Source organism: Musa acuminata, chromosome BXJ3-9 (genome assembly GCF_036884655.1).
Source record: "Musa acuminata AAA Group cultivar baxijiao chromosome BXJ3-9, Cavendish_Baxijiao_AAA, whole genome shotgun sequence".
Taxonomy (NCBI): Eukaryota; Viridiplantae; Streptophyta; class Magnoliopsida; order Zingiberales; family Musaceae; genus Musa; species Musa acuminata.
The window spans coordinates 34245068-34317156 of record NC_088357.1 but is presented as its reverse complement, the minus strand read 5'-3'; the positions used below and the strand labels follow the sequence as shown (position 1 = coordinate 34317156).

The 72089-nt window shown below is 40.4% G+C and overlaps 2 protein-coding genes across 3 annotated transcripts; both read left to right on the top strand.

Moving 5' to 3' along the window:
- The first annotated feature begins 23943 nt into the window (after positions 1-23943).
- Positions 23944-33351, top strand: LOC135650071 (serine/threonine protein phosphatase 2A 59 kDa regulatory subunit B' gamma isoform-like). Of its 2 annotated transcripts, none has more exons than XM_065169177.1 (2): positions 23944-25529; positions 27538-27814. In XM_065169177.1, exons 1-2 carry the CDS (start codon positions 24369-24371, stop codon positions 27586-27588), a joined length of 1212 nt encoding a protein of 403 aa, XP_065025249.1. In that variant the 5' UTR covers positions 23944-24368; the 3' UTR covers positions 27589-27814. The 2 variants fall into 2 exon arrangements, with proteins under 2 accessions (XP_065025249.1, XP_065025247.1); XM_065169175.1 differs by lacking the exon at positions 27538-27814 and adding an exon at positions 32786-33351 and having other exon boundaries at positions 23947-25529.
- Positions 33352-34139: 788 nt separating this feature from the next.
- Positions 34140-41649, top strand: LOC135650070 (mitogen-activated protein kinase kinase kinase NPK1-like). The gene is made up of 17 exons (XM_065169174.1): positions 34140-34679; positions 34772-34813; positions 34935-35000; positions 35114-35224; positions 35307-35388; positions 35469-35545; positions 36158-36240; positions 38175-38256; positions 38359-38459; positions 38993-39032; positions 39103-39162; positions 39256-39305; positions 39378-39573; positions 39681-39899; positions 40075-40409; positions 40560-40627; positions 40706-41649. Exons 1-17 carry the CDS (start codon positions 34362-34364, stop codon positions 40783-40785), a joined length of 2010 nt encoding a protein of 669 aa, XP_065025246.1. The 5' UTR covers positions 34140-34361; the 3' UTR covers positions 40786-41649.
- The last annotated feature ends 30440 nt before the right edge of the window (positions 41650-72089 follow it).

The window sequence follows — 72089 nt, the reverse complement described above, 5'->3', positions numbered from 1 at the left end:
GTATACATACTGTTTTCATTTTACAATATTTATAATATATTAATAATATTTTATTTGTACAATAAGACTTCACAAACTCTGCAAAACAACATATGTATACAAACTATTTTCAAGAAAACAATTAAACAATGTGTACAAACTAACAATCATATTTTTCACAAAAATGTTGGTCTTCCAAAATTGCTCCTGCAATATCTAATCGATACTGCTTCATGTGTAATTGAGAGAACATCAAAAAATATCTGAAAAGCAAATGCTCGGTATACTTTATAATGAATATAGCATAATCATTCATGGAACACAAAAAGGTCATTAATTATATAATTAATTGACAATGAAATATGTATGGTATTTCAGAGTGTTAGGCCAAGGTAACTTTGATGCAATTTGCTTTCGAGCAGGCTTCACGTTTGAATGTCCATCCCTTAGATTTGATGATTTACCCAATCCTGCGATGCAAGATATCCAGTAACTCAGACGTTTCAGTTTCAGTTTAACGATTGACGTTACTTGTATCATCGTAATTATTTTAATTTTAACTATCATAGTTAGAACTTTAATTTGAGTTAGTTTTCGAAGAAATCCTACTAACTCAATTAGAAGTCGACGAGACAGAAAACATAGCTGAATTGTGCCGGTTCGATGGTCCATTCAACCATTTGGAGCCACGTCAGGTGTTGACACCACCTAGACTAGGCGATGGTACTGTCTGAAGCTCGGCCTCCCAAGTGGTTTGGGCGGTGGTATCACCCAAACTAGGCGATGGTACTGTCGGTAGTTAATGCTATCAAGTGGTGGTACCGCCCTGTCAAGCAGTGGTATCGCTAGAGCTCGGTCTTCGAGGCTCTATCATGTGATGGTATCATCCAGACTGGGCAGTGGTACCGCCCAATGTCAGTCTGCAGGTGATGGTACCACTAATACCCTGAAAAATCGAGATGAGACACTTTTTTGCTCTATTTTTGAAGTCATTGGGCCTATAAATACCCTACTTTTTCCTACATGAAAGAGCATGAAAATATGAAGTCTTGAGATTTTGGGGTGTGAAAGTGTTAAAAAAGTACTAATTGTCCTTATCCTCCTTCTTTAGCTTTATGATCATTCAAGAGAGGAGTGAAGCATGTAAGGGTTGTCTCCTAAACCTATGAAAAGGAGAAAGTGTTGTAAGAGGGTGGTTGGTGTTTGCCCATTGAAGAAAGATCGTTAGTGGACGTCGGTGGCCTCAACGGAAGAGGAATCGGGAGTGGATGTAGGTCACGACGACCGAACCACTGTAAATTTAGTGTGCACCCTCCTTTTGCTCTTCACTATTGTTGTTCTTTATTTTAATTACTTATTATATTTGCTTCAAGTGAAACATACTTTTGATATCATTTCCGATACAAGTTTCATCGAATCAAGCTTTTCAAAATCATTGAAGTTTTTCAAATCAACGAATTTTTTATCATAAGCCTAATTCACCCTCCCCCCCCCCTCTTAGTGCCAACTTGATCCTAATAGTTGGTATCATAGCAAGGTTTCTCTCTATTTGGTTTGAAATCCAAGATAGATGATTTATGCTGGCAATCAAGAGGGTCTTTCTATCACTCATCCACATATGTTCAATGGGACGGACTATACATATTGAAAAACTAGAATTAGAATTTTCTTGCTTTCTATGGATTTCGAATTATAAGACATTGTTGAAAATAGTTTTGAGAAGTCTTTTAAACCAATGAACGAATGAACTGATTTGGAAAAGAAGACTTTCACCTTAAATGCTAAAGCAATGAATGCTTTGTTTTATGCTTTTGATAAAAACAAATTTAAACAGGTTTTTATATACGAAACTATACATGACATTTGGTACACACTTGAAGTCACACACAAAGACATATATATGGTTAAGAGTCAAAAATTAATCTTTTGGTTCATAGTTATGAGTTATTTCGTATGAAACTAAGCGAGACCATTAGAGATATATACACTCATTTTACAGATATCGTCAATGGTTTAAAAGCATTTGATAAAAGTTTTTTTGATTTTGAACTTGTTATTAAGATATTACAATCCCTTCCAAAAAGTTGGGATCCTAAAGTAATGGTAATACAAGAAGCAAAGGACATAAATAACTTTCCACTTAAAGAACTTATCAGGTCCTTACTGACCTATGAGATGACGTGCATAGCACATGATGAACTTAAGGATATGACACTTAGAATCAAAGAAGGTCACTTGGGTGAAAACTCAAGTGATGATGATAATGATGACTTAGAACTCCTTACAAGAAAGTTTAAAAAATTCTTAAGAATAAACAAAACAAAACAATACATTAATAATAAAAGTAAACTAAAAAAGGACTAAATAATATGCTACGAATACAAGAAGCTATGGCACTTAAAAAATGAATGTCCCCAAATGAAAAAGAAGCTACTAAAGAAAAAGAAAGCGCTCAAAACAACTTGGGACAATTCGAGTGCATCCAAAGACGAGGAGCCAACCATAAGTGACTCAATTAAAGTTCATTTATCTTTTGATGAATTATTGAGTGCTTTTCATGATTTGTTTGATGAATGTAAATTAGTTAGTAAAAAATATAAATTATTAAAAAAATATTATGCTTCTCTTATTAGTGAATTTGATAAATTAAAAAAAGAGCATGATGAGAGCCTCTTGCACTAAGTGTCAAGAGATAGATTCACTTAAGAAAGAAAATATTTTACTACAAGAAATATTAAAAGTCATTAAATAGGTAATAAATCTCTAACACATTTGGCTTTGTGAGTAACACTCAACAAAAGCTAACTATCTTCGTTAAAGGATATACATTACATATCTCACTAGAGAAAAATATAATTTTTATGAAAAATATGATCATTTTGTTTACAAATGTCAATTTAAAAGATTGAGTCCATACAAATTAGTTTGGGTTCCTAAAGGTGTTAGGATCAAGAGCACTAAGAGGGGGGGGTGAATTAGTGCAGCGGAAAACTTTCGAAGATTAAAATTGCGTTCATACGATAAGAGCGATTTCAGTAAAAAAGCCGATTCGTAAATCACTTTAACTTGTGATCAAGCAAGATGTAGTTAAAGCAAGTCTATGAAGGTAGTTTGCAGTTATGATGGAAATTAGAATGCAAGCGTAAACTGAAATATGATGTTTGTATGATAAAACTGATTTACGTCTAAACGCCGATTCAGAAAATACTGAACTTTGAAACACGATCGTAAATGCACAGAAGGCAGTAAGCTATTGAGGAGGTTTGTAGTAAAGATAATATGCACAAAGTAAATACAAACTGAGATTTAGAGTGGTTCGGTCAATCTTGACCTACATCCACTTTTGCCTTCCTTCAATAGGCGAAGGCCAACCACCTCTTTACAGTTTCACTCCTTTTGACGGGCTTAGGAGACAACCCTTACATAATTTTCTTTCCTCGCTTGATAGATCAAAACTTGTAAGAAAAGAGGAAGGAGAACTTTTAACTTATATAACACTTTTGAGCTCTAAAAGTCACAAAGTAAGATCAGGATTTAAGTGGTTTTTGGTTGCCCTTTCATTGCTGAAAGGGTCAGGTATTTATAGGCCCCAACCCAGTTTGAATTCCGAGCTCAAAACTGTTAATTCCTGGAATTTCGGGGTCTGGCGGTTGCACCGCTTGACTGGGGCGGTTGCACCGCCTGGCAGAGCTCGGAGACTGAGCCTCTAGGCGGTGCCACCGCTTGTCAGGGGCGGTTGCACCTCCTGCCAGAGCTCGGAGACCGAGCTTAGGCGATGCCATCGCCTGACTGGGGCGGTTGCACCGCCCAGCCAGAGCTCGGAGACTAAGCCCTAGGCGATGCCACCGCCGACCCAAGCGGTGCCACCTCTTGGCCAAGTAATCTGGGTCCGAATGGGCTAATCCATTCGGCCCAATTTGGGTTTGTCAAGGGCCCAATTGCCCCAAGATTAAGTTAATGGGATCACCTCCCATTTCTAACTTAATCATCGTGCTAACTATGAATTTCTTAAGACATTTACTGCAACTTGCTCCGGTGCATCAATCGCTTCTTTCGGTGAGCTTCCGTCGATCATCCGATGAACCCTCGGTGATGCTCCTGCGGACTTCCAGCAAACTCCTGGAATTGTGACGATCCACTTGGCAAGTTCCGACGGGCTTCTTTGGCAAGCTCCTGGACTTTTCGGATTTGTTCCCGCAGAACCTCTGACGACCGTCCAGACTTCCGTCGAGCTCTCGAACTCCCAACGTGATTATAGTCTTGACTCCGGCGTAACTCCTGCTGCATGTCTTACTTTCATCGTAGTTAATCCTGCACACTTATCTCAACATATGGATTAGATAACAAATGATAATTGACGTCATCATCAAAATCCGAGATTCAACAATCTCCCCCTTTTTTATGATGACAATCAATTGATAACGGAGTTAACCTTAACTCCCCCTATCTATGTGCCATAATTGAGATAAGTCATTCTTGAATTCAAAGCCTTTGAATTCAAGAGACATATTGATAAGTTAAAATCATTTAACCTTATCAATACTCCCATCATGATTCCCATCATGATATATCTCTCTAAAAATGATGTATGATGTCAAGGCTTGACATCCATTTTCAAATTTCAAATGTGAATGATGGTAATGATAGCAATTCATCATATGGTAAGATATCAACATGTAAAATTTCGAAGTAAGATTTTGATATCTTAACATGATGCACACATTTCAAGTATTTTAGCAATCATAGCATTTCATCACATGGTAAGATATCAACACGTAGGACCACGATGCAAGTTCTTGATATCTTAATCATGATGCAAACATGGCATATTGCTAATATGACAATCATAGTTATTATTAATTCATATATTTTCGATGATGCAAGTATGGCATAATCATAGCATCAATTCATATATCTGCTTTTTTCAACATAATATGACATTTATAGCATCAATTCATATATTTCTCCCCCTTTGTCATCAACGAAAAGGAGAATGATATAAACAACTTTTAAATATACGTATGATGCCATAAGTAGGTTTATGTCATTTATCTATATAGAGTGATAGGATATAAATTATACAAACATCTCAAGAAAAATATGACATGAAGATTATAGAGTGAAAACTTCTTCCTTTTTATTTGTTATTATCTTTTTGCATGAAAGAGGAAAGCCATTTGTGTAGTTCAAATCGATAGGATATTAAGGCATGCTTTACAAGGATCAGGATATTTATGTGAATCAAATCCTTGCACATAAAAATATCTTCCTTTTATAAGAAGGAATCATCAAATCTATTTATCAAAGAGAATATTTTTCACATGATAAGTCTAAAAGATATGCATTTGCTAGATGATTCTATTTGTCAAAAATCAATGATGTGAATCAAACTATATATGACATATGTTTATTAAGTTTGAAAGAGAATAATGTATTCATGAAATCCGATTGGAACTGAAAATTTAATTTAACACTTTCATGCAATCAGACAAGACTATACAATCATGAAGACATGCTCATTGTTATGAAAATTTTGTATTAATTTTCAACATGTTATTTTAGGCATGTAATGACAATTAAGTGATTTGATCATTCAATCAACAAAGTCCGAATAATAATTTTAACAAGTTTATGCATTCGGACACATCAACATTCCTAATTCTCTTCTTATGAAATCAAATTGTTCTTTACTTAGAGGTTTTGTAAAAATATCAGCTAGTTGATGCTTAGTATCTATGAACTCTATGATTACATCATGATTAGTAACATGATCTCATATAAAGTGATGTTTAATATCAATATGTTTTGTTCTTGAGTGTTGAATGTAATTCTTTGTTAAACATATTGCACTCGTGTAATCACATTTAATGGGAATGTTTTTAAGATAAACTTTATAATCTTCTAAGGTGTTTTTCATCCACACAACTTGTGCACAGCATGCACTAGCTGCAATATATTCCAGCTTCGGTTGTTGATAGTGCAACCGAGTTTTGTTTTTTAGATGACCAGAAAACAAGGGAATGTCCCAAAAATTGACATGTTTCTAATGTGTTTTTTCTATCTAGTCTACACCCAGCAAAATCCGTATCCGCATAAGCAATTAACTCAAAATTTTCAGATTTTGGATACCATAATCCTATATTTGTGGTACCTTTAAGATATCTAAGTATTCTTTTAACCGCTTTGAGATGAGATATCTTAGGGTTCGATTGAAACCTAGCACAAAGTCCTACACTGAACATGATATCTGGTCTAGTTGCAGTGAGGTACAGTAAACTTCCTATCATACCCCTATAAGTTTTTTGATCGAAGCTTTCTCCACTCTCATCAACTTCTAACTTAGTGGAGGTGCTCATAGGGGTGTTAATAGCTTTTGAGCTATCCATATTAAATCTTTTCAGTAGATCTAAAGCATATTTAGTTTGAGTAATAAAGATGTCATTGCTTAGTTGCTTAATTTGTAAGCCTAAGAAAAAGGTTAATTCTCCCATCAAACTCATTTCAAATTCGAGACTCATGGTTTTAGCAAAAGATTCACAAAGAGATTCATTCGTAGAACCGAAGATAATATCATCAACATAAATCTGAACAATGAGAAAATTATTTTCAAAATTCTTGATAAACAATATAGTATCAACCTTGCCTTTTGTGAAATTATTTTCAATAAGAAAAGAACTAAGTCTTTAATACCAAGCTCTAGGGGCTTGTTTTAAACCATTGAGAGCTTTAGTTAATTTAAACACATGATTAGGGAGGCTATTATTTTCAAATCTAGGAGGTTGTTCAACATAAACTTCTTCAGAAATAAAGCCGTTAAGAAAAGCGCTTTTAACACCCATTTGAAATAACTTAAAATTATTACTACTAGCATAGGCAAGGAGCATCCTTATGGCTTCTAATCGAGCCATAGGAGCAAAGGTTTCTTCGTAATCGATACATTCTTCTTGGTTGAAACCTTTGGCCACTAATCTAGCCTTGTTTCTAACCCCGATACCATATTCATCTTGCTTGTTTCTAAATACCCATTTAGTGCCAATAACTAAATGATCATTTGGCCTAGGAACAAGCTTCCATACCTCATTTCTCTCAAATTTATTTAATTCATCTTGCATTACGATAATCCATGAATCATCTTTCATGGCTTCGTCAATACATTTAGGTTCAATTTGTGAGAGAAAAGCGACGTTGGGACAAAAAATTTTAAGAGAAGAACGTGTCTGAACCCCCTTTGATGTGTCTCCTAAGATTAGCTCCTTAGAATAAGCATCTACATACTTCCAATCCTTGGATAAGGATATTTCGGAAGTGGATGCATCCAAGTTGCTAGTTGGAGAAGGGGTTTCATTTAAATTTAAAGAATCGAAGTTAACATCATCATCAAAATCATTTTTCTTGATTTTAGAAATCTCATTGAAAACAACATGAATGGATTCTTCAATAATTAAAGTTCTTTTATTGAAGATACGAAAAGCTTTAGAAATTAAAGAATAACCAAGAAAAATTCTTTCATCGGATTTAGCATCAAATTTTCCTAAGGCATCTTTTTCATTAAAGATGAAACACTTACACCCAAAAACTTTAAAATATGAAACATTAGGTTTTTTTGTTGTTCCACAGCTTATAGGGAGTTTTGGTGAGTAGGGGTCTTACTAGAACTCTATTCAAAATATAGCATGTAGTGTTTACGGCTTCGGCCCAAAAATATTTGGGTAGCCTATGTTCATTCAACATGGTTCTTGCCATTTCTAGTAAGTTTCTATTTTTTCTTTCTACAACTCCATTTTGTTGAGGATTTCTTGGAGTAGAGAAGTTGTGATTGTATCCATTAAGTTCACAAAATTTGAAAATCACGGTTTTGAAATTCACCACCGTAATCACTTCTAATTGATGAAATCATAAAACCATTTTCATTTTGAACAAGTTTACAAAAATTGTTAAAATATCTAAAGCATTCATTTTTATTTTTTAAGAAGTAAGTCCATGTGTATCTTCTATAGTCATCTATAATGACGAAGACGTATTTGCTACCTCCTAGGCTTGATGTAGAGATTGGTCCGAACAAGTCCATATGGATCAATTGCAAGGGTCTAGAGATGCTTATTTGATTCTAAGATTTGAAACTACCCTTAATTTGTTTACCTAATTGATAAGCATCACATACATTATCTTTAATGAACTTGATATGAGGAATTCCTCTTACAAGTTCTTTAGATGATATTTGAGTGATTAGTTTCATGCTAGCGTGACCTAATCTTCTATGCCATAGCCAAGCATCATCATTTAAAACCGAGAAACACATTTCATTACACAGATCATTGATGTCAATGGTGTATACGTTATTTTGTTTTAATGCAATCATAGATGTGTTATTGTGTGGTTTTTCAATGATGCAAGCATTAGATTTGAATTTGACAATATATCCTTTATCACATAATTGACTAATGCTCAAGAGGTTATGTTTTAAACCATCAACTAACAAAACATCTTCAATAAAGAAGTTGGATTTGTTACCTATGGTTCCTTTGCCAATGATTTTACCCTTGTTGTTGTCTCCGAAGGTGACATAGCCTTTGTCTATGCTAGTGAGCTTAGAGAATTGAGATGGATCTCCGGTCATATGCCTTGAGCATCCACTATCAAGGTACCATCTCTTGCTCCTAGCTTATGATGGTATATGTCTTTACAAGAAAGGATAATTTTTAGGTACCCATTTACTTTTGGGTGCCTCAAAAACTGATCTACATTGTTTATCATGTTGCATAGAGTTTATCATGGTTCCTTTAGGAACCCAAATTAATTTGTTCAGACTAATTTTCTTGAATGGACAATAATGTGTTTTGTGTCTATGTTTGCAACAAAAGTTGCATTTGCTTTGGTGTCGAACATGTAGGATGAGGCCTTTTATGAAGGTGGTTGGATTTTAGTGAGGATTTCTCACAAATCCGATTCTACTTCTTTTGGGAACGTGACCCTTGTTTGTAAGGATCATGTTCAAAGACTTGCTACCAACCTCGAATTTCTTCAAGGTGTCCTTAAGTAGCAAGTTTTCCTTTTGGATAGTTTCTAGATCATGGCATTTTATACAAGAACCTAAACTATCATGATATTCAGTTTTTAACTTATCGAAATTACAAGTAAGACTATCATACTCCTTTTTTAGCAATTTGTATTTTCTACTAATAATCTTACATTCATCAAATAAGTCATGGAAGACATTTAATAACTCATCAAATGATAAATCTGCATCAATTAAATTTGTTACCTCCTCTCCGATGGCTATTAAGGCGTAATGAGTAACTTGCTCGGTGTTGGACTCCTCTTCTTCGGACGCGATCGAGTCATCCCACGTTGCTTTGAGCGCCTTCTTCTTTGATGTTATCTTCTTGGCTTGAGGACAATCACTTTTGTAGTGTCTAGGCTTTTTGCACTCGTAGCAAATAACTTGGTCCTTTTTGGGTTCAAGTTTATTTTTTGTGTCATTTTTAAACTTGTTTCTCTTAATGAATTTTTTGAATTTCCTTGTTAGAAGTGTCAAGTCATCATCACGGTCCTCATCACTTGAGTTTTCTCTCAAGTGGTCATCTAAAGTTCTAAGTGTCATATCCTTCCTGTTCTTTGGAAGGATGTCTTCTTGCTCTTCATGAGCCTTGCATGTCATTTCATAAGTTATTAATGACCAGATTAGTTCTTCAAAAGGGAAGTTGTTTAAATCTTTAGCCTCTTGAATAGTAGTGACTTTAGGGTCCCAACTCTTAGGAAGGGATCTTAGAATCTTATTTACGAGCTCAAAATCTGAAAAACTTTTGCCGAGTCCTTTTAGACCATTGACGACATCCGTGAAACGGGTGTACATATCGCCAATAGTCTCACTCGGTTTCATTCGGAAAAGTTCGAAAGAGTGTATCAAAAGATTGATTTTTGACTCTTTCACTCTACTTGTGCCTTCGTGAGTCACTTCGAATGTATGCCAAATATCAAACGCCGTTTCACAAACCGAAACATGATTAAACTCATTTTTATCAAGTGCACAAAATAAGGCATTCATAGCCTTTGCATTAAGAGTGAAAGTCTTCTTCTCCAATTCATTCCAATCGATCATTGGAAGAGAAGACTTTGAAAATCTATTTTCGACAAGATTCCAAAGTTCAAAATCCATTGAAATAAGGAAGATCCTCATTCGGGTCTTCCAATAGGTGTAGTCCGTCCTATTGGACATGGGTAGACGTGTAATAGAATAGCCCTCTTGGTTTCCGACGTATGCCATCTCTCTTGGGTTTTAATTCGTTTGAGAGTTAACCCCGCTCTGATACCAATTGTTAGGATCAAGAGCACTAAGAGGGGCAGAGGGGGTGAATTAGTGTAGCGGAAAACTTTCGACGATTAAAACTGCGTTCGTACGATAAGAGTGATTTCGGTAGAAAAGCTAATTTGTAAATCACTTTAACTTGTGATCAAGCAAGATGCAATTAAAGCAAGTCTATGAAGGCAGTTTGTAGTTATGATGGAAATTAGAATGTAAGCGTAAACTGAAATATGATGTTCGTACGTTAAAATTGATTTACGTCTAAACGCTGATTCGGAAAATGCTGAACTTTGAAATATGATCGTAAATGCACGGAAGGCAGTAAGCTATTGAGGAGGTTTGCAGTAAAGATAATATGCTCAAAGTAAATGCAAACCGAGATTTAGAGTGGTTCGGTCAATCTTGACCTACATCCACTTTTGGCTTCCTCCACCGACGAGGTCACCGACGTCCACTAGAGGCCTTCCTTCAATAGGCGAAGGCCAACCACCTTTTTACAGTTTCACTTCTTTTGATGGGCTTAGGAGACAACCCTTACAGAATTTTCTTTCCTCTCTTAACAGATCAAAACTTAGAAGAAAAGAGGAAGGAGAACTTTTAACTCATACAACACTTTTGAGCTCTAAAAATCACAGAGTAAGATCAGGATTTCAGTGGTTTTTTGTTGCTCTTTCATTGCTGAAAGGGTGGGGTATTTATAGGCCCCAACCCAGTTTGAATTCCGAGCTCAAAACTGTCAATTCCCGGAATTCTGGGGTCTGGTGGTTGCACCGCCTGACTAGGGCGGTTGCACCGCCTAGCAGAGCTCGGAGACTGAGCCTCTAGGCGATGCCACCTCTTGTCAGGGGTGGTTGCACCTCCTGCCAGAGCTCGGAGACTAAACTCAGGCGGTTGCACCTCTGTCAGAGGCGGTTGCATCGCCCAGCCAAAGCTCGGAGACTAAGCCCTGGGCGGTGCCACCGCCGACCCAGGTGGTGCCACCTCTTGGCCAAGTAATCTGGGTCCAAATTGGTTGATCCATTTGGCCCAATTTGGGTCTGTCAAGAGCCCAATTGCCCCAAGATTAAGTTAATGGGATCACCTCCCATTTCTAACTTAATCATCGTGCTAACTACGAATTTCTTAAGACATTTATTGCAACTTGCTCCGGTGCGTCAATCGCTTCTTCCGGCGAGCTTCCGTCGATCATCCGATGAACCCTCGGTGATGGTCCTGCGGACTTCCGGCAAACTCCTGGACTTGCGACGATCCACTTGGCAAGTTCCGACGAGCTTCTTTGGCAAGCTCCTGGACTTCTCGGATTTGTTCCCGCAGAACCTCCAATGACTGTCCGAACTTCCGTCGAGCTCTCGAACTCCCAACGTGATCATAGTCTTGACTCCAGCGCAACTCCTGCTGCATGTCTTACTTTCATCGTAGTTAATCCTGCACACTTATCTCAACATATGAATTAGATAACAAATGATAATTGACGTCATCATCAAAATCCGAGATTCAACAAAAGGAACCATAAATCACTCAATGATAGGTAGATCTATTTATAAGGGACCCAAAGTTATTTATGAGGGACCTAAAGTTAAATGGTAATAAAAGAAAACCTCCTTTCTTGTAGATGTGTTTATAATTACTAACTAGGAGCAAAAATAAAATTTTGATTGTGGTGCTCAAGGTTTATGAGTGGAGATCTAACGTACTTCACAAAACTCATTAGTCGAAACAAAATGATTTTAATTGAAGATGCTTTATGAAATCATACTTGAAAATTTTATATTATGCATGAGGATTTCAAGTAATGATGATTTAAAATCTTATGTTTTGGAACTTTGTGTTATACTTTTGATCTTGATGATTTTTATGATAAATATTGTCTTTCAGTTTTAAATCATGATGTATGGTTTGTGTATGGGATGCTAGAGCATACTAAGTATAAAAACAAATTAAGCTAAAGAACCTTAGCTATTTTTAATTTTATAGGAAACTATCTATATTGCTTTCATTGGATTTCTTGAAAAGTTATTTTGATAATGACTTTGGATTTGTTTTCATACGAGATGATACGTAGGTGTTTACAACTTGAGATGTATCATACATGAAATAATTTTCTTGATTCTCGAGAACATTTATCCAAACCAACATTGATTCTTGCACCTAATATTTTTTGAATTTATTTCTAAGTTTTTCATTAATCATTTTCCTTATGATTATGTCCCTTATTAACTAAGGAAAGGATTTATCCAAATAAACCATAATATATCACTAGACTTCTTGATATCTATGACTTAAATTGTATTATAATTTTTGTATATTTATATATCTCATAATATGATTGAATCATTGATGTACAAGGATAAAAAATTGTTGACCTGCACATCCCAAAAGTATTGTGAAGCTTGCACTTTCAATAAACAAAAAGTGATGACTTGAATGCTAAATATAGACTGATATCATCCGCTTAATCTTTAGCTTGAATATTATTGGATATTGACTTAAATGTTCAATGTTAGCACTACTGGAATGTTAAATATGGTTGTTAGGTTGTTAAAGGTCAAATGTTGAAGCTTGAATAGTTGAAAGATAAAATTGTAGCATGAAAATGAGTTGAAAGGTAGTGCATCAGTGGTAGCACCGCTGGACTAGCGGTAGCATCACCAGAGCACACTGCCCATAGGCGGTAGCACCACCCAACTGATAGTACCACTGCCTAAAACCATGCCCTATAAAAGAACTTTTAGGGCCGGTGGTAGAATCGCTCCCAAACCTTCCTCCACCTCTCCTCCACACCACTTAACCTTCTCTACTTCTCATTCTCCTTGCCTATGCTAGTTGTAATAATTTTAAGTTATTTCAAATGGATGTTAAAAGCGATTTTCTTAATGGTTTTATTTTTAAAAAAGTTTATATTGAACAACCACTTGGATTTGAAAATATCTTTTTTTTGAATCATGTTTTTAAGTTGTTTACGGCTCTCTATGGTTGAAATAAGCCCCAAGGGCTTGGTATGAGAAACTTAGTTCCTTTCTAATTAAGAATAATTTTATGAAAGGCAAGGTCGATACTATATTATTTATTAAATATTTTAAAAATAATTTTTTTATTATTCAAATTTAGATTAATAATATCATTTTTGGATCTTCAAATGAGGCTTTATGTGAATTTTTTTCCAATAGTATGAGCCATAAATTTGAAATGAGTTTAATGGGGGAATTAACTTTTTTCTTAGGATTACAAATTAAGCAACTTAGTGAAAAAATCTTTGTGAGTCAAACTAAGTATGCTTTAGATATATTAAAATAATTTAATATATATAGTACTAAGGCTATTAATACACCAATGAGCACTTCCACAAAGTTAGATATGGACCACGGTGAAGAAAATTTTAATCAAAAGACTTATAAGGATATGATAGGTAGTTTACTATACCTCACAGTAACTAGACCTAATATTATGTTTAATGCTGGACTATGTGCTAGATTTCAATTTAATACCAAGCAATCTCACTTGAAAGCTATTAAGAGGATTTTCAGATATTTAAAAGGAACTCCTAATCTAGGATTATAGTATCCAAAATTTAAATTGATTGCTTATGCTAATGTTGATTTTACTAGTTGTCAAATAGATAGAAAAAACACATTCATTACATAACTCTTAAGGTCATGCACTTGTCTCTTGGTCTTCCAAGAAACAAAATTCAGTTGCATTATCTACAATCGAAGCTATGTATATAGTAGCAGTTATATGTTGTGCACAAGTTATATATATGAAAAACATATTAGAAGATTATGAAATTCACTTGAAAAACATATATATATAATGTGATAACACTATTGTAATATGTTTAATAGAAAATCTCATTCAACACTCTAAAACTAAATATATTGACATTAGACATCATTTTATTAGAAATCATATTAATAATCATAACATATCTTTAGAATTTATTGATATAAAATATTAATTAACTGATATTTTTACAAAACCTTTAAATGAGGAACAATTTAATTTTATTAGAATAGAATTGGACATGTTAAATCTTCCAAATGCATAAATTCCTCTATACATTTTTCAGATTTCTCAATTTTTTATAACTTGAGTTTTCTTTTTAAATCGAGATCATTTCCTTCGTTCCTTCTTCTTGCAATTCACCAAAGAAGAGATTTGATTCATGAATTTTTAGTATGCACATTTTGATCTTTTATAATGAATCCTCTCTCTTTACGATAGTAGAAGTTTAATTCAATTAAACTTCTTTTTCATGGATTTAATTTGGTTCAAATCCTTTTATGGATTTGGTTTTATAACTTAATTTTTCTTGTGATAAACAAATTCCTCCCTTATTCTTCTTCCTCTTCTTATTTTTATGACAAAAGGAAGAAAGAAACTTGCACATCTCAAAAAGAACCAAAAAATGCTTACGCATCTAAAACAAAAATGCTAGCTTACCCATTTCAAGAAGCAAAAGTAGTTATCTTGCAAAGTTTTTGCTTAACTTCTCATTTCACAAATTTACTAGCTTGCATAAATTAGTGTAAAACTTACATAGTTTAAAATACTTGCATAAATTATTGAATGATTCTTCTTTTTGTTGATGACAAAGGGAGAGAAACGATAAATGTTTGGAATCATAATGTTGTATTTGGTATCATGCATGAAGTGATAAATAGTTAAAAATGCTTTAGAACCATGTATGTTATGCCCAAAATGATTGAAAATATGAATGCTTTGATATCATGTATGTTATGCCTAAAATGATTAAAAATATGAATATCTTGATATCATGAATGTTATGCCCAAAATGATATTAATTTTGATATCATGCATGAAGTGATGAATGCTTTAGTATCATGAAGGTTATGTCCAAAGTAATGTTGATTTGTTATGAAGTGATGAAATTGTGTGTATTATACTTTGATGACTTGGAACTATGATGATGCACAATGTATGAAATTTTGATATATTGCATTTGATCACTATGATCGTAATTGTTTCACTTGAATTCAAATGTTATAATTCCTTTTGAATTCAAGTTTGCTTTATCTCAATATTACATATAGATAGGGGGAGTTAAGGTAAATTCCGTCATCAATTGGTATCATTATCAAATAGGGGAAGATTGTTGATTCTCTGATTTTGATGATGAAGTCAATTGGTGAATTAATGATCTAATCCATGTGTTGAGATAAGTAATACAGGACTAACTATGATCATGAGAAAGAAAAAATGATTAAAGAAGAATCAAAGTTGGGTCGGAGTCAATGATCGGGCATCAGGCCGAATGAATCGGGGGATACACCGAGAGATCGGATGATGTAGTGAAAGCATATCGGAAGTTCATCGGGAGTTCATTGAAAGCTCGCCAGAAGTTCACCGAGAGTTCGGTTGAACAATTGACATACTAGACAACTTAAATTACTTGTATCGTAATTATTTTAGTCTTAACTATCATAGTTAGGACTTTAATTTGAGTTAATTTTTGAAAAAATCCTACTAACTCAATTAACGATCAATTGGGCCTTAAACATAGCTGAATCGGGCCAATTGGATGGCCCATTTAGCTACTTGGAGCCACATCAAGTTGTGACACCGCTTAAACTGGGCGATGGTACCGCTTGAGACTAGGCCTCCCAAGTGGTCTGGGCAATGGTATCGCCAACAGTTAATGTTGCCAAGTGGTGGTATCGCCTTCTCAAGCAGTGGTACCGCCCTATCAGGCAGTGGTACCGCCCTATTAGGCAGTGGTATCGCTAGAGCCTAGTCTTCGAGGTTCTATCAAATGGTTATACCATCCAGTGTCAGTCTACAAACGGTGGTACCGCCAATATCCCGGAAACCTAAGATAGACTCTTTTTTATTCTATTTTTTAAGCCATTTGAGGCTTATAAATACCCACTCTTTCCTGCATGAAAGAGCACAAAAAGTATGAACAAAAATCTTGAGATTTTAGGGTGTAAAAGTATTAAAAAAAAGTGCTAAGTGTCCTCATCCTCTTTCTTTAGCTTTATGATCATTCAAGAGATGAGTGATGCTTGTAAGGATTATCTCCTAAACTTATAAAAAGGAGAAAGTATTGTAAGAGGGTGATTAGTCTTTGCCCATTGAAGGAAGACCACTAATGGACGTCGGTGGCATCAACAGAAGAGGAATCGAGAGTGGATGTAGGTCACGACGACCGAATAACTATAAATTTGGTGTGTACTCTCCTTTTGCTCTTTATTGCTGTTATTCTCTATTTTAATTATTTATTACATTTGCTTCAAGTAAAGCATACTTTTGATATCACTTCCGGTACGGATTTCATCCAATCAAGGTTTTCAAAATCATTGAAGTTTTTCGAATTAACGAAATTTTTATTGTAAACACTAATTCACCTGTCCCCTTCTCTTAGTGCCGACTTGATCCTAACAGAAGAACCATTCTATGCTGAGGTATCATCAATCGTCTCTTCAAACTACTTTGGTTTTATTGGCTATAACGTGAAAAAACTAAAATAGTGTAAGTGAGCTTGCTTATAATTAACATATATATGTTTAACTTATTATATGCAATCAAGCTGTACATAAAATTTATTATCTAACTCATGATAACGTCTTCAGCTTGCATATGATTAATATCGCTTCTTCTGAAAACTTCATTTGTCTCGATCATATATAAAATCAAATAAATTCATTTCAAATAGTCTCTTTCCAACTCTGTTTGTTATCTTATAAAATTTGTTAATGCCCGACCTTCAAAATGTCTCCCATTCGCTTCTTGGATGTCAATCTTCATCTTGGTCGTTTTGCTAATGCCTTTGCCTCTATCATTGAGAATGAAAATGATATCTAGCTTTGCTTCCTTATCCTTCTCTAATTTCTTCTTTTCCAAGGGTTTACAGTAGCTCCCTTTAATTGTCTTCATCATCATCTTTTTTTCACCTTCCCTTCTTTCTCTTTTTCTCATCAGTCATGATAAGGATCATATATATATATATATATATATATATATATATATATATATATATATATATATATATATATATATATATATATATATATATATATATATATATATAAGGTTTTGATACCACAAATTTGTATCGCTGGCTTGTTCGCACCATCCTCACCAATGATTGCACTTACTTTATCACCCCATGTTCCTACACAAAAATCACCAACTTCTCTCGAAATCTCTCATAGGTTTTGCATTTTAAATGTTAGGGCTTACATTGACTGAGTTGCTTTTTTCGGGAATCATCTTATCAAAGGTTTCATGAGTTTCTTCTTATAGAATGGAAAAATAATTAATTACTTAATTGTCTCAATGAAAACTATAATTTATGTGGCTAATTAGAGAAACACAGTGATCTCTCAGTATGTGGTATCTCAATAATTGATACCTCAATAGTTGGCAAAGGATATAACTTTTTAATAATTGATACCTCAATAGTTGGCAAAGGATAAAACTTTTTAATGATCTACAAATAACAAAAAGCCATCATTAGGATAATTTTGTAAAACAAACTACAATTATAAATCTGAATTTAAAAAAACATACTTGTTCAAATGATATTTTTGATAATATTTTATCGATTACTTTCTAATGTAATATAAGAATTTATCATTTTCATAATCTTAGAGATTCTACTTCCATTGGCGATCAATTTTTATTATAAAAAAATTACTAATATAATATTTCATTAAGTAAATATGTCTACATAACTAACCTATAATACAGGTAGGTGGCCTCTTAAATAGCTGACATAATAAATCTTATTTTGCTTGAATATTTGAATTCTCTCTTCGATTATTGAATTTTTTTCAAAAATAATAAAATAAACTGATGTCACTCAATTAAACTTATTCAAAATTTTCAAATTATCAATTACTGATACATGACGGTGACATCCCATAATTACTTTAACAAAATAATATACATATAAATGCATATGTACATCCAGCAAAAGTCAGTTGATATATCTTCACATGAATGCAATGAAATCATCAGCTTTGTCAATTCCCCATGGGTTGGCCCTTCAAATGGAAGATACTTCTGAGCAACATACCAGATTGTAACTGCATTTATCTTAATTACTTTTCTAATATTTGATAAATTATATAGAAGAAAAATATCAGACATCAAAAATGATAATTGAACTTATCGTTTTCATCTCATCGTTCTAGAATTACCAATAATAATCCATGAGATACGACTATATCAAGGGTATGGAGGACATAGCCAAATGTTATATGTCTTATAATATATGTGATATGGAGATCAATTTTTTTTTCCAATACACTTAGAGTGCCCTAAAGAAGTGACAGATATGCTCAATAAAGCTATAACTAGTCACCATCCAACTAGATGGACTTTGGTTCTTCTCTTCTTCAAATGTGCAACTATAGGTTTACAAATAAATAGAATTGCAAAGATAAAATTAATAAATTATTAATGATAAATTAAAGCAAACTAATTATGAAAGAAGTTTGCAAGAACCCATCTATGCTCAAATCAACATTCTTGAGACTAACTTTGGCATTTCTATGAGTATAGGGATTAGACTTGAGAATTCACTAAAGATGAATATAAATGTAGATCTTATAAACATCAACGACAATCATTAATTGATTAAAATTAAAATAAAATAGAACTGTTAATTTCAATAATAGGTCACTAGAAAGCCCAACAATAGAAAAAGGAGGTCAATAAGTGCACAAATTCATTATTACGTTATTTTTCAACGGGACCCAAAAAATAATGGAACCCTTTAAGATTGCAATATTCCTAAAAAATGATTTTCAAAAATCTGATGATTACTCCAATATTCATGCCATGCAACAAATCGTTTATGAATTGAGAAATTCAATAATAATACTATGTCCAAATTCATCTTTAGCTTCCAGGATAGATAAAAGACTTGGATTGAAGAGTAAAGTGAAATATCAAGCAAACTAAGTTTTTCGTGAAAATCATGCTATGGAAATTCTACAACTAAGAAACAAATGTTGAAAGATGTTAGTTGAGGCAGAAATATATAATTTGGACAAGATATATTAAGCTAGAGGAGGAATGACATACAACCAAACTGGTAAGAATTTAGTAGATGACATTTATTTCTCTACATTTTTCTTCCCTCCAGGTTCACAACCAAACTTTATTGGTGTCATAAAGTCTTTGATAGCTAACTGAAACTAGAATAGTAAAGATCAAGCAAATCCATCCAAGATCAGCTTCTCAGTTCCAACTAGGAATTTAGGTTTTTTCTTTTAATCCATATATGTAATCAAACCATAAATCTAATAGAATTTACTAAACTATAAATTGGTCCATAAATATGAAATTCAAATAGTTATCACAATACTAAACTATCAAAGATGAATACTTGAGGGGAAAACTCTATGGCAGAACCGGAGAGATGTCATAACCCTAGAAAACTCCTTTGTTCGAACTGAGATGTTATCATAACATTGGAACCCTCGACGACATTGAAACACTCGGTAGTACTGAAACACTGATTTCGGAGGTTGTGGCAGTCTTCCGTGTCGTGGCTGTAATCCCAGTGGAACCTACAATATTTAGATCGATCCTTGTGAGTAGCCTTCAAGGGGTTGGGTTGTCGTAAGAGCCCTTTCTCCTTGATATGGAGAAAAATCTCGATATGAGAAGTGTTTAAAGGTAGAGGCGGGGGGCCTCGGGAGTTGTTGCTCGGGTCGGTCAGGTCTCCTGCGGGGTTGCACTACTAGTGGTCCTAAAGTTATTCCTTGGGCCTATTCCATCCTCGGCCTCTTGTTATCCTTACACCTCCCTGCCATTAGGGCTTCAGCAACAATGTACTGGTTGGCGCGTTAGAGCATCTCGGGGATGGTTGCGGGCGGCTTCTCGATCAATGACCAATAAAACCTCGAGGGTCTCAGGCCCATCAAAAATGCTTGCATGATCAAAGAGGGATGAGCATCCGGGAACCCCCATATTTCAGCAGTAAATCGCGCTGTGAATTAGGAAAGTGATTTGTCTTCGCGTTGAGATAATATGAGCGACATGGCCATGGCGAGCCTGGGTCGCACTCTAGCAGGAAATTTTGTTCAAACTCTCTCCTTGCGAGCTGATCAAAAGAAGAGACTGAAGACGACTGTAATCGTTGGAGCATCGAGGTCGTAAAGGGCCATTTGAGGGACTCTCGGGCTTCTCCTGTCCCGACTTGTTCCTTGTTTGGCCTTTGCGGTGTCGAGTCGGTCGGGGGAACTACTAACTGCACTATCTACGGGATGAGCGAGATGATTGTTTGCATCATTCCCGCCAAGGTTTATACTTGCTTGGCCAGGCCGAGGAATACCTCGGGCGAATCGGTCGGGGGAGCTACTAATTGCACTATCTGTGGGATGTCAGCTGGTAGTTCTCCCTCGGGGTGAGCTCCTGCGACATCGACCCTCCTTCTAGCGTTAATCTGATAAGGGATAATTTGGTCGACCGGCCATTGGTGTGGCCCGTAGGCTTGCGAGGAATTATATGCTTTAGGCGATGGGTGTACCCGTACAGTTTTGTCCTTTTCGGAGCATGTGAGCTCCAAAAAGCACCTCTAAGGGTAAGGGAGACCTGGTGGACTTATGAGCCCTTGGTTCCTATACTCCTCAACCAATGTGGGACTAAATGGCCTTATCAGTACTCCCTCCCGTAAGAGAGCCAAGGGCTCATAGCCAAGGTGCACGGCTCGGGAGCGAGTTTGCTCGATCGAGGTGCAAGCCTCGGGGCCTCCTTCTAGCACCAAAATGTTGGTGAATTGATGCACCATGACCGATGAGTTAGCACGGCTTGGTCCACGGGACGATGACGGGAGCTCACGATCGGTTGGAAAAAGTGCTAAAGCCGACTTGTATTGGGAAGGTCGGGATGCTGGCGCCGTTTGAGGGAAGGCATCTCTAGGTCGCGCCTCCAGGGGTGGCTGAGCTCCTGCACAGAAGACCCTCGTCGGGGGGGTTCCCGACTTTGGGTAAATGGAATCGGTTCAACTAAAATCGATTTCTTATCCACTTTAATCCTAAAGTGAACCCAACTAATTCTACAAGCATAAAATGATCTTTCTCAAAAGTTGGAATGATGTATCAAAATTTTTGAAAATAGGAGTGTGAGGTGAGAATTTTAAAAAAATAAAGACTTTTTCTAGGAATTTATCTTAGATTAACTACGTTCCACGTGAGAATAAGATTTGCACAAGGGAGTGTCCCCTATTTGTGCCACCTTTATTAATGTAGCTCAAAAGCATTCACGTACTGCATCCGAATAATTTGGCACCGTGGAAGATTAGGAATTGAATCGTGTTTTGCTGGAATGTTGGAGATTGGGGTGTGCAAAATTTCATTATGCGTGGATTTCCTCGAGGGTCTCGCCGGAAAGGTGAAAGGGTAAAGATGAGGGATTTAGGGATGGTAGATAGCATCACTACATCTTGTCAATTTCCCATCAACGACTACATGGTGAGGGAAGGATTGATTGTTCGAACACTGAGAAGCAATGTCTTAATATATCTTTCCAAGGCAGAATTAAGCTATTATATCGTTTGTCCGCTGTGTAGTTGCCTTAATTTGGATGCTACATTTCAGACTTTTCATTCTTGTTGAGACTAATTAGGTACCATGTAGCTATTTGGGAACTATTTTTAAAGAGTCCTTCAGGACAATGAAATCTATTTTTTTTTTTTCTGATGGAGGGTTTTTGCTGACTGTGAAGAAAAAGGGTGCGCTCTAAGTTATCTTTAATCATCAATAAAGTAACTCGGCAGAAATTGTGGAAGGCTCTGTTAGTTTTCTTGTCTCTTTGAAAATCTAGTGAGGAGGATGTCTTTGTTTCAGCCTCAATGAGTAACAAGAGAAAATTACAGAAAATGTCGTCTGAGATAGAAACAAGGGAATCAGTCTCTCACCTACTTCAAAGTGATTATGAAGTATCAGGTTCTTACTGACCTCTGCATCGGTATCTCCTTTTGTCAACCTAAACTAGTACGGAAATCAGAAAACAATATTGTCACCTGAGAGAGAGCAAGCGAGTGAATCATTGGCCTCTACCAACATCATCATCATCATCATCAAGTTTACAAGTCCCAAATATAGGTGTTTCAATGGCATGCTAAGAAATAGAGACTTTGTCATTCTTTTGTGATTTATCTTGAACAAATTATTCTCTTGCTAAGTAACTTGCACAAGTAGCAAGAGAATTATGGTGATTCTATGCATTTTCGTGCTGATTTGATTGGTCTCTGTACAAGGCCTCTTCTGGTCAGACTGTTTGCACTTGAATAAGCCTAAACATGGATCACTAAATCTGAAGATGCTATACTGTATGTAGTAGGAATCTTTTCATCTTTCTTTCGCTTTTGCTCAGAGCATTAAGGAGATGTTCTGAATTCATATCAATCACATGAGAAGGAAGAAAGTTGTCCCGTCTTTCCTTAAACCCTAAAGCCTACCCTCTAATTCCATTTACACACATTTTTCATTGCTGTTGTTTTCATCTTCTCTTTGGCAGGAGGCTGTGAGACACCATAGTCTAGTTTTAAGACTCGGGAAGAGCACAAAGTGGATGATCTTGCCACGGCCCTGGCAATGAGACTGCTGCTACTCCCCTTCTCAATTCAGCTGGCTGCCAGATGGGATTTGGATTGTTACACACTTCATTCTTGCCACAGATTAAGCAATTAATTTGAGTAAATATATTGATGCATCAAGTCCTGTTGCGGCAAGAACTTAATAATATAATATTTTCACTAATTCAGTTCTGGTTCAGAAAATTTTCTTCTGAGCACACAGTAATTTTCACTGCCAGGAGTATCACTGATGATACGCCAGCTATACTGCAACAACAATAGTAATAAGTTCTAATTCCTACCCAATTATTTGGGATCAACTATATATATATATATATATATTATCGTTGAGTCTTGTACAAGTAATATCTTTGATTACGTTAAGTGAACTCAATCTTTTATTTACATTTTTAAGTGAAGTCTTCTTAGATTTCTCTTTTTATGTCTCTTTAGTATATGTTCTTATTATTTTGAATAATTCTTACTTATTATATCCTCAATTGGAGTTAAACTTAATTGTTTATCAATGAAAATATGTTTTTTAATAACTTTATGCATTCACCTTAATATTTTTTTATTTTGGTGATGTAAATTTTTTATTTATAATATTTCTTAATCGTCCAATAATTGAATTCATAAAATACCGACGGTCTAATAATTATTTTATAATTTTTAAAAATAAATAGGTTTACTTTTAATCACTTAATTTTTATTTTATAAATAAAATCTTCATTAATATTTTCATCGTTTAAGATTTTTAAAACGTTTAAATATTAAAATATATTAAATTTACATTTTATATATTCAATCTTAATCTTAACTAATTCAAAATTTTTAGTTTTATAATTATGTGAAGGTGTCATCTAGTTTAATCGATAGATTTATATTCAAATTAAGTGTGACGGAATCGTTTCTTACGAACAAACCCAATGGAAATATATGATATTAAACAGAATTATCACAATTTAACTGTACTAATAACTGATCCACAACACTAAACGTCCTTTTCACCTCAAGTCCGGCCCATAAGTTTCCTCCTCAGCTACTTCGCACGTGCAACCGAACCGGAGAACGGGGTGGTTGTCTTCTTCTCCCTCGCATGCTTTGGTTTGCATCCCTCGCCCCCGTCCGCACGTGTCAACCCCCCTTCCCGTACTCCGCCTCAGCCGCCCCTTGTCCCTGCTCCCCAGACCCTCGCTCTCTCTCTCTCTCTGTCTCGCTCGCTCGCTCCATTTACTTGACAAAAGCACTGGTCTGCCCGCCTGCTTCCGTTTCTCTGCCACCAACTGCTATTATTAGTTGCCTAAACAACCCTGTCTGCACGACTAGAAAAGAAGACGGACTACCAGCCAAGTGTGTTTTGAATTGGGAAGTAGCAACTGCAATACTTCTCCTCCGCCCCAACTCCTCCTATATCACCTCCATTTCCTCTCCCCTCCACCCACCGATTTCATTTTCTTTATTAGGGTTTTGTCTTCCTCCTTTCTTGCTTTCTTTCGGTTTCTTGGGGCCGGAATTTTTACAAGAAAGGATAATATGATCAAGCAGATCCTCAACAAGCTGCCCCGCAAACCCTCCTCCAAATCCTCCGCCGCCGCCGCCGACCCCTCCCTCACCTCGTCGTCCGCGAGAGCATCCTCGAATCCTGCCAAGAAATTTCCCGGATCGCAACCCGCCGACGCGGTCGGCAACGGCCACGCCGCCGACGCCGACTCCTTCGCCCTCTCCCTCCTCGCCTACGAGCCGCTCCCCAGCTTCCGCGACGTCCCGAGCTCCGAGAAGCCCGGCCTCTTCCTCAAGAAGCTGGCCATGTGCTGCGTCGTCCTCGACTTCGGCGACCCCGGCCGGAACCTCAGGGAGAAGGAAGTGAAGCGGCAGACGCTGCTGGAGCTCGTGGACTACGTCGTCTCCGGCGGCGCCAAGTTCAGCGAGGCCGCCATGCAGGAGGCCACGCGGATGTTGGCCACCAACCTGTTTCGCGCCTTACCGTCGTCTAACGTGCAGCGCCACCGCAGCCCCGACGGGTTCGACGGCGAGGAGGAGGAGCCCGCGATGGAGCCCGCCTGGCCCCACCTTCAGGTCGTCTACGAGTTCCTGCTGCGCTTCGTGACGTCGCCGGACACCCACGCGAAGCTCGCCAAGCGCTACATCGATCACTCCTTCGTGCTGCAGCTGCTCGACCTGTTCGACTCCGAGGACCAGAGGGAGAGGGAGTATCTCAAGACCATACTCCACAGGGTGTATGGCAAATTCATGGTACACCGACCCTTTATCAGGAAGGTCATCAACAACATCTTCTACCAGTTCATCTTTGAGTCCGAGAAGCACAATGGGATTGCCGAGCTGCTGGAGATCTTAGGGAGCATCATAAACGGGTTTGCTTTGCCGCTGAAGGAAGAGCACAAGCTGTTCCTGGTTCGTGTTCTGATACCGCTTCATAAGCCCAAGTGCGTCGTTCTATACCACCAGCAGCTGTCATACTGTATCACACAGTTTGTGGAGAAGGACTATAAGCTGGCAGATACGGTGATCAGAGGATTGTTGAAGTACTGGCCAATAACAAATAGCTCGAAAGAGGTCATGTTTCTTGGTGAACTCGAGGAGGTGTTGGAGTTGACGCAGGTGGCAGAGTTTCAGAGGTGCATGGTGCCCTTGTTCCGACAGATTGGACGCTGTTTAAACAGCTCACATTTCCAGGTACTCCATTTTTGTTGTGATAATTGGTTCCGCTGACTATCTCTGAAACCATAGATACTTATGCTCCAAATAACGGTTGCGTTTTTGGTGTGCTCATTCTTAGAGCCAAGAAGTCTGATGAGTTAACATCATGCAAATTAATATTTCTCTGAATTTGCATTGGTGTACATCATGCTTTTGGACAGAGCAATGCTCAAGACTTAATTGTAAAATGTGATTAACCTCGATTAAAATTGATGTGCTTTCAACCATTAAATATTGCAAAGTGAAAATAGAACCCTGGAGCAAGATCTATGGTGAGAGATTCATTCTTCCTGGAAAGCCAAGGATTTCAAAGCCATTTATCTCAAATAGATTGGAAAATAGGGACTTTTTTAGAACACCATACACCAAGAGTAATTAATGTGTTGAGGGGAAAAAAGGCCATGAAAAGCCAACTGCATCATGAAGAGTGCAGAGAGGAAAAAAAAAAAGGAAATTTTATAAAACAAAAAGGGGTTCATGATTTGTAGTTCATTTGCACTAAGAGGGATCTAAGCTTTGCATAAGTATCTGTTAAGAGCATGTGCTAGGATGTTGCAATCTTATTTCATAACATGAATATACCTGTTCATGCTATAATGGTAGATACACTGTTTTAGTAAGGTTAGTGCTATTCCTATAACAAATTTTACTCCGTGATACCCTCTAAACATGATATTTGGTTTAAACTATTGCAGTGATGCTGATAAATTATCTGCTACTGCCGACATTGGAATATAGTGTCAAAGTTGTTGCCTACTTGAATACCTTTAACTGGTTTACTGGTGCTATATGTGGAGGTTCTGTATAATGAAATGATATATGAAAAAAATGATGGTTGAATTAGGATAATGGATTGATAATTTGCATTTGCTTTAATTAGTCAAATCAAGTGTCTTTTGTGGGGGTAATGCTGCATATGTTGACCCTCTGCAGGCCTTACATTGGCAAGAGTGTCATGCGCTAGGCATACTCTTCTACTGAAAGAGATGGAATTGACTCAAACATAGATAACACTGACAAACCTATTAAGTTAAGGAATTGGATTATCATATGTGAAAACCCTTGGAGGTGAGAAATCCTTGGGATGTTTAGATTGCTAAAAGATCTGTCAGATTTAAGAGATTATGGTTTCTGAAATATGCCACAATGCAGAGAATGAGTGGTCAAAGAGAGTCTGAGATCATTTGCCTGATGGCAATCTTTATTTTCTGTCAAGGAGAGTCTGAGATCAGTTACCTGAGATCTTTATTTTCTGTCGAGGATGACAATCACACTTGTGGACCCAGAATAAAACATATTACGAATTTCTAAATTCTAAAAGCTATTCAATTAGCTTTAGTTATGAATATTTTGATCCTTGATTCCATCATTGACTGTAGTTAGAAGTTTGGAAAGTTACAGTTTACAGAAGTGTTATTCTTGAGTTTCTTTATTATCTTGCTCCACAGTTAACCTACATTTCTCCCTGGATTCAAGGAATTAAATTACGAGAACATGATTTTGCAACAAATTACTTTCTGTTACTTACTTCCCTTCCTACCAGTTGGTACTATCAGCAGCCTTCAATTCTCTGTTTCATAGTAAATCCTTCCTGTTTAAAGTTTGAACTACGGGCAGTAGATCGACCGGATTATACTAAAAGTGTATTGGATATGATGTTGAATAGGAAATATGTTGAAAATTGGAAACGACTGCCACTCTTCTGGCAATCTTGAAGTTGGGAAATTCTTTTTCATTGTTTATATTTTGGGTGTTATGCTAGTGCCATACAATAATAAAAACAACAATAAAGTTCTAAGCCCCTACTCTTTAGGCCGGCTACATGGATATTTTTATCAATATTGAAATCTACGAAAGGTCATATGTCTAGTTAAGTTGAATATTTAAATATTTATTTATAGTTTTTATTAAAGTCTTTTTAGGAATTCCGTTACCTCTCCTTGCATCACTAACACTAATCAGTTTACCTCTTCTAACTATGTAGGTCTTCAGAGCAAGGTTCGCAATACCATACCGTACCGGTATTTCGACCTAGGCTCGGTACCGGTACGGTACGGTATTCCGAGCTGACACGGACTTAGCTGGTTTTGCCTAAGTCGTGCGGCACCCTTGCGTGTCCGTCCGCAAAGGTCAGCCTCCCCGCAGACTCCCATTGTTCCTTAGGACCAACAAAAGAGAGAACGGGCTAGAGAGAACGCCTCAATCGGGATCCACAAGCAAACATCTCCGAAAAACACTTCATAGACAATGCAAATTACAAACAGACTTTACAAGCTCTGAACAGTGGCACAACAAAGGGTAAAATGGTCCATTACAGACCGAAAGGCTCTCGCACGTGTCTACATGACACAACCTTTATTTACAAGCCTAAAGAGGCCACCAACCCAACTAAAATGGGACTATTAAGCCTTCGGCCGCCCCTTTACATTCTGTACAAGGCATGAACATGCCAAAAGACACGGACATACATAAGCATTACATCAAACACCCTGTTTCGAAGTTTGTCCGTGACATTCTCCCTCACTTATCCCTTCGACGTCCTCGTCGAAGCCTTTGTGAACACTGCAACTCTTCGCCTTTGCTGAGTCTTCAATCTTCTGCTCCAGCTGCAATGCGCCTCCTGGCTCCCAGCTGCTCTCCGCTGCTGTTTTTGAGTAGTCGAACCTTTGATCCGCCATGCTGCTTCAACTCGCCAATGACTCTGACTCTGGTGTGGGGTTGGCTGAGTTGTGTTGATCCTCGTTGATTCCTGCGGATCCACCAAATGAAGGAAAAGACCATCCTTACTGCGCCAGTCTCTCAAAATTTCCACATGCTGCTTGAACTGGGTGGATGCTTGTTGGAGCTTTAACGAGCATCGCCTCGCAAACTTCTGAAGTTTTGGGTCCTTCCTCCACAAAATCTGCTCATTGACTCTTCTTTCAGTTAGTTGTCACATCCAAGTAGGTTCGCATCACTTCCGCTTTCAATTGGCATTTCGTTGGGAAATGAAGCGGACAATCTACTCTCAGTAGCACTGATCACCGTTGGTGAGGATTTGACAACTGTTGTCTTCCATTCTCTTCGAAGGGTCATTGAACTTGTGCAGAGCTCCTCTGCTGGATAGATAAGAGAATTGGGGTACTCGGTTTCGCCCATTCTCTTAAGAGTTGAGAAGGCAAAGGTTACTTGACTTCGCCCGCCTCCTCGAGGTTGTACTTCATGCATCGAGCTGGTTATTGGCCTTCGCCTGCTCTTTGCTCACACTTCTGAAGCACTTGAAGTGTTTGCACTCCTTGCGTTGAGTTAGCTACTGTGATTCACCTTCTCAATGCCATCGAACTTCTGGAATGCGGGAAGTTATCACCCCAACTTGGAGTAATTCTCTGATAGATGAGGTCGCCTCTGGGATTGTACCGTCTTCTCCATCAACCCTGCCGCCTACTCCACTGAGTAGCAAAGGTACAGCACCGCGTACTGCCTGCTTCGTTCCTTGGTCGTGCACTCTTGCATGACCCGAAGTCCTTCACTTACGGCTATCTTGATGAGAAACTTGTTGACACCGGCCTTACGAAGTTTCTTGGCCTCTACCCTTCAGCCTTGTCTCGGTACTTGGAGATTGCCTCTGCATGCTCCACCTCCTCGGCCCCTTTCACGACCAAGCGCTCTCCCTCCGTGAGAGCAAGGGATCAATGACTTTCACGGAAGTCCCGCCTCTGCGGTACCATGGCGCTGCCATGCCCATGGCACTACTATCCGTCGCCTCGCATCTACATCCCTTTTCTTCACAATCAGTAGATATGCCTCCGTGACACTCCTCCGAGTCCACCTTCATTCTAACTGATTGCTTGATTTTGGGTAGCTAAGTCCCTCTGGACTCGTCGTCGCTTCCTCGCCCCTTTCGACCCCCTGCTTCAACACCTCTGTGTTCTCCAAGCAAACTGTTTGGTCGATGGAAAGACAGATTGCAACTCCCATGCATGGCCTCTGCCATCACATTGTAGGGTTTGCACCGATTCTGTTCTCCTTAGCTTCCTTGGTAGCAACGTTCGCTTACTCGGCCTTGTCCTCTAACTTGCCGGGCTCCCTTAAGCGAATATGAGCTCTGGAGCAGTCCAACTCTCCAGCTGCTTCGATCATACCTCTGCATGACCAAGTTCCTCCCATGGAACTCACTGGTACTTGCATTCGAACTTTTCCCTTGGTGGAACCCAGCCCCCATATGCTGATGACCAAGGTTTTCATCCGATGCAAAATTCGATGCACGCACGGAAGACCCGCCTCTGCGGTACCATGGCCTTCACTCCTTGAATCCATAGCCCTTCTTGCCGTCGTGTTGTTCACCGAAGTGGAGCTCCCAGTAGCTCCTGATCATACCTCCATATGATCCAGTCCCTCCCGGGACTGTGTCGTGTGTATCGCATTGCCACGAACTGTTCCACCACGATCCGCTGCACCATGTCGCCTCCTGGTGACATCTCTGTTGCATTCTGATCCTTGTGGGATGAACTCGAATTGTGAACCCTCCATGTGTGGCCTCTGCCAATACATCGCAGGGTCTCTTCCACCTTCGATTTTGTTCGCTCCTTTGGCAATTGACCTTCATCCACCCACTCTCGGGTCACACATAGATGAAGCACCGCTCTAGGACAGTCCGTCGCCTAGTAGCTCCCGAAGTCCACCGACTTCACTGTAATTTGTGCACCATTGTCTGGATCCTGGGCCTCTGCCCCTACCAACACAATCTCCGCTGCGCATCGCTTCCATTATAGCAACTTTGAATGACAACACTGTGGCATATTCTTCAAGAGTACCTGCCTCTGCGTCCTCTTGCCCCGTGCTAAGGCCTTCTGAACTCAACTTCGCCTCCACAAATTGAGTCGCCTTAGTTCCTTCATCAAATGTTCCTCCGAGATAAGGTGCATGTGCCCCGAAGCTCCCTTCGTCTTTGGCACCATGCAAGATGAGTCCGCTCCGTCAGAATGAAAGACCCATGGAACAACATGATCCTACTCTTGCCTCTACAAGAGTTCATGTCTTTGACCTCTGTCTAAGGAAAGCACTGTGCTTCTGCTCCATGTTCCAACTTCTCTGCTGGCTCCCTTCATGCGGCTTGGGTACTTCGCCAAGTTACACCCAAGTTGCTCCGCTCCTCGTTTTCACATTGAGTCGATGGTGGCCCTCGTGCCCACCATTCCACGGGTCAGCCCTCCCTTGAGTCCGATCTCTACATCGACTCCAAGTGTGCCTTCATTTAAGTTGCTTTAGGTTGCTCCCCCACTTGATCTCGCAATGCATCCACCAATGCATTCTCTCGAGCGAGATCATGCGACAACTCCTCGCTGCTTGCTCGGTCCATTGAGCTTCGTGGAGTTGTTGTTTGTGAGGTACTCCTCCTCAACATGTGAAGTTCGTCTCACATGATTCTCCCTCTGGAGAGCCGGGACTTATCCCTCCTGGATAACTGTCCCATTGGAGCAACATCTTTCTTCGTTTCGGAGACCACCATCCCCTTGGACTACTCCGATCTGCTGAACAAACTGTGCATTGTTCTGCCTCCTGCAAACACACTTGCTAGATTGCGACTCCCCGTCAATACAGCCCCCACTGCACCCCTCAAGGCCTAGCAACATGCTGAACTCATTGCACACTTCAGCCTCCTACGGACGTATCCTTCACATGCCGAAGAGAAAGTTTCAATGCTCCATGGCGCCGAGTCTCGACCGCCTTGGGATGGCCACGAACATTCCATCGTCCGCATACAAGCTCATGCATGAGTACCGAATTCTTCGAGTTAGCAATTCCCCTCACCTCTGTGAGCTTTGCACAACTCTTTCGGTCGCTGAGCAACTCATTCCACTTTGCATGGTCTCGTCCTTTGCCAAGCGCCTCGCTTGCCTTGAGCACCATCAAGTAAAGTTGTCAACGTTGAGCTGTAGCTCAAACTCAGCCATCCCAACCTTTGTGCACTCCAAATTCTTCCAAGCTTGCCTGTTCTCGTGGTGCCTCTTGCGCGAAGGGTTGGCCATTCTTCTGAATGCCAATCTCAGATGCCCGCTCCTCTGAGCGACTCTTTTCCCTACATCTCCATGCCCGTTTTCCCTCAAACGGTCGCGCGTGTGCTGACTGCCCTCAACGCAGCCCTGCTAGGTCCCCCACGTTTACATGTCAAGTGTTTCTATGAGTGCTTGTCCCGCTCTGATACCATATGACACGGACTTAGCTGGTTTTGCCTAAGTCGTGCGGCACCCTTGCGTGTCCGTCCGCAAAGGTCAGCCTCCCCGTAGACTCCCATTGTCCCTTAGGACCAACAAAAGAGAGAACGGGCTAGAGGGAACGCCTCAATCGGGATCCACAAGCAAACATCTCCGAAAAACACTTCATAGACAATGCAAATTACAAACAGACTTTACAAGCTCTGAACAGTGGCACAACAAAGGGTAAAATGGTCAATTACAGACCGAAAAGCTCTCGCACGTGTCTACATGACACAACCTTTATTTACAAGCCTAAAGAGGCCACCAACCCAACTAAAATGGGACTATTAAGCCTTCGGCCGCCCCTTTACATTCTGTACAAGGCATGAACATGCCAAAAGACACGGACATACATAAGCATTACATCAAACACCCTGTTTCGAAGTTTGTCCGTGACAGAGCGGTACACCCAGGTGTGTCGAGTACTGTAGCACTGCTACAGTGCTACAATGCACTCGGACCGGTAACAGGCGGTCCGCGTACCGACAACCTGTCGGACCGGTACGTACCGCCCGTACCGGGCGGTATGGTTCGATACGGCAGACCCTGCTTCAGAGCATATGTTCATTCTCTCTTATGCTAGTGCTATATTAGAATAAATTCTGGTTTCAACTTTTTTTTTTTTGGCAGTTTTAAGTTCTTTGCTATTTTTCATTCTTAGTTATACACTAGTTAATTACCAAATTGATTTCCATATTCATGCACGTTCCTACTTTCACAATCAAATTCAGCATTCAACAAACAGAGAACATAGATGTTTCTGTGATAAGTTGTGATCATTATCTCTATTCCACAGCATGCCATCTTGATGAAGTTGAAATTTATACTCTTAGGGCCCAGATAAATTAGGGTTGCTGTAATCAATTCTGCATTTTGAACCCTCTATAAAGGTGTAACTTGCATCCAGTAGAAAATTTAGGGGAATGAGCATTTTTGTTATATGCTGGCAATATTCCTGGTAGATTAAGAATTATATTAAACTGTCCCTTGGTTCAGGTAGCAGAGCGAGCTTTGTTCCTATGGAACAATGATCACATAAGAAACTTGATCATCCAGAACCGGAAGGTCGTACTGCCTATTATCTTCCCATCATTGGAGAGGAATAACAGGAGCCACTGGAACCAGGCTGTTCAAAGCCTAACTCTGAATGTGAGGAAACTGTTGTTGGATGCAGACCAAGAGCTTTTCAACGAGTGCTTGCTTAAATTTGAACAAGATGACACAAAGGAGAAGGCAGCACAGGAGAAGAGAGAACTGACATGGAAGCGCTTAGAAGAAGTTGCAGCAACGAGAGCGATCAGTAATGAAGCTGTGCTGGTTTCTCGAATCGTCTCTTCCCTCCGCATTGCTGCACCAAGCCCTCTTGCAACCGCCTCTGCAGTATCGCCAGTAACTGGTAATTAACTTGAAAAGAGTACGTTGGGGTGACATTCTGAGGCTTGGTAGAAGATTAGGTCGTGATGATTAGTCCTCTTTAGAGTAAGAAGATGTGCATAATCAGAAGTTATTATAGGGACAGAACATTCATGCGAAGTAATTATAGTCATATTCTATTTGTTTCAGCAACGACTGCTGCTGCTTTGAATGTTACATATAGATTCATTAACATTAGTGGCAGAATCATTTTAGGTAACGTGTTTATTTGCTGGATCGATAACGATTTCTCACAGGGCTGGACAGAGGGTTTCTTTTCTCGTCTTCTCTCCCGCGCGAGGATGATGACCAACTGGACGGAGATCTCATCGTCCGCATGCCCTCGCACAGATCTCAAAGGTGAGATCAAATCCAAAAATTAATTGACGGCCAAGGTTCTGATGTCACATATCCCCCTCCACTCCAAACTCGTTTAATCGCCCTGTCGTGAAAATTAATTGATGTCCCCAGGCTTTCAATTTCTAAATAAGCTCCATACACTTTAAACATTTTTTAATAAATAAATATGTAGTGTTCTTTGCCTCGTTTAAGAACTATAGATTACCCATCCTCCTGAAAATTCGCATATAGATTCTCAGACCAACAGTGGTGAAAATATCCTTTTTTTTTTTTCTTTCTTTCTTTTAGAAAAAAGGAACAATTATTGAACATAGTGAAAATCCACAAGAGAAGTTAGAGCTAACTGGAGGCCCAAGCTTTCAATTAGGACAATATTATTAAAGGGACTTGGTATAATTTGTGAATATAATTAAATAAATATATGCTCACAAATAATTCTATAGGGCAAAAACATTTAAAAAAATAAAAGAAAACGATTCCATTGCTAAACCTGTATCCATGTAACGGCTATGAGGGGCATTTTGGTACCTAAAAATCACATCGCATTTGAAAAAGGTCGACCCCAAAAATTCGCCCCACTAACAAAGCCGCTCCCAACTGCTCTCTTCCTCTGCCTACTGCCGTTGCCGAGCACAGCAGCGTATTCTTCGATTCCCGTCTCGTCGTCTCTCTCGCTTCTCTTAGAATCTCCATCTCTGTCCGCTCCTCTCCTCAGATGAGATCCAAAGCACGGCCCTGAGATCCATCAGCACAAGCAGCATCCAGGTGCGGTCGTAGAAGAGCCGCGGCAGAAGCGAAGATGCAAGGCCTCTTCGGATCGGTGCGTAGATCCCTCGTGTTCCATCCGAGCCCTGATCGGATCGAGGACGGCGGCGGCGGGGGCAGAAGGATCGCGGAAAGGATTGGATCTTGCCTTAGGAAGTCCAGGATCGGGCTGGGTCTAGGGTTCGGAGGGTCCACTCCCAAACTCCCTCCGCCGGTGCCGCCGCACCGGGTTCCGGCGGACGATATCCCCCCCATTCGTTGGCGAAAGGGTGAACTCATCGGTTGCGGTGCCTTCGGCCATGTCTACATGGGTATGAATATCGATTCGGGGGAGCTTCTTGCGGTGAAGCAGGTAGGCGCTCGTTAATTCCTGTTGTCATGCCTAGAAACTTTGATTTCGTTCATTTGGCGATCGTCTTGATCCATGGGCGTGTTCGTGTGCAGGTCTTGATGGGGACTAGCGGTGCTTCCAAGGAGAAAGCTCAAGTTACGATTTTTCCATATCATTCCCTTTTCGTCTGGTTAAAACCCATTTTCCCATTTCAGAAAGCATTGACTCTGTTGTTGACGATTCTTTTATTTCTTGTTTATCCTAACTTGGTGTTAGGCTCATATAAAGGAGCTTGAGGAAGAAGTAAATCTTCTTAGAAACCTATCTCATCCAAATATTGTGGTGAGTGACTTTGTTTAGGTTATTTGATGTCAACCCAGTCCTTTTTTGATGAAGTTACTTGCTTCGTATTGTTCATTTAGGTGTACCTTTTGATCTTGTCCGGTTTGTAACAGAGATATCTGGGAACAGCTAGGGAAGACGAGACCTTAAACATTTTGCTGGAGTTTGTCCCAGGTGGATCCATCTCGTCATTACTTGGAAAATTTGGGTCCTTCCCAGAGGCTGTAAGTAACTCTGTTTTTTATACTGGTCAGGGGAATGATACAAATGCTGATGCTTGCTAACATTGTCCCCTTTTTGAAACAGGTTATAAGAATGTATACCAAGCAGCTCTTGCAGGGGCTCGAGTATCTTCATCAAAATGGAATCATACACAGGGACATTAAGGAATGGCATTTTTCTTGACTTTTGGCTCGAATGCTTTGTTTAACTTTTCGTCTGAAAGTAGTTAAATCTTACCAATTCAGGGTGCAAACATTCTCGTGGATAACAAGGGTTGCATAAAACTAGCAGATTTTGGGGCATCTAAGCAAGTTGCAAAGCTGGTATGAAAGAAAAACAGAGAACTTCTTTGTGATACTCTTTATTAAAGTCGTTCTGCCAAATACAATGCTCTATGTGCTCGTTCTTTGTTCAAACCAACACATTTCTAAACTCATCAAACTTCTACTCTTGGATATGCATTGTAGTGAACCAGTAAATAGACTTCCAAATGATTTATATTATTCTATCATGCTCATAACCAATAGTATATGTTTTAACAGCTGGTAATCAGATTATGTGTCAAGGATTTTTATAATGCATCTTGATGTGATCAGTTAATGTCAGTCATTTTAGGCTTTTCTTTCCTACAATTGCAACTTAAATAAGTGTTTAATCTTTTCTTTTTTTTTTCACTTTTTCACATCTCTTTCGTTTTGCCTCTTATATTCTTCTTTAATACATCCTTTACCTACAAGATATGAACCTATCAGGCAAATACCCGCTTACCGAGTTTGTGAAATAGCCTTAAAATTTTCACAATTAGTTTGCACTAGATAAACTCTGTTCCAGCAAAGGAGAAGTATTTAGTCACACTAAGTTCTTCTCATATTCTTTTCTGTCGTGAGACCTTATTTCCATTTCACTGTTTACTTATGAGCATAAAATTTTGTTAGGCAACTATGAATGCAGCCAAGTCAATGAAGGGTACTCCATACTGGATGGCACCAGAAGTAATTCTTCAGACTGGGCATAGCTTGTAAGCATAAAATTTTTCCACCTTATTCTTTTTAGCATCAGTAGATATCTAGATGTACATTCCTTTTCCTTTTTCACTTCATTGCATGAAGAATTTTGGCTTTTCCAGAACATTTTGGCTTCTCCATTTTTTTTTCCTTTTCCTAGCTCTGAAGAAATTAACAAAACCTGTTTCCTCTTTAATTTGTGTAGATGATTAGATATATGCTGGACGGTAATAGTTTTTGCTGAGCTTATCTTGTACATTGTTTTGAGAAATATTTAAATAAACATTATTACTGAAGTTATTTCATCGGTTGCTGTAAACAGAGTTTACACATTTAAGTAGATAACTGAATTCGATATTTGCATTATATGAGTGTAAAATAAGGACATGAAATACATATAACTAACTTTACTTCATGAGAATCCATATCTTTAGATATTGGAGATAATGCCTTAATGATCGTGTTTCCCCTTTCTGCATGAGTTTGATTATTTTGGCAGAGATTGCTCTTTTGTTTGAATGTTCTCTCTGAAACTTGTTTAGATGTGAATATCATATTTGATTTTATTTTTTAATAATAAATATCAAATAATTCAGGATGCAAATATCATTTTTCTCTCTTCTATAATCTGAAATGGATACTAATGAATACCAGCACCATGCAACTAAATTTTATGGCATTGGTGATCTAAGTACAGGGTGGGAAATGACATTCTTTTCACAATCCTAGTGCTACAACAACAACAATAACAACTATTCATAATGTCTCAACTGTTTGGGTTGTCTACATGGATCTTTTGCTGCCATTGTGTAAGTCTGTATAATCCTGTACATATAAGGCAAATATGGAAAGCATATTGGCCAGAACAAGTCTATATTTATCATTAACTATCAGCAGAGCTATCTGGTTCTGTTGCAAAAAACAGGATGATCGTAGAACAACTGTGTAATAATAACAAATGAATGTATGCCAATGAGTTTCTGAAACCAACCTACATAGCTGAGCCACAATATTCTCATGTTTGGCATCTGTTTATGCCTTGAAACCAACCTGTATAGCATGTAAAGTAGTTTCGCGAAGTTGCTTGTACAGTAGTAATGGATTTCATTATATCCATGTTTGGGATCATTATTCTTCATATTAGATGAGCATTTGGGTTTGTCACGGTTATAACCTGATTAAATGAGACATTTTAGAACAGGCATAATTATGGCAAAGTAGTTAGATTTGTATTTTGGAAGGGGTGTTTGTATTTTAAGCTTCTCTTTTCTGTTTTCTTGCATTATTGCTTAAAAGATTATACTACTAACTATTTTGGTACATATTATACACAGTTACGCATTAATTTTTTGCTATCTAATTTCCTCCTGCAATTTTTCTGGTAGAAGGCCTGCTTGGTTCTTGCATTTCTTCTGCATATTGGTTCTCTACCAATCTGTCCTTAAATGGACATTAACCTTAAAATTGTTGTCAATTCTATATTCAGTCAGTGTACTGCTAGTAATTCCAGAAGCACAGTTTTGATCTTGCATGATAGGACTAAATTTTGTTTTTATCTATTATTTTCCTAATTCTCTTTTGCTAGCAGGTTCTTTTTGTAACATCAAAAGATGCTAGTTGCTTTTGTTGGGCAAAATTGAGCTGCCAACTGCAATATGAAACTAGTGTGAACTTCATTTTAATTGGTCTAACAGATTACTAAAGCTTGAAGCCACAAATTATATTAATAACTAATTCATGATTTTTATTCCCATTCCTGTACTTTTTTATAATTTTCTCTGCCTTTTCAGATGTAATTGCAAGCATGTGTTTTCTAGGGATATGATCCCATTTACCAACATGAACAGCATTGTGATTGCTAATTTGAACTTCCGTTACTCTTTTCCCTATAACGATGCACTTGTGCTTGGATTAGATATAATTTCTGAAAGATTATCAACTTTCTCAGCTCAGCTGATATATGGAGTGTTGGTTGCACTGTCATAGAGATGGCTACAGGTAAGCCTCCCTGGAGTCAGCAATATCAAGAGGTACGCTTTTCCCACTGTCCTGATGAAATTTGATTGGGTGCATAAACTGCCCAATTATACCTTTACCATTCCTTCTCTGGTAAAAACTGAATTATGATCCAGGTTGCTGCTCTTTTCCACATTGGAACAACCAAATCGCATCCTCCTATACCAGAACATCTTTCTTTGGAGGCAAAGGATTTTCTTTTGAAATGCTTACAGAAGTACACGCTCTTTCTTTTTGCATTCTTGATGGTTTGGCATTTTTATTCCATTTATTTTCTGGAGTTATTCTTCAAAGTTATTTTCTTGATGCTGCTCCAGGGGAAATTGGTCAACCAGACTAATTTGTGCATAATTAGACTCTTCTCTGTTAATGCCTGTCGAATACCAGATGGAAACAAAGTTAATTTTGGTTCATAGTGAACTTGTTGCAAAAACCAAGGATCTCCACAGGCTGCCATGTGAAGACTGTAAAATTCTCATTACATTAATTGTGTGCTAATAATTTGTTAAAGCTGCAAAAATTATAAATATTAAAAAAATTCAAAGAAAAAGAGTGACATGAAAACTATTTTCAAGTACATTTACTGGATTAACAAGCTACTAGTATTGACAATTGGGCATGTGAATGCCTTAAAAATATACATCTTTTTCAAGACTCCTAGCTCGTGCATTTTTCTTCTTTGCTTGGTTTTTTTACTTATCTTGTGCTCCTTGCCAGATTTCTGGGAGTCTAACATGTAATTTTTTACAGGGAACCAAATCTGAGGCCCACTTCATCTGATTTGCTCCAGGTACTGTTGATCCTGAAGTTATCATTTGTTATCTCATATGTTATTTACTTCTATTAAAACTTTCATGCAGCATGCTTTTGTTACCAAGGAATTTCAGGATATGCATCCAATACACCACTCTGCACTTGCGGTTAGTTCACTCCATGTGGAAGCTAGTCATCTTAAAAAGTTCATGTCCTACCGCTTTTACAATATTTCTTCCTTGACACACTTGCCATATCAGGAATCCACAAAAGATGCAGCCCTGCCATCGAAATTGTACATGAAAAGCATGTAAGCAAGCACTAATTTCTTTTAGACTACCATTTAATTTCAATATTTGACTTTGGAGAGGCTCTATTGCAGCAATACTCTAGTGGTTGGCAACAGAACTTGTTGTGACGGATTGGACATAGGTGGCTGTGGTAGTGGTAGCAGCAGCGGAAGATGCTCTACTTTCTTTCGTGGAAAGCTTTCTTCTGTGAGACCAATATGGGACATGAGTACTAGTAGTGATATGTGCCGGTTGGACGATAAAGATGATTTTCCAGTTGTTGGATCAGTAAGTCGCAATTTAGAGTCATGTGAGAGATATTATAAAATGCTTACATATAATTAAGATAGTATCTATTGGTATTTGTTGGTAACTTTGGTGCTTTGATTCTCCAGAGTTTCAACCCAATATCTGAGCCCTTTGATGACTGGTCAAATGAGTTTGATATCAATTTAAAGCACAAAAAAATGGACTTCAATGACTTAAGTGAATCTTTCATCGATGTTTCATGCACTAGAAAAGGGGAAAAGGATTTTACATTTCCTTGCAAGTTAGTTCCTGAAGATGATGATGAAGTTACAGAGTCAAAAATAAGAGCTTTTCTGGATGAGAAGGTAGACACTTAGTAACCTGTTTATTTCTCTTGCATTCTCTTTTCTATTGTGGATAATAGATTTAAAGTTAATCTTGATTTTCCATCTTCTTGGTCTCATTTGGTCATGAAAATGGCTTCACATGTCTTACTTGATGAGATTTATAATCGAGAACATTTTCTTTTCACGAGGACAGGCCCTTGATCTGAAGAAGTTGCAGACACCTCTCTTCCAGGAGTTCATTAATAGCCTAAATAACAACAATGAGACATGTGCTGGAAAGAAAAGTGAGGAAAATATGACCAAAAATTTAAAATTTCCTCCCAAGATCAAGACTTCACCCAACAAGAATATAAGCGGGAAGACTGTTCCACTTGTTGGCACAGCTAATAGGGTGAGTCCTGAAAATTGCAGCAGACGAGTCTCAAATAGTGGGGAAGAGAATGATCAAGTCCTAAGAGAAATTTCACCTAAGTTTAATGAAAGGGGAGGTCTTCTTCAAGATGCTCAACAGGAACCAAATTGCCCAAGGTTTGATAAAGACACTTCTGTTGAAAATTATCTCATATGTGCTGCCTTCTGTTAAGAATTCTGAATTAGATGGTCTAAAATTAGCTGTTTAGCACTAGATTGGCTTCCTAGGCTACCAAATTCCTAAAATGAGAAGCATGTTCTCAACAGTGACAAATTTTCGGAGAGACGGAGGAAATGGAAAGAAGAGCTGGATCAAGAACTTGAGAGGGAAAGAGGTACTTTATATGATCCCCATCTTTATTATCTGGATTTATTTGGCATTATAAGTGGACCATTACCCTTTTTTCTTGCAGAGATGATGAGGCAAGCAGGTTATGGGAGAATATCTTCCCCAAAGAATGGATGGTTAAATCAAAAGAGAGACCGAATATGATTTACCTTCTTCAGGCAAAAGATGTACACAATCTAGTGTCTGGAGCATACCTTATTTTTTCTTTCTCAATTTGGATGGCAGTCGAAATATCAGTTCTTACGGATGTTGCCTGTTTGGTGTTCATATGCTGTTTGAGATTTGCAATCTCTCTAGCTAGCATATGTCAAGAGAAGGGACCCGAATATGATTTACCTCCAGGCAAATGAGTGTACACAATCTACTGTCTGGAGAATACCTTGTATTTTCTTTCTCAATTTGGATGGCAGTCGAAATATCAGTTCTTATGGATGTTGCCTGTTAGGTGTTCATATGCTGTTTGAGATTTGCAGTCTCTCTTGCTAGCATATGCTGAGAGAAGGGACCAATATGATTTACCTCCTTCAGGCTGAGTGTATGCAATCTAGTGTCTGGAGCATACCTTATATTTTCTTTCTCAATTTGGATGACAGCCGAAATCTCACAGATGTTGCCTGTTATTTGTTCATATGCTGTTTGAGATTTGCACTCTCTCTAGCTAGCATATACCGAGAGAAGGGACCACCGACAGTCTAAGCATAAGAAGATTTCAGAGCCACCTTCAGCAATTAGGGCTATAGATGGCTGGAAATTAAATGCTGTAAAATGTTGCCTTGTGTTCACCATCGGGTGTAAGATTTTGGTTAAGAAGATTTGTTGATGCAAGGACCATTAAATGCTGTAAAATGTTTATGTTTTTGGCCTCTCCCGTGCATATGCTTGTTTTCAAGTCAAGATAGAATCAGTCTGAATATTACTGGACAAATGTAACATTTCTTTGTAATAAACACCAGATTCTTACTGTATATGTATATATATTTTGTGAAAGACCACTACTAGAGATTTTGTTCCAAAACCTCTTGGAAGAAGTTTGGTTGAAGGAATTATTTAACATCTGTATGGGTGATTTTCATTAAGATTGCAGATGTAATGGGGGGGGGGGAGATTGAAATAAAATATGTTGTTTATGAGAAGACATCTTGATCATCATCCGGGCACTCTCAATCATGGTTTTTCATTTTGCATACTGGATCTGTGCTGGTGCTCGATCAGACCTATATGGTTCAATATATGCCGACCTACTGACATGTGGTATGATAACATGTACAGTAACAAGCACAAGCATGTCGCATCCAAATATTTTCTTTATTAAGAACATCCTACCAAATTAAACGATGAATATTAGAAATAGAAGCATAAGAATGTCATGAATCTTTTCTCTTCTAGTTGTAGATATAGCAGCGGCAAATTGATGATGTTTTTTACTTGGACTTGAAGTTGTTGCTGATAGAAGATAAGATTTCCCCAACTTGATAGAGGATAAGATTTCCCCAATTAGATGAGAAAATCTCTCTATTCTATTTATTCTATTGAGGGAAATCCTTCCTCCTAATCTGTATAAATAGGAGAGGAACATGTTAATAGATTCAAGCTAAAGTTATTTCATTTCTACAATAAAGCTTCTTCAATTATTGTTCTTATCTTCTATTATTTTTATCATGGTATCAGAGCCGCTTGCCTACAGCTTCCTCCTTTGTTGCAGTTTCCTCCTTTGCTGTAGTAGCATCACTACAACATTGCTGTAAATTTCTTCTCTACCGTCGTAGCCGTTGTAATCGCAACCACAACCAACGTCGTTGAGAAAAGCGAAGCTTCGCTCTTGCCTTCGGCCAGCGACCAACATCGCTGAGAAAAGCGAAGCTTCGCTCTTGCCTTCGGCCAGCGACCAACATCGCTGAGAAAAGTGAAGCTTCACCCTTCGGCCAGCGATCAATGCCGTTGCATTCCTAAGAGGCTCTGTGGTCAATCCTCATCTTCCTCACCGTGGTAGTCTTCGCTGATCTGTCAACATTCGGCAGACTTAAGGAGAATGAAGGGAACGCTTGTGCCATCACAGCAACAGCAATCGCAGCAGCAGTAGCGATCTACACTTATCTTACTCATGAAGCCTCTCGCTTGTAAATCATTCTTTGCATCGATCCAAGATTGGTATCCTTGTTAGGAGCACCATCTTGCGGGGGCATGATAGAAGATAAGATTTCCCCAACTTGATAGAGGATAAGATTTCTCCGATTAGATGAGGAAATCTCTCTATTAAATAGGAGAGGAACATGTTAATAGATTCAAGCTAAAGTTATTTCATTTCTACAATAAAGCTCCTTCAATTATTGTTCTTATCTTCTATTATTTCTATCAGTTGCAAAGTAGGAAGAGAATAACACCAGAGAAACAATTAGGGTCGGGTGATATGTATCATTCCTCGTTACTTCTAAAATGTGGAACATCTTTTGTGTCGCCAGGAGTTGCAGTCCGCGAGGTAGAAGATCTCCTGATCCTCGCCGAAGCTATTCGCCTCAGTCGATCACAGGCATATTGCCGTGAAGATTCTCCTCATGCTAACAGGCGTGTCATCTGAGATAGGATTGCCTTGACCAAGTAGCACAGAACAGGATATGGTTATGTGGATCCTTGGAAAACTGCATCGTCATTGATTTTAGATGGATGCTGTAGCTATTCATTTCGTCCTGACGAGAGCTACAGTCGGTCACCTGCATATCGTCGTCGGACTCTCCTTACGCTAACGGGTGTATGACCAGATCTTTATTATCGCTTGATATAGGACTACTGCCTGTCCCTCGTGTATGATAACGCAATTTAGAATCTCGTTCGTGTTAATCCCAAATATATTCTGCAGGACGCCGCAGCCGCAGCCAGAGTTAAGTGAACCATGCTTCTACGAGATATATTTTGCAGGAGCAGCAGCAGCAGCTGGAGTTGAAGTCAGATGCCTTGCCTAAAATACTGTAGGACCATTGTCAAATTCCGAATCATCTAACTCAGGTTTCATGTAGATCGATCGACGCAGAAACAAAATCTCCTCTTATATAATAGTATTTTTTTATTGTAAATTAATATATTTATAATTATAAAATCTATCTTCATCTCGAATAATTCTCTAGCGTTTGCTCTCGATACGATGTTATCTTCAAACAAAACTGTTTTTTTTTTAAGCATAAATACCAAGTAGGGAATAAGCTAGAGTTCAAAAGAAGCATATAGCAATATTTTGATCTCATATTAATAAATACGAGTAATTACAACATGGATCAATAGGACATCAACTAACAAGATTAATAGATTATATATTGTCAGAAATATACTCACAATAAATGATTCATAATCAACATGAATTAATCATATATTGATGCCTATCATATCATTATACATAATGCATACTTATTCAAACATTTATTATAGTTGTATGTCATGAATAATAATATTTTAATAAATAATATATTATATTTAATGCATACCACAATAATAACAAAAATCAAATCATATGACACATTGTCACGGACAAACTGCTAAACAAGATGTTTGATGTAATGCTTATGTATGTCCGTGTCTTTTGGTATATTCATGTTTTGTACAACATGTAGCAGGATGGTCGAAGGCTTAATAGACCCATTTTAGTTAGGTTGATGGCCGTTTTAGGCTTGTAAATAAAGGTTGTGTCATGTGGACACATGTGAGATATTTTCGGTCTATAATGGATCATTTTGACCCTTTGTTATGCAACTATTCAGAGCTTGTAAAGTCTGTTTGTAATTTGCATTGTCTATTAAGTGTTTTCGGATATGTTTGCTTGTGGATCCCGAATGAAGCATTTTCTCTAACCCGTTATCTCTTTTGTGGGTCCTAAGGGACATGGGAGGCTTCGGGGAGGCTGACCTTTACGGACGAACACGCAAGGGTGCCGCATGACTTAGGCAAAACCAGCTAAGTCCATGACAGATGGTATCAGAGCGGGACAAGCACTCATAGAAACACTTATCATGCAAACGTGGGGGACCTAGCGAGGCTGCGTTGAGGGCAGTCAGCACACTCGTGACCGTTTGGGGGAAAACGGGCATGGAGATGTAGGGAAAAGGAGTCGCTCGGAGGAGCGGGCATCTGATATTGGCATTCAGAGGAATGGCCAACCCTTCGCGCAAGAGGCACCACGAGAACAGATAAGCTTGGAAGAATGTTGGAGCGCACAAAGGTTGGGATGGCTGAGTTTGAGCTATGGCTCAATGTTAACAATTATACTTGATGGTGCCCAAGGCAAGCAAGGCGCTTGGTAAAGGATGAGACCATCCAAGGTGGAATGAGTTATTTAGCGACCGAAAGAGTTGTGCAAAGCTCACAGAGGTGAGGGGAATTTCTAACTCAAAGAATTCGGTACTCATGCATAGGCTTGTATGCAGATGACGGAATGTTCGCGGCCATCCCAAGGCGATCGAAACTTGGCGCCATGGAGCATTGAAACTTTCTCTTCGACATGTGAAGGATACATTTGTAGGAGGCTGAATTGTGCAACGAGTTCAGCATGTTGCTAGGCCTTGAGTGGTGCAGCGGGGGCTGTATTGATGTGGAGTCGCAATCTAGCAAGGGTGTTTGCAGAAAGCAGAACAATGCACAGTTTGTTCAGTAGATTGGAGTAGTCCAAGGGGATGGTGGTCTCCGAAATGAAGAGAGATGTTTCTCCAACGGGACAGTTATCTAGGAGGGATAAGTCTTGGCTCTCCAGAGGGAGAATCATGTGGGACGGACCTCACAAGTTGAGGAGGAGTACCTCAACAAACAACAACTCTACGAAGCTCAATGACTGAGCAAGCGGCGATGAGTCGTCGCATGATCTCGCTCGAGAGAATGCATTGGTAGATGCATTGCGAGATCAAGTGGGGGAGCGACCCAATGCAATGCAAATGAAGGCACACTTGGAGTCGATATAGAGATCGGACTCAAGGGAGGGCTGACTCGTGGAATGGTGGGCACGAGGACCACCATCAACTCAATGCGAAAATGAGGAGCGGAGCAACTTGGGTGTAACTTGGCGAAGTACCCAAGCCGCATGAAGGGAGCCAGCATAGAAGATGGAACATGGAGCGGAGGCATAGTGCTTTTCTTGGATAGAGGTCAAGGACATGAACTTTTGCAGAGGCAAGAGCAGGATCATGTTGTTCCATGGGTCATTCATTCTGACGGAGCGGACTCATCTTGCATGGTGCCAAAGACGAAGGGAGCTTCTAGGCACATGCACTTTATCTTGGAGGAGTATTTGATGGAGGAACTAAGGCAACTCAATTTGCGGAGGCGAAGTTGGGTTCAGAAGGCCTTAGCACAGGGCAAGAGGACGTAGAGGCGGGTACTCTTGAAGAATATGCCACAGTGTTGCCATTCAAGTTGCCATGAAGGAAGCGGTGCTCAGCGGAGATTGTGTTGGTAGGGGTAGAGGCCCAGGATCTAGACAATGGTACACTAATTACAGCGAAGTCGGTGGACTTCAGGAGCTACTAGGCGATGGACTGTCCTAGAGCAGTGCTTCATCTGTTGAATCTCGTATTTTGATGATGAAACTACTTGATATATGTTTATAATTTAATCTGCGTTTTGAGTGATGCAGGATGCTTCGATCTGGATGAGATAATTAAAGCAGGAAAATCATGTTGTGCCGGAGGAACATGTCAGAAGATTGGACGTTGGGCCGGTGGATCGGTCGACGTATCGACAGAAGGCTTCGGGCAGTGGACTCGGGCATCGGGCCAAGAAGAGCGGTTATTGTGCCAAGGATATCGGAGTTGTGGAGTCAACTGGCCGATTGGGCAATAGGCCGCAGGAGAGGACGATGCGCCGAAGAATCAGACGAAGCGTCGAGGGACCAATGACATGCCGGACAACTTGGTTAATTGCTTAGGATTAATTATCTCGATCGAAGTTTTTGTCTTTAATTGTGCAGGATTAACTATGATAACGATGAAGACATAAAGCGAAACAAAGTGTCAGAGTCAAGCGCGAAGGATTTGTTGCAAGTTCGAGAGTTCGACGGAAGTCCGAAGGTTCATCGGGAATGCTACCGGAACTAGCCGAGAATGAGTTGGGAGTTTGCCGAAGGATTTTCGGAAGCTCACTGGAAGGTTCGTTGGAAGTTTGCGGAGCTCACCGAGAAAGATCGGAGCTTGCCGAAGAAGCTCGTTGGAACTCGCTAAGATCAAATCGTGAAGTCTAGGAGCTTGCCGGGAGTCCGCAGAATGGTTTCCGAGAGTTCATCGGAAGACCTGCCGGAAGTTTGTCGGAAGCTCACCAGAAGAAGTCTTGACTTGCGGACTTTGTAATAGCTTAGAAAATGTCTTTAAAATCATAGTTAGCATGATAATTAGGGTTAGGATTAGGTGTTAATCCTATAACCCAAGTAGGGGCCAATTAGGCCCAAGTTCGGACTAGTTTGGGCCAAGTTTGGAGCCAAACCAAGTGAGCTGAAATAGTGAAAGAGGTGGCACCGCCAGGGTCAGAGGTGGCACCGCCCAGGAGAGGTTCTCCCAACGAAGCTGGGAGGTGCAACCGCCCCAGCCAAGAGGTGCAACCGCCCAGGGCTTGGTCTCCGAGCGAGGCTGGGCGGTGCAACCTCTTCTATCAAGAGGTGGCACCGCCTGAGCTCAGTCTTCGAGCTAGACTAGGCGGTGCAACCTCCCTGACAGAGAGGTGGCACCGCCTGAGCTCGGTCTTCGAGCTCTGGCAGAGAGGTGCAACCGCCTCAGTCAAGAGGTGGCACCGCCTGGGCTCAGTCTTCGAGCTCTGCCAGGTGGTGCAACCGCCTGATCCCGGAATTCCGGGATTTGATCGTTTTGAGCTCCAAATTTGAACTGGGTTGGGGGCTATAAATACCCCACCCATTCAGCACTGAAAGCACAGAACACACACTCGAAATCTTGCTATCTTTCTGTGTTTCTTAGAGCTCAAAACTGCTAGTTCTCCTTTTTCTATTCTTCAAGTTTGAGTTGTAAAGAGAGGAGAGAAAACTTCTGTAAGGGTTGTCTCCTAAGCCCGTCAAAAGGAGTGAATCTGTAAGAGGGTAGTTGGCCTTCGCCTATTGAAGGAAGGCTTCTAGTTGACGTCGGTGACCTCGTCGGTGGAGGAAGCCAAAAGTGGAGTAGGTCAAGACTGACTGAACCACTCTAAATCTCTGGTTTGCTTTCATTTTGAGCACTTTATCATTACTGCAAACCTCCTACATAGCTACTGCTCTCTGCGCTTTTACGAACAAGTTTCTAAGTTATGTTCTTTTCAAATCTGCATTCAGACGTAAATCGGTGTTTTCGTACGATCTCTACATTGCAGTTTACACTTACATTTTGATTCTATTTATAACTGTAAACTGTCTTCTACGCTTTTACGAACGAGTTTCTTTGCAGTTTACGTTTACGTCTTGATTCTGTTTATAACTGCAAACTGATTTCTGCGAACGAGTTTCTTTGCAGTTTACGTTTACGTCTTGATTCTGTTTATAATTGCAAACTGATTTCTGCGAACAAGTTTCTTTGCAGTTTACGTTTACGTCTTGATTCTGTTTAGACGTAAAACTGTGTTTTAGACGTAAACTACTTTTAAACGTAAAACTACGTTTAGACGTAAAACTGCGTTTAGACGTAAATTGTGTTTAGACGTAAAACTACGTTTAGACGCAAACTGCGTTTAGACGTAAAACTACGTTTAGACGTAAAACTGTGTTTAGACGTAAAACTGCGTTTAGACGCAAACTGCACTGCGCTTAAACGCAATCTGCGCTTAGACGCAAACTGCGCTTAGACGCAAACTGCGCTTAGACGCAATCTGAGTTTAGACGTAAACTGCGCTTAGACGCAAACTGCGCTTAAACGCAATCTGAGCTTAGACGCAAACTGCGCTTAGATGCAAACTGCGCTTAGACGCAATCTGCATTTAGACGCAAACTGCAAACTGCATAAATTGCGCTTAGACGCCAACTGTGTTTAGACATAAACTGCACTTAATCATAAGTAATCTTAGAATTGGCTTTTGCATCAAAATAGTTTTTATCGAACGAACGCAGCTTTCGTTTTTAATCGCTGAAAGATTTCCACTGCACTAATTCACCCCCCCCCTCTTAGTGCTCTCGATCCTAACATCATCTAGGTGTGACCCAAGAGTGGGTGGACGAAGGTCGATTGTCAAAGGAGCGAACAAAATCGAAGGTGGAAGAGACCCTGCGATGTATTGGCAAAGGCCACACATGGAGGGATCACAATTCGAGTTCATCCCACGAGGATCAGAATGCAATGGAGATGTCACCAGGAGGCGACATGGTGTAGAGGATCGTGATGGAACAGTTCGTGGCAAATACAATACACATGACATAGTCCTATGAGGGACTAGATCGTACGGAGGTATGATCGGGAGCTACTGGAAGCTCCACTTCGGTGAACAACACGACGGTAAGAAGGGCTATGGATTCAAGGAGTGAAGGCTATGGTACCACAGAGGCGGGTCTTTCGTGCATGCATCGAATTTTGTATCGAATGAAAGCCTTGGTCATCAGCATATGGGGGCTGTGTTCCACCAAGGGAAAAGTTCGAATGCAAGTACCAATGTGTCCCATGGGAGGGACTTGATCATACAGAGGTATGATCGAAGCAACTGGAGAGTTGGACTACTCTAGAGCCCATATTCGCTTAAGGGAGCTCGACAAGTTAGAGGACAAGGTCGAGTAAGCGAACGTTGCTACCAAGGAAGCTAAGGAGAACAAAATCGGTGCAAATCCTACAATGCGATGGCAGAGGCCATGTATGGGAGTTGCAGTCTGTCTTTTCATCGACCAAAGAGAGCTGCTTGGATAACACAAAGGTGTTGAAGCAGGGGGTCGAAAGGGGCGAGGAAGCGACGATGAGTCCAGGGGGACTTAGCTACCAAAAATCAAGCATCAGTTAGAATAGAGGTGGACTCAGAGGAGTGCCATGGAGACATATCTACTGATCGTGAAGAAAAGGGATGCAAATGCGAGGCAACGGATAGTAGGGCCATGGGCATGCAACGTCATGGTACCGTAGAGGCGGGACTTCCGTGAAAGTCATTGATCCCTTGCTCTCATGGAGGGAGAGCGCTTGGTTGTGAAAGGGGCCGAGGAGGTGGAGCATGCAGAGGCAAACTCCAAGTACCGAGACAAGGCTGAAGGGCAGAGGCCGAGGAACTTCGTAAGACCGGTGTCAACGAGCTTCTCATCAAGATAGCCAAAAGTGAAGGACTTTAGGTCATGCAAGAGTGCACGACCAAATAATGAAGTAGGCAGTATGTGGTGCTGTAGGCGACCAAAGAATGAGTGCACGACCTTTGCTACTCAGGGGAGTAGGCGACAGGGTTGATGGAGAAGACGGTACAATCCCAGAGGCGACCAAATCTATTAGAGAATTACTCTAAGTTGGGGTGAAAACTTCTTGCATTCCAGAAGTTTGATGGCATTGAGAAGGTGAATCACAGTAGCTAACTCAACGCAAGGAGTGCAAACACTTTAAGTGCTTCAGAAGTGTGAGCAAAGAGTTGGCGAAGGCCAGTAACCAACTCGATGCATGGAGTACAACCTCGAGGAGGTGGGCGAAGTCAAGTAATCTTTGTCTTCTCAACTCTTAAGAGAATGGGCGAAACCGAGTACCCCAATTCTCTTATCTATCCAGCAGAGGAGCTTTGCACATGTTCAAATACCCTTCGAAGATAATGGAAGACAATAGTTATCAAATCCTCACCAACGGTGATCAGTGCTACTGAAAGTAGATTGTCCTCTTCATTTCCCAACGAACTACCAATCGAAAACGGAAGTGATGCGAACCTACTTGGAAGTGACAACTAAGTGAAAGAAGAGTCAATGGGCAAATTTTGTGGAGGAAGGACCCAAAAACTTCAGAAGTTTGCAAGACGATGCTCGTTAAAGCTCCAACAAGCATCCACCCAGTTCAAGCAGCATGAGCATTTGAGAGACTGACGCATAGTAAGGATGGTCTTTTCCTTCATCTAGAGGGTCTGCAAGAACCAACAGGGATCAACACAACTCAGCCAACCCCATACTAGAGTTAGAGTCATTGGCGAGTTGAAGCAGTATGGCAGATTAAAGGTTCGACTACTCAAAAATAGCAACGGAGAGCAGTTGGAGCAGAAGATTGAAGACTAAACAAAAGCGAGGAGTTGCAGTGTCGACAAAGGCTTTGACGAGGACGTCGAAGGAATAAGTGGGGGAGAATATCACAGACAAACTGCTAAACAGGATGTTTGATGTAATGCTTATGTATGTCCATGTCTTTTGGTATGTTCATGCTTTGTACAACATGTAGAGGGATGACCGAAGGCTTAATAGTCCCATTTTAGTTAGGTTGGTGGCCGCTTTAGACTTGTAAAAAAAGGTTATGTCATGTGGACACATGTGAGAGATTTTCAGTTTATAATGGACCATTTTGACCCTTTGTTTGCAACTGTTCAGACCTTGTAAAGTCTGTTTGTAATTTGCATTGTCTATGAAGTGTTTTCGGAGATGTTTACTTGTGGATCCCGAATGAGGCGTTTTCTCTAACCCGTTCTATCTTTTGTGGGTCCTAAGGGACATGGGAGGCTTTAGGGAGGCTGACCTTTGTGGACGGACACACAAGGGTGCCGCACGACTTAGGCAAAACCAACTAAGTCCGTGACAACATATCACACTCGCTTTTTTTTTTTGTATTCTTTTCATGTCACACGTATATTTATCTATATAGAAAACATAAATAGTATGAAATTTAAATATGTACTAAACCCAAGGGAACTAATCCCACCCCATAGACAACATCTCTTATATACTTAAACACTATCCTATGTGTCGGGTCATGAGTCTTTTAAACAATAATATATTTCTCACAAGATCATAGTGCGTTACTATTATTCACATAATATTCATAAATTTTAATTTATTTTATTAAAACTATTTTTTAATTATTTTACTAAGGCTACAATTGGATGTAATATACTACCTCATTACTTTCACCTTGGCGGACTTAAACGTCATCCCCCCTTAAGTCCAAAGGTTTGTCATTTTTGGAATCCACAATAAATATAAGACTATATAACAGAAAAATAAGAAACCAAACTTAAAATTATATATATACATATATATACATATATATATGTATATATATACATACGTATATATATATGTACATATGTATATATATACATACATATATATGTATATATATGTATATATTATTGTTAGGATCAAGAGCACTAAGAGGGGGGTGGGGGTGAATTAGTGCAGTGGAAAACTTTCGACGATTAAAATCGCGTTCGTACAATAAGAGCGATTTCGATAGAAAATCCGATTCGTAAATCACTTTAACTTGTAATCAAGCAAGATGTAGTTAAAGCAAGTCTATGAAGGCAGTTTGTAGTTGTGATAAAAATTATAATGTAAGCGTAAACTGAAATATGATGTTCGTACGATAAAACTAATTTATGTCTAAACGTCGATTCGGAAAATACTAAACTTGAAACACGATTGTAAATGCGCAGAAGGCAGTAAGCTATTGAGGAGGTTTGCAATAAAGATAATATGCTCAAAGTAAATGCAAACCGAGATTTAGAGTGGTTCGGTCAATATTGACCTACATCCACTTCTGGCTTCCTCTTCCGACGAGGTCACCGACGTCCACTAGAGGCCTTCCTTCAATAGGCGAAGGCCAACCACCCTTTTACAGTTTCACTCATTTTGACGGGCTTAGGAGACAACCCTTACAGAATTTTCTTTCCTCTCTTGATAGATCAAAACTTGGAAAAAAAGAGGGAGGAGAACTTCTAGACTTTACAACACTTTTGAGCTCTCAAATCACAGAGAAAGATCAAGCTTTCAGTGCCTTTTGGGTTGCCCTTTCATTGCTGAAAGGGTGGGGTATTTATATGCCCCAACCCAATTTGAATTTCGAGCTCAAATCTGTCATCTCCCGGAATTCCGGGGTCTGGCGGTTGCACCGCCTGGCAGAGCTCGAAGACTGAGCCTCTGGGCGGTGCCACCTCCTGTCAGGGGCGGTTGCACCTCCTGCCAGAGCTCGGAGACCGAGCTCAGGCGATGCCACCGCTTGACTGGGGCGGTTGCACTGCCCAGCCAGAGCTCGGAGACCGAGCTCAAGTGGTTGCACCGCCCAGCCAGAACTCGGAGACTGAGCCCTGGGCGGTGCCACCGCCGACCCAAGTGGTGCCACCTCTGGCCAAGTAATCTGGGTCCGAATGGGCTGATCCATTCGGCCCAATTTGGGTCTTTCAAGGGCCCAATTGCCCCAAGATTAAGTTAATGGGATCACCTCCCATTTCTAACTTAATCATCGTGCTAACTACAAATTTCTTAAGGCATTTACTGCAACTTGCTCCGGTGCATCAATCACTTCTTCCGGCGAGCTTCCGGTGAACTTCCAGCAAACATCCGACGAACCTTCGGCGATGCTCCGGTGGACTTCCGACAAACTCCTAGACTTCACGATTTGATCTTGGTGAGTTCCGACGAACTTCTTTTGGCAAGCTCCTGCATTGGAGATTAGTGGATGCCTAGGAGAGGGGGGACCGATTTGTCATGGACTTACCTAGAATTGCCTAAGTCATGAGACACCCTTGCGGCCAAGACACGAACTTAGCTTGAGTTGCCTAAGTCGCAACGCACCATTGCGCCTACTTCTCCGACTTAGTTGGGATTGCCTAATTCTTGAGGTGTCTTTGCACCATATGCGTTCGCAAAGGTTCAACCTAGTTGCAACCTTATACAAGTCCCGAAGGACTTATAAAATAGAAAGTTGATTAGATTGAAAACGAGCGACGGACAAGTTCCGATGTCTCACAAAGATGGAAGTTTTACAAGCAATTTAGCAAGCACCTTATGTGCACAAGAGAAAAAAGAGGAAGGAGGAAAACAAGGACTTTAGAAGGTAGAACGAATAGTCGCAAGTCCACAAACAACTGCTCACCAGGTGCCGTGCGCGAAGGCAAGTTCTCGTTAAGTCAACGTGCAAACTTGTGAAGATTTTTCAATGCCCGACAATATACCGAAGCCCCATCTAGACCTGTGCCACCCAGGGGGTTCTAGGGTGCTGAGATGGCTGACGTTTTATGCGCTATAGCGGGCTATAAAAAATAGCTCGTGGCACGTGAAAACGGAGCCATTTTGGGGCTTTTTGGCCCAGCGTAGTGAGCGGTCATACTATGTGCTGCAACCTATTCGAACATATATTTTCATAAGCCAAAATACAAAAAACTAAGGCAATAAGCTACTATATCTCTGTTCAAGCATGTAAAACCGACGAACGATTCGTTGAACGAAGTTGTTGTGAGTGCGTGATGACCATTCGTGACATTCTCCCCCACTTAAACTATCGACGCCCTCGTCAATGCTTATTGGTAGTTGTTGATTATTGCTTCTTCATGTCGTAAGGCGTCTTCGGGCTCCCAACTGACTTCAGTTCGGGGAAGCTTTCGCCACTTCACCAAGTACTCGATCTGCTCAGCTCCATTGGGTAGCTTTATCTTGCGATCCACTAGAATGGTTTCAACTCGCTTCTCATAGGAGGCTCTGGTGGGGGATAGCCGAGTTGGAACACTTCGAGAAGCATCTTGCGGATTTGAGTGGTAGGCTTTCAAGTTGCTGGTGTGAAAAACATTATGAATTTTAAGCCACGCCGGTAACTGCAACCTATAGGAGACATTGCCCACCCTACTAATAATTGGGAAGGGTCCTTCATACTTGCGTACCAATCCTTTGTGTACTTTATTCCTAAAGAATTAGAGTGATGTTGGTTAGAGCTTCACCAATACTAAATCGCCGACTTTAAACTCTTGTGATCGCCTTCCCAAGTCGGCCCACTTCTTTATCTTTTTTGCCGCCTTCTCCAAGTAAGCCCGTGCAATATCTATATTTCGGTGCTATTCTTTTGTAAAATGATAGGCTGACGGATTACTTCTAGCATATCCAATAGCCAAGGTGTGAGAAGTCGACGGTTGTTGTCCTGTAATGATCTCGAAGGGGCTCTTGTTAGACGCAGAGCTCCACTACAAGTTGTAGGAGAATTGGGCTATGTCCAACAGCTTCACCCAATCTCGTTAGTTGGCACTCACGTAATACCGAAGATATTGCTCTAGGAGTGAGTTTATCCTTTCAATTTGGCCATCCATCTAGGGATGGAGGCTTGTGGAGAAGTATAACTTAGACCCCCAACATTTTGAATAGCTCGATCCAGAATCATCTCAAGAATCGAGCATCTCGATCACTAATGATATTGTGTGGGACTCCCCAATACTTCACTACATTCTTCATCATCAGCTTGGCCGCGTCCTTTGCTGAATAATGTAGGGATGCAACAATGAAAGTTGCATACTTCAAAAATCGATCAACCACCATGAGTATCAATCCGAGTCCCCCTATTATCGGCAAGCTTGATATGAAATCCAAGGAAATGCTCTCCCACGGCCTTTTTGGTACGAGCAATGGCTCCAAAAGTCCCATCGGCTTCCGCTGCTCCACCTTGTCTTGTTGGCAAGTGAGGCACATTCGAACATATTCCTCCATATCAATCTCCATCTTCGGCCAGTAGAAGGCCCTCTCCACGAGAGCTAAGGTTCTATGAATGCCCGGATGTCTAGCCCAAAGGGAATCGTGACACTCTCTTAAGAGCTCACACCACAAATTATCCACTCGAGGGACATAAACCCTATTTCCTTTTGTGTAAATGAGTCCCTCTTAGACCCAAAATCATTATGCCTTTCCTTCTTTGATGAGCTATATCAGGGTTACTGCTTGGGGATCACTATACAGTCCATCCCTGATCCTAGAAAGGAAGTTGGAGTACAACTGACTTACTTGGCCTCTGCCCTCCAATTGTATGACATTCACATGCTCCATTTTCCGACTCAATGCATCGGCCATGACATTTGCTTTTCCAAGCTTATACTCCATTGCCATATCAAACTCAGCTAGGAAGTCCTGCCATCGTGCTTGCTTTGGGGATAGTTTCTTCTGAGTTTAGAAATAGCTCAAAGAGATGTTATTTGTCCTCAGCACAAATCGCGATCCAAGAAGGTAGTGTCGCCAAACTCGTAGATAGTGGACCACCGCTGTCATCTCCTTCTCGTGCACCGAATACCGTCGCTCGGTCTCATTAAGCTTGTGGCTCTCGTAGGCCACCGGATGACCCTCCTGCATAAGCACTCCCCCAATAGCGAAGTCTAAAGCATCTGTATAGACTTCGAAGGGCTCCTCATAGTCTGACAATTTGAGAACTGGTTCTTCCAACACAGCAGCCTTCAGTTCTTGGAACGTAGCTTCACATTTATCAGACCACCTCTAAGGCTGCTCCTTCTTCAGCAACTCCGTTAGTGGAGTTGCATGCTTCAAATACCTCACTATGAAGCATCGATAGTAGTTGACGAAACCAAGGAAGGATCTCAACTCTGACACCTTCTTTGGAGTTCGCCATTTCGCAACAACTTGTACCTTCGACTTGTCCATTCGAGTGGAGCCGTCACTGATTCGATGCCCCAAGAACAAGATCTCCATTTGAGCAAAGTAGCACTTCTCCCTTTTCATGAACAAAGTGTTCTCCCTGAGAACCTTGAAAATGGTTCGAAGGTGCTTCACATGCTCCTCGAGCGTTTGGCTGTAGACGACGATATCGTCTAAGTAGACAACCACGAACTTATCCAAATATTCTTTAAATAGTTGGTTCATAAGATGCAGAACGTGGCTGGAGCGTTAGTTAAGCCAAAAGGCATCACCAAGAACTCAAAGCTACATACCTGGTCACGCAGGTAGTCTTCACTTTATTGCCTTCAGCAATGCGCATCTGCCAATACCCCGACCGGAGGTCGAGTTTGGAGAAATACTTGGCTTTGCCCAATCGGTTGAACAAGTCCATGATGAGCAAGATGGGATACTTGTTCTTCACCATCACTTTGTTGAGGGCTCGATAATCGACACATAATCAGAGACTCCCATCTTGTTTCTTTTGGAAGAGAACTGGAGCTCCGAATGGTGCTTTAGAACTACGGATGAAACCACTACTTAGTAGTTCATCTAACTGTTTTTTGAGTTCTGCCAACTCAGGAGGGGGCATGGGGTAGGGTGGTCTCGCTGGAGGCTTCACTCCTAGCTCCAGCTCGATGTGATGATCCATGCCTCTACGTGGTGGCAGAGTCTTCGGCAACTCAGGTGGCATAATGATTGTGAACTCCTTCAGCACGTTAGCCACTGCAGCAGGTTCATGAATGGCCTTCTTATCGAGTGGCTCTAGCTTCATTGTAGCCACGAATATTAATTCGCCTTTCCGTACCCCTTTCTTTAGTTGTAACACCAATATCTGTTGGGGTTCCCTGGTTCCTCTCTGGGAGATGGGAACCACACAAGGGTTGTTACCTCCAATCATACATAGGGAGTTTAGGAACGACATTGGCACCAACTTTGCTGCGTGCATAAACTCTATCCCAAGAATCACTTGGAAGTCATCTAATGGCACCGCCATCATGTTTGTGCTCTCACTCCATGATCCGATCTTGATGGGAACTCCATTTGCGAACCTAGAGATCTGTTTGGCCTCCGAGTTCACTACCTTCATTCGACTTAGGTTTTTCTCCAAGATCAATGCAAGTCACTTTGCTTCTCGATCGGCAATAAAGTTATGGGTTACGCTCGTGTCCACCATTACATGGGTTGTTTGGCCATTGAGCTTAATGTCCACGTACATCAACTCGCTATTCCCTGCTTTCAATGGCTTTGACTTCATGTTCTCCCCCGCTTGACCCCGCAATGCATTCAACAAATGCATTGCTCCCATTCGGGGACCTTGCGACTCCTCATCATCGCTATTAGATTTTGAACTAATTGAACTGAGGGTGATAGCTTTTCCCTTATCCGATTTAGAGGGATGAATGGAAGCTGTTAAAGCATTGAGTGCCTATTTTTGTAGGCACTCCCTCACTATGTGCGGCCCTTCGCACATGAAGCTTCCGCCAATCTTCGTGGCCTTGCCTTTTAAGCTTGGCCCTTTATGGGAACTCTTCTTCTTTTGTTCGCCCCTGAGCTCCTTACCTCGAGAATATTTTAGAGGGTGATTTCCTGAAGATTATTTCCTTTTTCCCAAGTCCTCAGAGGTAACAAAGTTGGTGAGCCTTTCTACAGCAGCAATTGTCCCGATCACATCGGTGACATTCCTTCGATGTAGTTTTTGTTGAGCCCATGGCTTTAAACCATCGAGGAAGCTTAACAGTTTGTCCTTCTCGGACATGTTCTGTATGTCCAACATTAGTGCAGAAAATTACTTCACATAGTCTCGAATAGAGGTACTTTGGTGGAGTTGTCTTAGTTTCCTCCTTGTGATGAACTTTGTGTTCTTAGGTAGAAACTGAGTTCTCAACTTCTGCTCTAAGTCCTCCCATGTGTCTACTCGATACTGACCTTATTGGATCTCCTCCCAACGGGTTCACCACTAAAGTTTTGCATTCCCGTTTAGATACATGATTGCTATTGAAACTTTGGTATCTTCAGAATCAGGCCTTATAGCTCGTTCCATGTCAAATAAGAAATTCTTGAGCTCTTTTGTATCCCTAGCACCTCCATAGCAATGAGGCTCAGGTGCCCTCAGGTTTTGTGGTGGTGTAATGCGGGTGTTGCTCCCTCCCGTATTTAGTGCCCTTGTGAGTGTTGTCACTTTAGAAGTGAGTTCCGCCACGATTTCGTGCAAATGTTGCATGGAGTCTTTAGTATCATTCGTTAGTCGATTCGGGATTCAGCTTCTTCTTGCGAGCTCTCTATCCCAAAAAGACTTCACTGGCCTTGGTATAGTTCCTCCAAGCTCACTTCAAGAACATCCAAGCAGGTTTTCATCGCTGTGAGTCTCTCCTTATGGCTCCTCTTCCCGGTTGGCGCTCTAGATTGTACTTCCTCCACTCGTGGAGAGTAGCCAATTTCTCGCTCATCATGTTCACTGCTATGATCCTCCAAAGCGGCTCCAATGACATGAGAGTGATTTTGTACTTGCAGCCCATCTACGGTTGCCTGGGGCAAAGATCCAACTTGCCTCGCCTTGCTTGATTCGCCACGATGCTTGGCCATAGCGAGATTGCAAAGTTCCTTCACTACTTGCTCGAATTGCTTGCCTACTCTAATACCACAATGTCACGGACTTAGTTGGAATTGCCTAAGTCGTGAGGCACCCTTGTAGCCAAGACGCGAACTTAGCTTGAGTTGCCTAAGTCGTAATGTACCATTGCGCCTACTTCTCTGACATAGCTGGGATTACCTAAGTCTTGAGGTGTTCCTGTGACATATGAATCTGCAAAGGTTCAGCCTAATTGCAACCTCGTACAGGTCCTGAAGGACCTATAAAATAGGAAGTTGATTAGATTGAAAACGAGCAACAGACAAGTCCTAACGTCTCACAAAGAGGGAAGCTTTACAAGCAATTCAGCAAGCACCTTGTGTGCATAGGAGAAAAGCGAGGAAGGAGGAAAACAAGGACTTTAGAAGGTAGAACAAATAGTTACAAGTCTACAAACAACTACTCACCGAGTGCCGAGCACGAAGGCAAGTTCCCGTCAAGTGAACGTACCAACTTGTGAAGATTTTTCAATGCCCGATAATATACCGAAGCCCCATCCAGCCCTGTGCCACCCGGGGGGTTCCAGGGTGTTGAGATGGCTAACGTTTTGCGTGCTACAGCGGGCTACAAAAATCAGCCCGCGGCACATGAAAATGGAGCCATTTTGGAGCTTTTTGGCCTAGCGTGGTGAGCGGTCACACTATGCACTGTAACCTATTTGAACATATATTTTTATAAGTAAAAACATAAAAAAAACTAAGGCAAAACAAGCTGCCATATCTCTGTTCAAGCATGCAAAAGTAACAAATAGTTCCTTGAACGAAGTTGTTGCGAGTGCGCGATAACCATTCGTGACAGATTGGAGGACAATCTGTAGATGTACTCTGATAAGTTGATGACCACCAAGAAGGAGGCTCAAGAGCTCTTGGAGGAGGAACGACATTGAATCACGAGCTAGAGAGGGGGGAGATCGTGACATATAAGGTGTCATAGGAGTTCTGACGGGGCCTATTGAGATCGGGAAGAGTTTTGTATTGATATTGGTACCTCATTGCTTTGGGGAGCTTTAAGGCTAAGTACTGAAGAATGAGTGTCAAGGATGAACCTTTCACTCTACTGCTTGAAGATCTCGACCCCCCTGAAGCGCTGGCCCCTTTCGACGACAGCCTTGACTCATCCTCCTCTTTTGATTAAATGCTTTATCATCTTCTCTTTTTTTTATCCTTTTTTGAAGGGTTTCAGTCAGGGTCTTCCAGATGTGAGCCCTCAATTGTAAGCACTACACTAGTGCAAGCCTCCCACTTTTAATGAAATTTTCTTTCTCGATGTGTCGCTCTATTGTTGCTCTTAGTTGAGGTATGCTTTAAGGACCAAATCTTTTTTATTGATGTACTATGCTCAAGGTAGAGCCTTCTCTTCCATAATCTCAAGCCAATGAGTTCTCTCTTGGGTGAGGCCTCACCGAAAAGTTCTTTTTTGGGAAGTTGGAAGAGTAGCCTTGGGTGGAAGGATCCGCCCGAGTTAACTTTGGGAGTAGCTTGGCACTTACCCGTGATACCTCAGGTCAGACATATCTCCTCTTGGGGTGGTCTCGAAGTTTGTGCTAAAGTGGAGATGCCTTCCTGTTGAAAAAGCAGTGTAGGGAAGGTGTCCATGTTTGAAGGAGTTAAGTGTCAAAGGGAGCACCTCCTTCTTGGGGTGTTTGTTGGAAGGAGTCATAAATATATGTTCTCGTGACATTCAGGCCCTCATTCTAGCACCAATATGATAGGTCATATTTTGTCTTGAGTCAAAATATTGTTGTCTTGGTGCTATTAACTAGGGAGCCAATATGGTCTAATTTGGTCCCCAAGGCGAAGATCTATTCGAGGGGACCCCTTGGGGTGAGGGTGTGACCCATCGTAACAAGAAATTGAGATGGCAGGTGGATTCCCAATATGTTACTGGCTCACAATGATGGTCCTACAATCGTCCCTTGGTGCGGCTTGTCTATTGAAGGGAGCTTAGGATCATCCCGAGGTGTGGCTTGTTCATACTTTGGAGTATTCGACTTCACCCAAAATGCTTCTTAGATGTGTCGAGGACCTGCACAAGTGATCAGTGGTAGGGGGTTTCCCACCTCGACTCCTTCGATGCTTTAGTTAGTATATGAGATCCTCAAATATGGATTCAAGTATTTTAAAAGGAGTGAGCCCTCTATTTTTCTATTTAGAATGTATTTTTATACCTCGATGGAGTGGAAGAAAGATTATGGTAAATTCCCTATCAAAATCTTATTTTAAGTTATTTGTATTTCAAATGTACTGCAGCTTACTTTTCATCGTATATAAAATTTTATTGAATTGTCGTGACACCCCTGCTCACTCCCAATACTTCCTCGCGGAGTAGAGAGCAACATGAAATTGATCTTTTGCACGTGTTTTTATTATTTCATAACGTGTTAACCACTACCTTTCTAATTGCTTGGCCACCTTACTTTCTCTCTACTGGTATGCTTAAGCTAAAGAAGATGTACATGAAGAGAATCAAGCCCAGTGGACTGTACATGGTGGCCTTTTCATCTTCTTCCTTCTCGATATACTCCATGAAACCATCAGGAATTTGCTGGAAACAGTCACGAAAATTATAAATGACATTAAACCACATACAATCGTATTTTCACATTGATTTTAACACGAGAACTATCGATTGTTGCACTATCTTATTGTCGTTAATGTAAAATAGTGGATTTCTATTCAGAACATCCCACTTGCCAGAGGTGAAACAAATTGGAATTCTCAAATCTCTCCGACATCAAGAGAGTATTTTCAAGAACATGATGATCTTGATGCTCATTCAAGAACATATTGCCATGTATGTGGGCAAGAACGATTTTATCCTAGTTAGCAACGAAACAATGAGGTTTATAGTTTAGAACATCTCGAATGATGGAGAAATGGAAGAAATCTGGTGAGGGCTTTATTGGACTGGCAGTCCACAAATTCAGCCCATAGTAGGCTTGGGCAACCCACAGCTCACCTCCTCTTAACTTAATCCTAATTAACATTAGGAGGGGTGTGGTGGCTACGTTTTGGAGGCAGAAAAATGCATAAATAGGGCAGCAACGTGGGAGAAGAAAATAGCCACGGGATTCCAAAGAAAAGGAGGAAAACAAGATAGAAAATGAAAAGAAAGAAAGGGAAGAAGACAAGGACAATGCAGAGAGGTTGTTCTCAATCATCTAGTAGTGTTCTCATCTCAAGTTAGATCAAATCTACAGTAGACTTTTGCTGTGATTACTTGGGAAGATTTTAGATATTGTAGGTAGTGACGTGATCCTTGTATCCCAGTGTTCTCTTGTGATTGTTGCTAGAGTTTAGGGCAAGAGATTGAGATTTATATATTTATTATTCTCATAGTGGATTATCTCTAGTTTGCCCCGTGATTTTTACCCTTCACATTGGAGGGGTTTTCCACGTATATCTTAGTATTCTATTTGATTATGATTCCATTTAATTTCGCTGCGTATTATGGTCTTCTAGTATTTATTCATATACAATGGTTATTCCTATTTATATCCCCATCAATTGGTATCAAAGCAAGGGGTTTTGGTGATTTAAATTTTGTATTTGAACATGGAGGCCAGTAATGTTTCTCACATGATTAGTTTAAATGGAAACAATTGGATGATATGGAAACCAAGAATGGAAGATCTCTTGTATTGCAAAGATTTGTATGGACCTTTGCAGGGGGATAGTACAAAACCCACAACTATGACAGATGATGAGTGAAAGAGGTTAGATCGAAAAATAATTGGATTTATTCGTCAGTGGCTTGATGATAGTGTCTTTCACCATGTTTTTACTGAAATTTCTGCATATTCTCTTTGGAAAAAGTTGGAAAGTTTCTATGAAAGAAAAACAGCTAGCAACAAAGCTTTTTTTATCAAAAAACTTATGAACCTAAAATATAGAGAGGGTGCTTCTATTGCTGAACATTTGAATGAAATGCAAAGTATTACTAACCAGTTGTCCTCTATGAAAATGTCTCTTGATGATGAGTTGCAGGCATTGTTACTTCTCAATTCATTACCAGAAAGTTGGGAGACACTAGTGGTTTCCCTTAGTAATTCTACACCAAATGGTGCTATCACTATGAGTCAAGTAACAAGCAGTTTGTTGAATGAGGAGTTGAGAAGAAAGAGTTCGGCAACATCTCAGAATGATTCACAGACAATTATCTCAGAGAACAGAGGAAGGTCAAAGTCTAGAAGCAGTTCACGCATGGGTAGAAGCAAGTCAAGATCAAGAAAAGATATTGTTTGCTATAATTGTAGTGAGAAAGGACATTATAAGAACCAATGTAAGCAACCTAAGAAGAGCAAGAAAAAGGAAAAAGAAGTGGAGTCTATAGAGTCAAAAGATAATATCATAGCTACAATGCAGGGTGGTGATCCTTTTGATGATATTTTTTTTTTTTTTGTGTCAGGATCTTGAGTGGGTGATTGACACAGGTGCTTCTTATTATGCTACACCACGGAGAGAGTTTTTTACTACATACAAGTCTGAAAATTTTGGTGTTGTCAAGATGGGCAACTATGTCACAACAGACATCATAGGCATGGGTGATATCCATTTAAAGACCAACCTAGGCTGCAAGTTGGTGCTTAAGGATGTCAGGCATGTGGTTGACTTAAGACTGAATTTAATTTTAGTTGGAAGGCTAGATGATGAAGACTATGATAGCATATTTCACAAAGGGCAATGGAAGCTCAGTAAGGATTCTCTTGTTATAGCTAATTAAAAGAAATGTCATACTTTATACAGGTTGCAGGCTAAAGCTTATGGTGAGCAGTTAAATGCTACAGAAAAAGACTTCAGCATGGAGTTGTGGCATAGGCGATTGGGACACATGAGCGAGAAGGGGCTGCAAGCTCTTTCCAAGAGAGAGGTATTACCAGACCTTAGAGGTATACATCTGAACCCTTGTATTGATTGTTTGGCAGGTAAACAACATAGAGTTTCATTTGCTAGTCCTGCTTTGTCTAGAAAAATGCATGCCTTAGACCGTGTTTATACAAATGTATGTGGTCCTTTGAGGACAAAAACTCATGGTAGATCTGTTGATATTCTTGGTATAAGTGGTGCACTTTATTTTATCACTTTTATAGATGATTTTTCTAGGAAAATTTAGGCCTATGCTTTGAAGACTAAAGATCAAGTGATTAATGTCTTCAAAGAGTTTCATGCCAAGGTTGAAAGGGAGACAGAAAGGAAATTGAAATGCATAAGATCAGATAATGGTGGTGAGTATACAGGATTGTTTAATGACTATTGCAGGTCACATGGGATCCAACATGAGATGACAGTTCCTAGTACACCTCAGCATAATGTAATTGCAGAGAGGATGAACCGCACCATGGAAAAGATCAAATGTATACTTTCACAGGCCAAGCTACCCAAAAGGTTTTGGGATGAGGCTTTAAGGACTGCAGTTGACGTGATCAACTTATCACCATGTACAGCCCTAGATGGTGATGTTGCAGAGCATGTATGGTTAGGGAAAGATGTTTCCTACAAGCATTTGAGAGTGTTTGGTTGTCATGCATTTACACATATTCCAGATAATGAGAGGTCCAAGCTCGATGGTAAGACTAAAGAATGTATTTTTCTTGGTTACTCACATGATCATTTTGGTTATAGGCTTTGGGATCCAGAAAAGCAGAAGGTGTTTAGAAGCAGAGATGTAGTCTTCTTTGAGGATCAAACCTTTAAGGATTTGAAGAAGAAGGCACTAGCCAAGACTTCTGCAGAAGGATTAGCAGATTGTGACCCAATTATTCCTCCAGTATATCAGGGTGATGGGGGAGATATGCAGGAAGATGGTGTAGAGCCTAACGTTGATCTACCTGCAGGACATGTTGAGCAAGAAGAAGTAGGAGAACAAGTTCCAGCAGAACCTTAGTTGAGAAGATCTTCTAGACAACGTCAACCTTCCATAAGATACACTACATATGAGTATGTGATTCTTACTGATGCAGGTGAACCAGAGAGTTACCAGGAAGCAGTTGAAAGTGAGCAGAAAGAGAAGTGGTTAGTTGCTATGCAGGAAGAGATGGATGCTCTTCGGAAGAACCACACTTATGATTTGGTGCTACTACTAAATGGAATGAAGGCCTTGAAGAACAAGTGGGTTTTCAAGTTGAAGACTCAAGAATATTGTTCTCAACCAAAGTATAAAGCTAGATTGGTTGTGAAAGGCTTTGGTAAAAAAAAAAGGTATTGACTTTGAAGAGATTTTTTCTCCTGTTGTTAAAATGTCTTCTATTCGTGTTGCTCTTGGTATTGCTGCTAGCCATGACTTGGAGGTTGAGCAGTTAGATGTGAAGACAGCTTTCCTTCATGGGGATTTGGAGGAGGAAATTTATATGGAGCAACCAGAAGGCTTCAAAGTTAAAGGTAAAGAGAACTTTGTCTGCAAATTGAAGAAGAGCTTGTATGGGCTAAAGCAAGCTCCAAGATAGTGGTATAGAAAGTTTGATTCATTTATGATATAAAATGGATACAAAAGAACGGCTTCAGATCATTGTGTGTACATCAAATGGTTTGGTGAGGATTTTATTATTCTCTTACTTTATGTTGATGACATGCTTATTCTTGGAAAAGATATGTCTAAAATTGACAGATTGAAAAAGGAACTAAGTGAGTCTTTTGTAATGAAGGACATGGGGTCAGCAAAGCAAATACTAGGTCACTTCAAGTTGTGCTCAGAACAGAGTCCGTCAAGTGATGAGGAGAAGGAGAAAATGCAAAAGGTTTCTTATGCTTCAGTAGTTGGAAGTTTAATGTATGCAATGGTATATATGAGACCAGACATCGCATATGCAGTTGGTGTTACTAGCAGATTTCTTGCAAATCCAGGCAAAGAGCAATGGGCAGCAGTGAAGTGGATTTTTAGATATCTCAGAGGGAGCTCTAAGGTTTGTTTAAGCTTTGGAGGTGGACCATATGTGTTAACATGTTACATAGATGCAGATATGGCAAGAGATATAGATACGAGAAAGTCTACTTCAGGTTATGTACTTACTTTTGCAGGGGGAGCTGTGTCATGGCAATCCAGGTTGCAAAGGTGTATTGCTCTCTCCACCACAAAAGCAGAATATATTGTTGCTATAGAGATATGCAAAGAAATGTTATGGATGAAAGAATTCTTACAAGAATTAGGGCTGAAATAGAAAAATTATGTGGTGCATTATGACAGCTAGAGTGTCATCCATTTATGTAAGAACCCAATGTTTCATTCCAAGTCAAAGCATATAGATGTCAGATACCACTAGATTAGAAATGTATTTGAAGAGAAGCAATTGCAGCTTCAGAAAATTCACACAGATGACAACGGAGCAGACATGTTGACAAAAACTTTACCAAAAGAAGGACAGGAGATATGCCGACAGTTGGTCAGCATGGCTTCACATTGAGGAGTCATGGGACAACCTCCCTTATGGGCTGAAGGGGGAGGTTGTTGGGCTAGCAGCCCACAAATTCAGCCCATAATGGGCTTGGGCAGCCCACAGCTCACCCCCTCTTAACCTAACCCTAATTAACATTAGGAGGGTGTGGTGACTGCGTTTTGGAGGCAGAAAAAGGCATAAATAGGGCAGCAACGTGGGAGAAGAAAATAGCCACGGGATTCCAAAGAAAAGGAGGAAAACAAGGCAGAAAAAGAAGAGAAAGAAAGGAAAGAAGACAAGGACAACGCAGAGAGGCTATTCTCAATCATCTAGCAGTGTTCTCATCTCAAGTTAGATCAAATCTACAGTAGACTCTTGTTGTGATTACTTGGGGAGGTTTTAGATATTGTAGGTAGTGACGTGATCCTTGTATCCTAGTTGTTCTCTTGTGATTGTTGCTAGGGTTTAGGGCAAAAGATTGAGATTTGTATATTCATTATTCTCATAGTGGATTATCTCTAGTTTGCCCCATGATTTTTACCCTTCACATTGGAGGGGTTTTCTACGTATATCTTGGTGTTTTATTTGATTGTGGTTCCATTTAATTCCGCTGCGTATTATGGTCTTCTAGTATTTGTTCATATACAAAGGTTATTCCTGTTTATATCCCCATCAGGCTTCATCTCACCCCTCTAATATTTGCAGAAGCATAGCTATGGGGGAAGTGCTTTCCTTTCCCCATGCTCAAGATGATTAATGCCAAAAGCAGGTTTCTTGTGCAAAATAGTTACAATATCGAGTTTAAACATTACAGCCAATGCACAAACATGCATACATGTTAAAGAAGACGAAGTGAAACACAATACATCTGAGCTTCTAAAATGAAGTTTGCATGTTCTAATAAGAGGAAGAGAGAATACCCTAGCTTTACTACGGAGTTTAGGGACATCATATTGAATAACTATGGACTTTTGGCACCATGAACTCCTGTTGTTGTTGCCATGTATAGTGACACAGATGTAGACCTGATAAGATTAATCAAATACTTAGAATTAGATAAAATAAAAGATAAAAATTAAAATTAAAATAAATAGATGAGAGTGAAAAGATTTATTGGGATATGGTAGACTTTTTTTATTATTTAAAAAAATTATAATCTATTTTTTGACTAATATAAATATGTATTCTTTGATTAATCTAAGGCCGAAGTGTTGGGAAATCTTGGGGGCGACATCACAAGCGCAGCGGAAGAACAAGAAAACAAAATCCCCGATTCCCAAAGAGATGTTCATCATCGTGCGAAGATTGGTGCGCAAAATCCGCGAAACTTAAAATTGCGTATAGAGTAGATTGTGTTACTTAGGGAGATCGTATATCGCTATTTCCTTGTAAATCTTTAGGAGAGGGTGAAGGAGGTCAAGCGTCCTCCTCTCTAGCGGTGATCCACACAGTAGGGCTGCGACGACGCTCCTCAAAACTCCAGGCCCGCTCTGAGGTGGAGAGGACGAGGAGAATAGGAGAGGCAAGCAAAGGCTCTAGCCTGTGAGGCTCTGAATCCCTCCTATTTATAGAGGTCCACTGTCAAACCCTAATGGGCCCTCCCCTAGTGGGTATTGGATCTGCTAGTCATAGGTGCCCAGCAAGCTAATCATGTGAGTGATGGCACGTGTGACTTGATACAGAATCTTTTTGCTTATTATATTTTGGTGTATATCACTTTATAACTATTGCATAAATGCATATATATATTGTGATGTCCTTGGATTTGTGCAATGGGAATCAGATCGTGATGAGATCACGATAATGAGATCGATTCACCTTTAAACATATATCCTAAATAATCCCGGTCATAGGTTACTCGAGAGGGACATCGTGATAACCGAACAGACTGGTGTGCTGTATACCCATCCATATGATGGATGCAGCTGGTCTCATAGCTACTCGTGTAGGGACATTAGGGATACAGTACAGGTGCTCATTGGAGAATGAGTTCACTGATTGATCCGCTTACGGAATGCTGGATGGTTGATGATGCTTTATTGTCAGACAGCGATTCCGTAGTCCTAGTGGTGTATCTGGTCCTTAGACTTGAGACACCAAGGATATCCTATATGAGTGCTCCACTCTTTGATACCAGACTTATAGGTTTGGTTGTCCCAGATCTAGTACAGCTGGTCATTGGGAGTGGTAGCCGACCTTACGAGGGCAATTGAGTGTCGATAGAGGATCATCCACTCTCGACGTCATGAGAGGAATATCCCATGTGTTCTCGCTCAGACAAATCCCTAGCTAGGGTCATTCGGGTTAAGAGAGAAAGAATTCTCCAAGAGAATCCGATTAGAGCGAGACTCGAGTAAAAATCGTATGGGTCTGACAGCACCATGCTCGATATACGGTTTCTGGGATATTAGATGGATGAGGGACTATAGGTATACGGTAACTGAGGACAGACAGGTCCAATGGATTGGATTCCCCTGTATCGTCTGGGGACTACGGCGTAGTGGCCTAGTACGTCTATAGTCAATGAGTCAAGTGAATTATTACAGAGATAATAATTCACTGAGTTAGAAGGAGTTCTGACAGGTATGACTCACGGCCAGCTCGATATTGAGCCTAGAGGGTCACACACATATGGTAGGCAATGCAATGAGTAGAGGTTCGGATATAAGATATTCGATGGAGCCCTTGTCTTATTGGATGCAGATCCAATACCCACTAGGGGAGGACCCATTAGGGTTTGATAGGGGACCTCTATAAATAGGAGGGATTCAGAGCCTCATAGGCTAGAGCCTTTGCTTGCCTTTCCTATTCTCCTCTCCCTCTCCACTTCAGAGTAGGCCTGGATTTTTGAGGAGCGTCGTCGCAACTCTGCTGTGTGGATCACCACTAGAGAAGAGGACGCTTGACCTCCTTCACCCTCTCCTAAGAATCTGCAAGGAAACAGGGATATACGATCTCCCTAGGTAACATAATCTACTCTATACGCAGTTTTAAGTTTCACGGATTTTGCGCAACAATCTTCGCATGACGACGAACATCTCTTTGGGAATCGGGGATTTTGTTTTCTTGTTCTTCCGCTGCGCATATGATGTCGCCCCAAAGATTTCCCAACAGTGGTATCAGAGCCAGGTTGTTCGTGCGAATGATTGGTTTTGAACTGCGTGTGTTGTGTTTAGGAAGAATTTTGACGTCAAAATCATTGATGCAAAAGTGAGAAAGGGCAGCAACAGTTGCTGCCCTCGATCTGCATGCGTGCAGCGCAGCCGCAAGCAGGCAGCACAGGGGTGCTTGCATCCGAAGGGGCTAGCAGCCCGTGGGCAGAGGCGCATGTGGCTGCTTCTCCCGCGGGGTGAGGCGCCGCAGGGCAGCGGTGCCTGCCGTCGCTGCTCCCGCGGGCGTTGCCCCGCGGGTAGAACCGCCTGCAGAGGCAGCGGCGCCCGTAGGGGCGCCAACCTGCAGGGGTAGCTCTGCCTGCGGGAGTTGCCCCGCCGGCAGAACCGCCCGCGGGGGCGCCCACCCGCAGCGGTAGTGCCGCAAGCGGGCGTGCCGCCCGTAGGCAAGGGCAGCGCCCCGCCCCCCACCGCACAGGCCGCCGCCAGCAGGGTGGCGGCGGTGGCAGCAGCAAAGGGGAGTAGGGCATTAGGGTTTTCTGGGCAAAAGATAGTTTTGCCCCTCGAAATTTGAGAAATTCCATTTTCTTTTTTTATCCAAATTATGAAAATACCCCTATAAATTCAGAAATTTCCTATATGTCTCTAATTTCATAAAATACTAATTAATTAAAAGGTTTAGTTGATTATTATTTTTGTTATCATTATCTAGTAGTCCTACATGATGATGATTATTTATACATGTGATGTATGATGAGGTCTGCGAGCCTTTATTATATTTCTCTTTTATTGTCGGGCTTGCGTGCCTATGATTAAGTTGTAATCACATGAAGAGGCGCAGCGGGAGCGTGAATGCGATAGCGGGACCCACGAGACGGACGATCGCGATGCATGAAGATGCATCAAGATATCGACGGAACCGACGAGGACGAGATAGATGATCACAGGGCATGGAGATGCACCGTTGCACACATAGATCTTGATGTGAGTGATTAGGCCTACTGGCTCGAGCCTAATCACATTAGGTTGTGGTCCATGATCATCTGGTGTGATTGTTTATACACATACTAGATATGTATATATATTTGCATGCGATGTAGATATATATTAAATATGTATATCTGTGACATGTCATATTAGAAGACCAAATCATAAAAACATCTCTTTCGATAATATTAAGTCAGTAAACGTGAGGCAATTAGATTGACCTACGTGGCCTTCCATCGTTATAAGTAGGAACCGATTCCCGGTGTAGGTTGAGTTGGTCGAGTCCCTCGAGACTCACCTATATCGCGATTCGCTATCTTGCTTACGACATAGAGATGTCACTGGTGACCTGAGGGCATGATATGCTTGGTCAAGTCCCTCGTGGGTATATCATCAAATCAGACTCATCTTGTAACGAAGGTGTTGACTTAACCGAGCATCATGGTTGGTCGAGTCCCTCGAGACCATGGTGATTCGGAGGCCAAACAGGATGGGAATCACAAGGAGTTGTGATCGACAAGGGTTGCCTACCTCTTAGACTTAGTGTGATTGGTCGAGTCCCTCAAAGTTACACTAAGACGCTGATTGGATCCTGATCCCCACTAGAAGTCTGCCGGAGACTTCCATTTCATGTGCTGAGGATATCGCGTGACTCGTTAGTAAAATAGTGGGAGCATATTAAGATAGAAGTCCATATCTTGATAGTTTATTTCTTACAAAATCTGCATATTATTCATTTCTATTGCATCTTTATTTTTAGAAAATGTTGCTTTCGAAACCCTTACGTGGCATACTTGATGTCAACCACCTCACTGGTCCAAATTATACGGATTGGCTCCGTAACTTAGGAATTGTTCTCACAGAGGAGAAAATCATGTACATCCTTGATACAGTGATGCCTACGCCCGAAGAAAGGGCAAGCGAGGATGAGATCGCTCGCTACGTGAAGTACATTAATGACTCCACTCTTGTTCAGTGCTATATGTTGGGCTCTATGACTCCTGAGTTCTAGAGACAACATAAAAAGATGGATGTCAGATCCATTCTCCTACATGTCCGTAAATTGTTTGAGGAACAGGGAAGGACTCAGCGATATGAGATATCCAAGAGCCTCTTCCGTGCTAGGATGACTAAGGGGATACCGGTTCAAAACTATGTCCTAAAGATGATTAAGTGGATAGAAAAACTCAGGTCTAGGAATGGTCATAGAGGATAACTTGTGTGTGGACATTATGCTTTAGTCCCTACTAGATTCCTTTTCACAGTTCATGATAAATTTTAATATGAACAAGCTTGAGATGACTCTCCCAGAGCTCCTCAATATGTTGAGGGAGGTAGAGAGTACTATTAAGAAAGAGAAGCCAGTTCTCCATATTGGTGAGACCAGAAAGAAAAGGAAAGCAGAAGGGTCCCTTAAGAAGGGAAAGGGCAAGGGCAGATCAGGTAAAGCAAAGGTTGCTAAGAAAGACCCAGCAAAGGACAAAGGCCAGTGCTTCCACTATGGTAAAGATGGGCACTGGAAGAGGAACTACAAAGAGTACCTTGCAGAAAGGGCGAAATAGAAGCTTCGAGAAGCTTCAGGTACATTCATGATCAATCTCCAATTGTCAGATTTTTGTGATAGTACATTGGTATTGGATACCAGTATTGCTTATCGCATCTACAATTTATTATAAATTCTAGCAAAGCCGAGGGGAGATTGACAAGAGGAATATTGCATAAAGGTTTGTTTATACTAGACACTACTCTATATATCATGAATGTAAGTGTCTAAGAGGAAACAAGATGAGATGAACAGTGCATACCTGTGGCATTGTAGGCTAGGTCACATCCATGAAAGAA

Excerpts from the sequence above, each read along its gene's own strand:
- LOC135650071 (XM_065169175.1), top strand. The coding sequence starts at position 24,369 with ATGATCAAGCAGATCCTCAACAAGCTGCCCCGCAAACCCTCCTCCAAA. Across the intron at positions 25,530-32,785 it reads TAAACAGCTCACATTTCCAG|GTAGCAGAGCGAGCTTTGTT; the intron begins GTACTCCATTTT and ends CCCTTGGTTCAG.
- LOC135650070 (XM_065169174.1), top strand. The coding sequence starts at position 34,362 with ATGCAAGGCCTCTTCGGATCGGTGCGTAGATCCCTCGTGTTCCATCCG. Across the intron at positions 39,163-39,255 it reads TACACCACTCTGCACTTGCG|GAATCCACAAAAGATGCAGC; the intron begins GTTAGTTCACTC and ends TTGCCATATCAG. Across the intron at positions 39,900-40,074 it reads GAGCTTTTCTGGATGAGAAG|GCCCTTGATCTGAAGAAGTT; the intron begins GTAGACACTTAG and ends TCACGAGGACAG.